Raw genomic sequence first — 72089 nt, forward strand, 5'->3', positions numbered from 1 at the left:
GGCAGAGGGCCAATCCCCAGGAATAGCATTACCAGGCCCACAAAATTGGCGAACCAAGTACGTCGGAGGACGACCTGTCCTCCCCATTGTGATCGACGTCATCCTGATGAAGGCTTTATTGGACACCGGCTCTCAGGTTACAACTATGCCTTACATTCTCTATAAACGTTATTGGGCTGACACAGACATTACCCGTGGCCCAGATAGTGATCTAACAATAGTAGCCAGTAATGGTCAGCCTTTGCCACAGGTGGGGTACAAGGAGGTCAATATTAGGGTGGGGTAGGAAGAATTAAAGGCCCAAGGAATGGTGATTGTTGATATTGACCGATGTGAATGTAACACTATGATGACCATTGGTACTAATGTTATTGAAAATTGTCTTGCCAATGTTATTGTCTTGTTACAACAGGTGGCCGAAACTGCTGGTTCCAGTGAGCAGAGAGTCCTGCAAAAAGAAATCAGAGTCCTGGTACAGAGACAGCAGGTAGAACTATCTGGTGGAGAAATTGGACATGTCACAGTGAGTAATCCTATCCCCATTGCAATACCCCCCAGGAGTGAAATGTTAATATGGTGTCGGGCAGCAATAGGCCTCAGAGGTAAAAACTACCAGGCCCTGGAAGAACCTGTGTATTCAGATAGTAGGCCCACAATCCTGATAGCCAGAGGGGTGGTTGAAGTCCGCAAGGGGAGGGTACCAGTTCATGTTCTTAACTGTGGAGAGGAGGTTCACTTAACCAGATATGCCACACTTGCCAAACTGTTTACTGTTGATAATAATGTAATACAGGCAACAGAACTATTGGGCCAGTCCAACCAGGCGGAGGACAATGGCTCTGCAGGACAAATGGAGGATTTGTGTCAGAAATTACACGTGGGCACTGACTCTACCCCATCACACCAAAAACAAGGGGCTTAGCGGGTGGTCCATGAGTATGAGCAGGTATTCAGCAAACACCCACTAGATTTTGGGCAGGTAAAAGGGGTTCAACATCATATCCCCAAGGGATGTCATCTGTTATGATCCTAGTGGTAGAGGATCTCAGGAGTTGTAGCTAAGTCCGCAATCACAAAAACCAGCTCATAGGGAGGTGGTAACTTGGCTGACCGCATACCTGATCCTAGCACAAACAACTAGAAGCAGCCCTGGAACGTGCCTACGTTGGTTCTAGACGTCTCGCACCAGCCGGAGAACTAACTAACCCTTTCAGAGAAAATAAGACCTTACTTGCCTCAAGAGAAAGGACCCCAAAGTTAAAATACAAGCCCCCGACAAATAATAACGGTGAGGTAAGAAGAAAAGACAAACGTAAGTATGAACTAGATTTAGCAAAGAGAGGCCCACTAATTAATAGCAGAAAATAGGAAGCGGACTTATGCGGTCAGCAAAAACCCTACAAAAATATCCACGCTGAATATCCAAGAACCCCCGCACCGACTAACGGTGTGGGGGGAGAATATCAGCCCCCTTAGAGCTTCCAGCAAAAACAGGAATCACATTTTGTACAAGCTGGAACAAAATAAGAACAAATGCAATAAACCAAAATAAGAAAGCGGACTTAGCTTTTCTTGCAAAAATCAGAGGACCAGGAGTCAGGAGAAAACAGACATAGATTGATTACATCGATTCCAGGAACTAGACTGAGCTTCCAGGAAGTCTAAATAGGAACACCCAAGGCCTAACGAACCATGTGGGTACCAACCTGGAGAAAGACAATCAAAGTGTCATACCGCTAGTGATCACAAGAGGGAGCCAAGAAATACAGTTCACAACAGTACCCCCCCTTTAAGGAGGGGTCACCGAAACCTCACCACGACCACCAGGGCGATCAGGATGAGCAGCGTGAAAGGCACGAACCAAATCGGCCACATGAACATCAGAGGAGACCTCCCAGGAATTATCCTCCTGACCATAGCCCTTCCATTTGACCAGATACTGAAGCCTCCGTCTAGAGAGACGAGAATCCAAGATCTTCTCCACCACGTACTCCAACTCGCCCTCAACCAAGACCGGAGCAGGAGGGTAAACAGCAGGAACCACAGGCACAACGTACCGCCGCAACAAAGACCTATGGAACACATTGTGAATGGCAAACGACACCGGAAGATCCAAACGAAAAGACACCGGATTAAGGACTTCCAAAATTTTATAAGGACCAATAAAGCGAGGCTTAAACTTAGGAGAGGAAACCTTCAGAGGGACATACCGAGAAGACAACCAAACCAAATCCCCAACACAAAGTCGGGGACCCACACCGCGGCGGCGGTTGGCAAAATGCTGAGCCTTCTCCTGTGACAACTTCAAGTTGTCCACCACATGATTCCAAATCCGCTGCAACCTATCCACCACGGAATCCACCCCAGGACAGTCAGAAGACTCAACATGCCCCGAGGAAAAACGAGGATGAAAACCAGAGTTGCAGAAAAATGTCGAAACCAAAGTAGCGGAACTAGCCCGATTATTGAGGGCAAACTCAGCCAATGGCAAGAAGGTCACCCAATCATCCTGATCTGCAGAAACAAAACATCTCAAATAAGCCTCCAGTGTCTGATTAGTTCGCTCCGTTTGGCCATTAGTCTGAGGATGAAAGGCAGATGAAAACGACAAATCAATGCCCATCTTAGCACAAAAAGATCGCCAGAATCTGGACACAAACTGGGATCCTCTGTCAGACACGATATTCTCAGGAATGCCATGCAAACGAACCACGTTCTGAAAGAACAAAGGAACCAGATCGGAAGAGGAAGGCAACTTAGACAAGGGCACCAAATGGACCATCTTGGAAAAGCGATCACATACCACCCAGATGACAGACATTCCTTGAGACACCGGAAGATCTGAAATGAAATCCATGGAAATGTGTGTCCAGGGCCTCTTCGGGACGGGCAAGGGCAAAAGCAACCCGCTGGCACGAGAACAGCAAGGCTTAGCCCGAGCACAAATCCCACAGGACTGCACAAACGAACGCACATCCCGTGACAAGGAAGGCCACCAAAAGGACCTAGCTACCAAATCTCTGGTACCAAAAATCCCAGGATGCCCTGCCAACACTGAGGAATGAACCTCGGAGATAACTCTGCTGGTCCATTTATCAGGAACAAACAGTCTATCAGGTGGGCAAGGATCAGGTCTACCAGCCTGAAATCTCTGCAACACACGTCGCAAATCAGGAGAAATGGCCGACAAGATTACTCCCTCTTTAAGAATACCAGCTGGCTCTGAGACTCCCGGAGAGTCAGGCACAAAACTCCTAGAAAGAGCATCAGCCTTCACATTCTTCGAACCAGGCAGGTATGAGACCACAAAGTCAAAACGGGAGAAAAACAATGACCAACGAGCCTGTCTAGGATTCAGGCGCTTAGCAGACTCGAGATACATCAAATTTTTGTGATCAGTCAAGACCACCACACGATGCTTAGCTCCCTCGAGCCAATGACGCCACTCCTCAAATGCCCACTTCATGGCCAACAACTCCCGATTACCAACATCATAGTTCCACTCCGCAGGCGAAAATTTCCTAGAAAAAAAAGCACAAGGTCTCATCAGAGAGCAACCAGAACCTCTCTGCGACAAAACAGCCCCTGCACCGATCTCAGAAGCGTCCACTTCAACCTGAAAGGGAAGTGAGACATCAGGCTGGCACAAAACAGGCGCCGAAGTAAACCGGCGCTTCAGCTCCCGGAAAGCCTCGACGGCTGCCGGAGCCCAATTAGCAACATCAGAACCTTTCTTGGTCATATCCGTCAAAGGTTTAACAACGCTAGAGAAACTAGCAATAAAACGATGGTAGAAATTCGCAAAACCCAAGAACTTCTGTAGACTCTTAACAGACGTGGGTTGAGTCCCATCATGAATAGCTCGGACCTTGACTGGGTCCATCTCTACTGTAGAAGGGGAGAAAATGAAACCCAGAAAGGAAACCTTCTGCACTCCAAAGAGACACTTTGAGCCCTTCACAAACAAAGCATTATCACGCAAAACCTGAAACACCATCCTGACCTGTTTTACATGAGAATCCCAATCATCAGAAAAAAACAGAATATCATCCAGATAAACAATCATAAATTTATCTAGATACTTCCGGAAGATGTCATGCATAAAGGACTGAAACACTGAAGGAGCATTAGAGAGCCCAAAAGGCATCACCAAGTACTCAAAATGACCTTCGGGCGTATTAAACGCAGTTTTCCATTCATCTCCCTGCTTAATGCGCACAAGGTTGTACGCACCCCGAAGATCTATCTTGGTGAACCACTTGGCACCCTTAATCCGGGCAAACAAGTCCGACAATAGTGGCAAAGGATACTGAAATTTGACCGTGATTTTATTCAGAAGCCGATAGTCTATACAAGGTCTCAAAGACCCGTCTTTCTTGGCTACAAAAAAGAAACCCGCACCAAGAGGGGAAGAGGATGGACGAATATGTCCCTTCTCCAAAGACTCCTTTATATAAGAACGCACTGCGGCATGCTCAGGTACAGATAGATTAAATAATCGTCCCTTAGGAAATTTACTACCAGGAATCAAATCTATTGCGCAGTCACAGTCCCTATGAGGAGGAAGGGCACTGGACCTGGACTCACTGAACACATCCTGATAGTCCAACAAATACTCCGGAACCTCAGGAGTAGAAGAAGCAATAGACACCGACGGGGAATCACAATGAATTCCCTGACAACCCCAACTTGACACAGACATTGCCTTCCAATCCAAAACTGGATTATGGGTTTGTAACCATGGCAGACCTAAAACGACCAAATCATGCATTTTATGCAGAACAAGAAAACGAATCACCTCCCGATGTTCAGGAGTCATGCACATGGTCACTTGTGTCCAATACTGCGGTTTATTCTCTGCCAATGGCGTAGCATCAATTCCTCTAAGAGGAATAGGATTTTCTAAAGGCTCCAGAACAAAACCACAGCGCTTGGCAAACGACAAGTCCATAAGGCTCAGGGCAGCACCTGAATCCACAAATGCCATAACAGGGTAGGAAGACAATGAGCAAATTAAAGTCACAGACAAAATAAACTTAGGTTGCAAATTACCAATGGCGACAGGACTAACAACCTTTGCTAGGCGTTTAGAGCATGCTGAGATAACATGTGTAGAATCACCACAGTAAAAACACAACCCATTCTGACGTCTATGATTTTGTCGTTTGGTTCTAGTCTGAATTCTATCACATTGCATTGAGTCAGGTGTCCCTTCAGACAACACCGCCAGAGGATTAGCAGATTTGCGCTCCCGCAAACGCCGATCAATCTGAATAGCAAGAGCCATAGAATCATTCAGACTTGTAGGAATGGGAAAGCCCACCATCACATTTTGAATAGCTTCAGAAAGGCCATTTCTGAAATTTGCGGCCAGAGCACACTCATTCCATTGAGTAAGCACGGACCATTTCCGAAATTTTTGGCAATATACCTCAGCTTCATCCTGGCCCTGAGAAATAGCCAGCAACGCTTTTTCTCCCTGAATTTCAAGATTGGGCTCCTCATAAAGCAATCCGAGCGCCAGAAAAAACGCATCAATATTTGTCAATGCCGGATCTCCTGGCACCAATGAGAAGGCCCAATCCTGAGGGTCGCCACGCAAGAAGGAGATAACAATTTTTACTTGCTGAGCTGAGTCTCCAGACGAACGAGGTCTCAAAGAAAGAAACAATTTACAATTATTCCTAAAATTCCTAAATTTAAATCGATCTCCAGAGAACAGCTCAGGAATAGGTATTTTAGGCTCTGACATAGGACTACTTGTAACAAAATCCTGAATGCCCTGCACACGTGCAGCAAGCTGATCCACACTAGTAATCAGAGTCTGAACATTCATGTCTGCAACAGAGCTTCAAGCCACTCAGAGATAAAGGGGAAGAAGAAAAAAAAACAAAAAACTCAGAACTTCTTTTCTTTTAATCCCGCTTCTGCAATGCATTAAATATTCACTTTTTGGCCTGGAATACTGTTATGATCCTAGTGGTAGAGGATCTCAGGAGTTGTAGCTAAGTCCGCAACCACAAAAACCAGCTCATAGGGAGGTGGTAACTTGGCTGACCGCATACCTGATCCTAGCACAAACAACTAGAAGCAGCCGGGGAACGTGCCTACGTTGGTTCTAGACGTCTCACACCAGCCGGAGAACTAACTAACCCTTTCAGAGAAAATAAGACCTCACTTGCCTCAAGAGAAAGGACCCCAAAGTTAAAATACAAGCCCCCAACAAATAATAACGGTGAGGTAAGAAGAAAAGACAAACGTAAGTATGAACTAGATTTAGCAAAGAGAGGCCCACTAATTAATAGCAGAAAATAGGAAGCGGACTTATGCGGTCAGCAAAAACCCTACAAAAATATCCACGCTGAATATCCAAGAAACCCCGCACCGACTAACGGTGTGGGGGGAGAATATCAGCCCCCGTAGAGCTTCCAGCAAAAACAGGAATCACATTTTGTACAAGCTGGAACAAAATAAGAACAAATGCAATAAACCAAAATAAGAAAGCGGACTTAGCTTTTCTTGCAAAAATTAGAGGACCAGGAGTCAGGAGAAAACAGACATAGACTGATTACATCGATTCCAGGCACTAGACTGAGCTTCCAGGAAGTCTAAATAGGAACACCCAAGGCCTAACGAACCAGGTGGGTACCAATCTGGAGAAAGACAATCAAAGTGTCATACCGCTAGTGATCACAAGAGGGAGCCAAGAAATACAGTTCACAACAGTCATCCAATCGTTAAGGAGAGGTACCGGCCTGTACCTCCAGCTCATTACCAATTTACTATCTCGGAGGCTGGGATTATTCGAGATAGTTGTAGCCCCTGGGCAGCTCCATTAGTTCTCGTCAGAAAAAAGGAAGGCACCATGAGAATGTGTGTTGATTATAGGCAGATAAACTGCATTACACATAAGGATGCATACCCGTTGCCCAGAAGAGAAGAGTCATTAGCTGCTTTAAAATCTGCTAACTACTTTTTCACCTTGGATCTCACCAGTGGGTACTGGCAGGTTCCCGTAGCAGAGGCAGATAAGGAGAAGATGGCCTTCACAACACCAATGGGCCTGTCTGAATTCAATTACATGCCATTCAGACTGTGCAATGCCCCAGGAATGTTCCAGAGGATGATGGAGTGCTGTCTCAGGCACAAGAACTTTGAAACCGTTTTGTTGTACCTGGATGATGTCATCGTATTCTCCAAGACATATGAGGAACACCTGATGCACCTGGCCGAAATGTTTGAAGCTCTGTCCAACTTTGGCCTGAAGGTGAAACCATCTAAATGTCACCTGTTGAAACCCAAAGTGCAGTACCTGGGCCATGTGATAAGCTCTGAAGGAGAGGCACCTGACCCTGACAAGGTCACCGTGATCAGAGACTGACCGAAGCCCAGTAACATCAATGAAGTCCGACAGTTCCTCGGGTTGGTAGGCTACTACAAAAGATTTATTAAAGACTTCACCAAGATAGCTGCACCACTGCAAGACCTGTTAGTGGGCTAATCTAAGAAAACCAAGGGTTAGAATACCTCGTTTAACTGGAACAACAGGCTGGAGGGATCCTTCACTAGGTTGAAGTTGGCTCTCATGAAAGATGAGGTACGGGCCTACCCAGAATATGACCAACCGTTTGTGCTGTATACGGATGCCAGCAACGTGGGATTGGGAGCAGTACTGTCCCAGGTACAGAAAGGCAAAGAAAGGGTAATTGCCTACGCCAGCAGGAAGCTTCATCCCACAGAAAGGAACCCCGAAAATTACAGTTCCTCTAAGCTGGAGTTCCTCGCCATCATCTCGGCGGTAACAGAGAGGTTCAAGCACTACCTGGCCTCAGCAAGATTCACAGTTTACATGGACAACAATCCGCTGACTCACCTGGAGATGGCAAAACTAGGTGCCTTGGAGCAGCAATGAATGGCCCAGTTGTCCAACTATGAATTCACCATCAAGTACCGTGCAGGGCACAAGAATGCCAATGCCGATGCGCTGTCCAGGATGCCCAACTTACCAGAAGTGGGAGAAGATCCGGAGGTACTTGAAGAGATAGAGTTACCAGCTTTCCATTGCCCCTGAGCAACTCAGTATTCTCATTATGTGAGGAACAGGCGCAGTAACAAGCAAGAAGCCACGCTGAACCCATTGCCCCACCATGGGTGGGCAGAGTCACAGGACAGTGACCCCGCGGTCCGTCTGTTCAAAGAGCTGCTGACGCAAGCAGATTCACACCCTGGTCCAGATGATCCACTGGAGGCTCGACAGCTATGGAAGGAGAAAGGCAAACTGTTAATCTACGACGGTAAGCTGTGCCAGAGAAATGTCGACCCACGCACCCACGAATTGGTCTGGCAGATAGTGGTCCCAAGACAAGATGAGCCAATGGTTCTGGAAGCGTACCACGATGGAGCAGGACACTTCGGATGGAAGAAGTTAGAGATCCTGTTACGTGGAAGGTTTTACTGGATAGTAGTGTTGAGCGATACCTTCCGATATCGGAAAGTATCGGTATCGGAAAGTATCGGCCGATACCGTCAAAGTATCGGATCTCGCCGATTCCGATACCCGATCCCAATGCAAGTCAATGGGACAAAAATATTGGAATTAAAATAAACCCTTTCTTTCCTTGTAGGTTCATTCTATATGAAGGAAAACAACTAAGAATAATGTAGGATGTATTGGGGGACGTGGCGGAGACATTAAATGCATAGAGGTTTAGCCCAATCAAATAGAATAGCAGGAATTTTATTTTTTTTTAAAGACGTTCGGAGTTACAAAGATATTGACTATGTTAAGATTTTTTTTATTTTGTCAGATATTGATGTTTCACTACTTCCATGCCCTTCAACCTCTTTTTACTTCTCCCACACTTTCTTCTTCATCATCATCAGCATCTTTGACATCAACTTCTTCTTCACCTTATTCATCTTCTTCATCTTCTACCTATAATTTTTTTTTTTTACATTGTTCATATTCTTTTTATTTAACTACTATTCTTCTTCATATTCAACTTCTTCATCATATTCTTATTTGTGACAGGCATTCCCGTAGTTGTTATCTATAAAAGTTTGAAGATTACACCTTCCGTTCTGCCTGTCACAAAAGAGTTACATTTATCCGCGTTCAGTTTGGCCTGCAGCATCAGGCTTTATCCAGGGGCACCACGAGGAGGAACGGACTCACCCCCATACACTGCTTAGTCTTCTTCTGCTTATAATTTAGATAATATCTTTTGCTCTGATATTTAGTGTTATGCTTAATGTTCTTCTGCTCTTTGTTCTGCAGCCTCTTGTTCTTCTGCTTCTCGGTCTCCCATGTCGTCGTCGTCGTCTCCAGGGTCATCGTCACCAGGGTCGTCGTCTCCGGGGTCGTCGTCATCGGGGTGGTCTTCAGGGTCATCGTCTCCAGGGTCGTCGTCATCTCAGTGGTTGTCGTCTCTGGTGTCGTCGTCATCTTAGGGGTGGTCTTCCGGCTCGTCGTCTTTAGGGTCTTGAACTTGGAAATGTAGCAGAAGGTACAAGAAGGCTGAGAAAATGCCAAGAAACAGCTGATGGAACTGGAACTCGGATGGCTACCCGAAGGTCCAAGAGCCAATGGAACTACCGAGGACCAGCTGACGTTACTGGAACCCGGTTACTAAGCAGGAGGTACCCGTGCCTGAAAGCACTACCAAGGACCACCTGACGTTGGTGGAACTCGGATACCCAGAGGGAGGCACCTAAGCCAAAGGCTCTGCCCGGAACCAGCTGACGGTACTGGAACCAGGATGGGGAGCAGAAGGTACAAGAGCAAAGGACACTGCCGAGAACCAGCTGACGGTACTGGAACCCGGATGGGTAGCCGAAGGTCCAAGAGCCAATGGAACTACCGAGGACCAGCTGACGTTACTGGAACCCGGTTACTAAGCAGGAGGTACCCGTGCCTGAAAGCACTACCAAGGACCACCTGACGTTGGTGGAACTCGGATACCCAGAGGGAGGCACGTAAGCCAAAGTCTCTGCCCGGAACCAGCTGACGGTACTGGAACCAGGATGGGGAGCAGAAGGTACAAGAGCAAAAGACACTGCCGAGAACCAGCTGACGGTACTGGAACCCGGATGGGTAGCCGAAGGTCCAAGAGCCAATGGAACTACCGAGGACCAGCTGACGTTACTGGAACCCGGTTACTAAGCAGGAGGTACCCGTGCCTGAAAGCACTACCAAGGACCACCTGACGTTGGTGGAACTCGGATACCCAGAAGGAGGCACCTAAGCCAAAGGCTCTGCCCGGAACCAGCTGACGGTGCTGGAACCAGGATGGGGACCTATTCAAGCTTGTCTTCCTAGAGCCCCAACTAGCGGTGTTGGAGCAAAGGGTCAGCAGGGGGAGCAGAGTGTAGGCCGAAGCCTGCACTGGAGGCATTTGTAGGTCTGTTGTGTCTGCGTGGCGTTTGCAGGACACGATGCCGGCTACACAGCAGGGGAACAGCTGGCGGTGCTGAACCCCACTGACACATTGGCGAGGTGTTTGGCTCTGTGCAGCTAGCAGTACCGGGCACCAACTGGCGGTGTTAGAGCCCAGGCTCTGCAGGGGGAGCAGAGTGTAGGCCGAAGCCTAATTGAACCAATTTTAAAGGTAACCTTTAACCTCCCCTCAGGTGTTACAAACTAGAGGAGCCACGCCTTATGCAGCAGTAGTGCTGCACAAGTGAAAGGTTGCTCTTTTAATTTTGTTCCTTGCACAAGCTGAATGAAACACGTACAACATTTTGGCCCTTATACAGTCAATCTGTCTTGGAGGCGGGAGTTCCCTTCGTAATGAGACGCAGCACAGCTGGCAAAAATACCACCTTGGTGCTGGGCCCGGCCTCCTGAGCATCGCATTTTGATGTACAGGAGTCTGCGTTGTTGCGTTATCCCTTGGCCATGCGCTGCCCATCTTCTGACATAATTTCATGTCGGCCGGTGCGGTTCGCGATGCCCATGAATCCCAGCCCCGCAGTGTCTTTACAGTGTTTCACACTGCGGGGCTGGGATTCATGGCCTGGCGCAGTACATATGTTCGCCTCTCGCTTGGGTCCTTACACCTGCTACAGACTCTGCGGCGTCAGCTGATCCCTTATCGCATGCCACGGCCATGAAGCCGCACAGTCTGAAGAAGGCGGAAGGAGATGAGTGACAACAGGCGAAGATATGCACTGCTCATGCCCGTCAATCACCCCCTCGCAGTCAAAATAAATAAGACACCGAGGGGCGTTGTGTCGGGCAGGGCGGCCGCAGAGGCGCAGCCAGCCAAACAATGATGTCAGAAGAAGGGCTGTGCTACCAAGGGGGTTGTTGCGTGTCATTACAAAGGAAAGTCACACCTCAGGGACGTTTTAATGGTCTCAGGGGACACATTGTAGACGTGTTCCGTTCCACGTGTGCAAGGAGAATAAGTTTATGAGCCACCTTGCACACATGCATCATTACTGCTGTACAAGGTGGCTGTAAAACACACAAACACCTGGGGGAGGGGGGACAGGTTCCCTTCAATTTCAGTTCTTGTGTCTGCGTGGCTTTTGCAGGACACGATACCGGCTACACAGCAGGGGAACAGCTGGCGGTGCTGAACCCCACTGACAGAGTGGCGGGTGTTTTGCTCTGTGCAGCCAGCACTTCCGGACAGCAACTAGCGGTGTTGGAGCCCGGGGTCAGCAGGAGGAGGAGAGGGAGCTTTGTGTAGGCCGAAGCCTGCACTGGCGGCAGCTTTGTGTCTGCGTGGCTGTTGCAGGACACGTTGCCGGTTACACAGCAGGGGAACAGCTGGCGGTACTGAACCCCACTGACACATTGGCGAGGTGTTTTTCTCTGTGCAGCCAGCACTTCGGGGCACCAACTGGCGGTGTTATAGCCCAGGCTCTGCAGGGGGAGCAGAGTGTAGGCCGAAGCCTAATTGAACCGATTTTAAAGGTAACCTTTAACCCCCTTCAGGGGTTACAAACTACAAGAGCCACAGCTTGGCCAGCAGTAATGCTGCACAAGTCTAAGGTTGCTCCTTTAATTTTGCTCCTTGCACACGCAGAAAGAAACACGTATGACATTTAGCCCCTTAAACAATCAAAACTGTCTTGGAGGTGGGAGTTTCCTTCTTAATGAGACGCAGCACAGATGTCAAGAATCCCACCTTGGTGCTGGGCGCGGCCTCCTGAGCGTCGTTATTTGCTGCACAGGAGTCAGCGCTGTCGTGTTATCCATTGGCCTTGCGCTGTTAGCGCTGCCCATCTTCTGACATCATTTAATGTCGGCCGGTGCGGTTCGCAATGATGCGATGACCATGAATCCCAGCCCCGCGGTGTCTTTACATTGTTAAAACACTGCGGGGCTGGGATTCATGGCCTGGCGCAGTACATATGTTCGCTGACGCACTCGGGTCCTTACACCTGCTTCAGACTGTGCTGCGTCAGCTGATCCCTTATCGCATGCCACGGCCATGAAGCCGCACAGTCTGAAGAAGGCGGAAGGAGATGAGGGACAGGCGAACATATGCACTGCTCATGCCCATCTATCACACCCTCGCAGTCAAAATAAATAAGACACCGAGGGGCGTTGTGTGGGGCAGGGCGGCCGCAGAGGCGCAGCCAGCCAAACAATGATGTGAGAAGACGGGCAGCGCTACCAAGGGGGTTGCAGCGTGTCATTACAAAGGAAAGTCACACCTCAGGGACGTTTTAATGGTCACAGAGGACACATTTTAGACGTGTTCAGTTCCACATGTGCAAGGAGAATAAGTTTCTGAGCCACCTTGCACACATGCAGCATTACTGCTGTACAAGGTGGCTGTGAAACATACAAACGCCTGGAGGAGGGGGGACAGGTTCCCTTCAATTTCAGTTCTTGTGTCTGCGTGGCTTTTGCAGGACACGATGCCGGCTGCACAGCAGGGGAACAGCTGGCGGTGCTGAACCCCACTGACACATTGGCTGGTGTTTTTCTCTGTGCAGCTAGCAGTACCGGGCCCCAACTGGCATTGTTAGAGCCCAGAGTCAGCAGGAGGAGTAGAGGGAGCGGAGTGTAGGCCGAAGCCTGCACTGGTGGCAGCTTTGTGTCTGCGTGGCTGTTGCAGGACACGATGCCGGCTACACAGCAGGGGAACAGCTGGCGGTGCTGAACCCCACTGACAGAGTGGCGGGTGTTTTGCTCTGTGCAGCCAGCACTTCCGGACAGCAACTAGCGGTGTTGGAGCCCGGGGTCAGCAGGAGGAGGAGAGGGAGCTTTGTGTAGGCCGAAGCCTGCACTGGAGTAAGTTGAAAGGGAACCTTTAACCCCCCCCCCCAGGCGTTTGTAGCTGAAAGAGCCATATTGTACAGCACTAATGCTGGAAAAGGTAAACTTAGCTCTTTTAATTATGGTCCTTGCAAACGCTGAACCTAACACTTATGAAATGTGTCCCCTCACACCGTTAAACCGTCCGGTCGGTGGAACTTTCCTTTGTCATGTGACGCAGCACAGCTGTCATTCTTACCCCCTAGGCGCCGTGCGCCGCCTCCTCAGCGTTGTTGGAATCTGTCCCGGAGCCTGCGCTGTTAGGTTAGCCCTTGGCCATGCACACATTTTGCGCTGCCCGTCTTCTGACATCATTTGGTGCAGGCTTGCTACGCCTGTGCGGCCGCGCTGGACAAGATCCCGCCTCGCTGTGTCATCTAATGTAATCACTCTGCGGACCTGGGATCCATGGGCATGAGCAGTGCATATCCCCGCCTCTCACTCCCCTCCCTACGGCTTCTTCAGACTGTGCGTCATCACGGCCGTGGCATGCTATTAGGGATCAGCTGACGGCGCACAGTCTGAAGAAGTTGTAGGGAGATGAGTGAGAGGTGGAGATTCAGATATGCACTGCGCATGTCCATGGATCCCAGGCCCGCAGTGTGACAAAATCAGAAGACACTGCGAGGCAGGATCTCGCCCTGCGCGGCCGCACAGGCGCAGCCAGCCTGACACCAAATGATGTCAGAAGATGGGCAGCGCAAAATGTGTGCATGGCCAAGGGCTAACCTAACAGCGCAGGCTCCGGGACAGATTCAAACAACGCTGAGGAGGCGGCGCACGGCGCATAGGGGGTAAGAATGACGGCTGTGCTGCGTCACATGACAAAGGAAAGTTCCACCGACCGGACGGTTTAACGGTGTGAGGGGACACATTTCATAAGTGTTAGGTTCAGCATGTGCAAGGAGCACCGCGAAAAGAGGCACTTTTTCCTTTTGCATCATTACTGCTGCAGAAGGTGGCTCTTTCAGTAACAAACGCCTGGGGAGGGGGGGAAACAGGTTCCCTTAAATTTAAGTTGTTGTGCCTGCGTGGCGTTCGCATGACACGTTGCCGTATACACAGCAGGGGAGCAGCAGGCATTACTGAACCCCACTAACACATTGGCGAGGTGTTTGGCTCTGTGCGGACAGCACATCTGGACAGCAACTAGCGGTGTTGGAGCCCAGGGACAGCAGGAGGAGGAGGTGGAGGAGAGAGGAGGGATTGCCACACACACAGCTGGGGAACAGCTGACGTTACTGAACCCCAATAACAGAGGAGCGACTGTTGACTGTGCGGACAGCACTTCTGGACAGCAACTAGCGGTGTTGGAGCCCAGGGACAGCAGGAGGAGGAGGTGGAGGAGAGAGGAGGGATTGCCACACACACAGCTGGGGAACAGCTGACGTTACTGAACCCCAATAACAGAGGAGCGACTGTTGACTGTGCGGACAGCACTTCTGGACAACAACTAGCGGTGTTGGAGCCCAGGGACAGCAGGAGGAGGAGGTGGAGGAGAGAGGAGGGATTGCCACACACACAGCTGGGGAACAGCTGACGTTACTGAACCCCAATAACAGAGGAGCGACTGTTGACTGTGCGGACAGCACTTCTGGACAGCAACTAGCGGTGTTGGAGCCCAGGGACAGCAGGAGGAGGAGGTGGAGGAGAGAGGAGGGATTGCCACACACACAGCTGGGGAACAGCTGACGTTACTGAACCCCAATAACAGAGGAGCGACTGTTGACTATGCGGACAGCACTTCTGGACAGCAACTAGCGGTGTTGGAGCCCAGGGACAGCAGGAGGAGGAGGTGGAGGAGAGAGGAGGGATTGCCACACACACAGTTGGGGAACAGCTGAAGTTACTGAACCCCAATAACAGAGGAGCGACTGTTGAATGTGCAGACAGCACTTCTGGACAGCAACTAGCGGTGTTGGAGCCCAGGGACAGCAGGAGGAGGAGGTGGAGGAGAGAGGAGGGATTGCCACACACACAGCTGGGGAACAGCTGACGTTACTGAACCCCAATAACAGAGGAGCGACTGTTGACTGTGCGGACAGCACTTCTGGACAGCAACTAGCGGTGTTGGAGCCCAGGGACAGCAGGAGGAGGAGGTGGAGGAGAGAGGAGGGATTGCCACACACACAGCTGGGGAACAGCTGACGTTACTGAACCCCAATAACAGAGGAGCGACTGTTGACTGTGCGAACAGCACTTCTGGACAGCAACTAGCGGTGTTGGAGCCCAGGGACAGCAGGAGGAGGAGGTGGAGGAGAGAGGAGGGATTGCCACACACACAGCTGGGGTACAGCTGACGTTACTGAACCCCAATAACAGAGGAGCGACTGTTGACTGTGCGGACAGCACTTCTGGACAGCAACTAGCGGTGTTGGAGCCCAGGGACAGCAGGAGGAGGAGGTGGAGGAGAGAGGAGGGATTGCCACACACACAGCTGGGGAACAGCTGACGTTACTGAACCCCAATAACAGAGGAGCGACTGTTGACTGTGCGGACAGCACTTCTGGACAGCAACTAGTGGTGTTGGAGCCCAGGGACAGCAGGAGGAGCAGAGGAACACAGTGTAGGCCGAAGCCTGATTGGAGAAAGTCAAAAGGGAACCTTTAACCCCCCCCCCCAAGGCGTTTCTAGCTGAAAGAGCCAGCTTGTGCAGCACAAAGGATGCAAAAGGAAAAGGTGGCTCTTTTCATTATGCTCCTTGCAAACACAGAACTAAACACTTATAAAATGTGTCCCCTGATACCGTGAGACCGTCCCGGAGGTGGGACATTCCTTCGTAATATGACGCAGCACAGCCGTCATTCCTACCCCCTTGGCGCCGTGCCCAGGCTCCTCAGCATTGTGTAATTCCGTCCCGGAGCCTGCGCTGTTATGTTATCCCTTGGCCAGGCACACTTAGCGCTGCCCATCTTCTGACATCATTTGGTGTCAGTCTGGCTGCGCCTGTGCGTCCGCGCTGGCCGAGATCCTGCCTCGCAGTGTCGTCTAATGTAATCCCACCGCAGGGCCTGGGATCCGTGGCCATGCGCAGTGCATATCCTCGCCTCTCACTCCCCTCCCTACGGCTTCTTCAGACTGTGCGGTGTCACGGCCGTGGCATGCTATTAGGGATCAGCTGACGGCGCACAGTCTGAAGAAGGCGAAGGGATATGAGTGAGAGGTGGAGGTGAAGATATGCACTGCGCATGCCCATGGATCCCAGGCCCGCAGTGTGATTAAATCAGAAGACACTGCGAGGCGGGATCTCGGCCAGCGCGGCCGCACAGGCGCAGTCTGCATGACACCAAATGATGTCAGAAGAGGGGCAGCGCTAAGTGTGCCTAGCCAAGGGATAACATAACAGCGCAGGCTTCGAGACAGAATCAAACAACGCTGAGGAGCCGGCGCACGGCGCCTGGGGGGTAAGAATGACGGCTGTGCTGCGTCACATTACGAAGGAAAGTCCCACCTCCGGGACGGTTTTATGGTATCAGTGAACACATTTTATAAGTGTTAAGTTCTGCGTGTGCAAGGAGCTAAACAAAAATAGCTACCTTTTCCTTGTGCAGCATTACTGCTGGACAAGGTGGCTCTTTCAGTAACAAACGCCTTGGGGGGGGGACAGGTTCCCTTACATTTCAGTTGTTGTGTCAGCGTGGCGGTCGCAGGACACATTGCCGGCTACACAGCTGGGGATCAGCTGACGTTACTGACACCCAATAACACTGGGTCGTATGTTTTGACTGTGCAGACGGCACTTCTGAGCCTCAACTGGCGGTGTTGGAGCCCAGGAATTAAAGTTCAGGTGGTAGAAAGATGAACACAACTGGAGACCTGGATACTGTAGACAGTCACATAATTATTTAATCAGGAAGAGGAGTGGCAAAGTCCTGCGAGATCCAGGCCTGGTTCATTTTCAGGAAAGTAAGCCGGTCAACGTTATCGGAGGATAGTCGCATGCGACGGTCAGTTAGTACACCACCTGCAGCACTAAAGACGCGTTCCGATAGTACACTAGCCGCAGGGCAAGCCAGCACCTCCAATGCATACTGGCTTAGCTCTGGCCATGTATCCAGCTTTGAGACCCAAAACTTGAAAGTGGAAGAGCCGTCTGGGAGTACAGCAAGAGGGCAAGACATGTAGTCTGTCACAATCTGACGGAACCGTTGCCTCCTGCTGACTGGAGCCGTCTGTGATGGTGTAGACTTTTGTGTCGGGCACACAAAACTGTGCCACAGTTGGGCCATACTGGTCTTGCCTTGGGCAGAGGTACTGCTTCTGCTCCCTCTTTGTGCAGAGCCTCCTCCACTGCCTGGACGCACTGAGCTGCTTTGTAATGCACTAGCAGCACTTCTCTCAGTTGGAATGGAGAAGATGATGGAATTCACCAGTGTCTCTTGGTACTCCCGCATATTTCGCTCCCGGTTCAACGGTGTGATGAGGCTTTCTACGTTGTCCCGGTAGCGAGGATCGAGGAGGGTGAACACCCAATAATCAGACATGTTGAGAATGTGGGCGATGCGGCGGTCGTTTCTCAGGCACTGCAGCATGTAATCCAACATGTGCTGCAGACTGCCAACTGGCCAAGAAACGCTGTCCCCTGCTTGAGGCGTGATCTCTGCCCGCTCGTCATCACCCCACCCTCGCTGTACACACTGACTACTGGACAATTGTGTAACTCCCTCCTCTGGACAGATGTCTTCCTCCTCCATTGACTCCTCCTCATCCTCCTCACAAAGTGTCCCCTGCCTATGCGTTTGTGAGGAACCACGTGGCGCTGACTGTCCAGAAGATGATGGAAATGGTGAATCCTCATCCTCCACCTCTTCCACAACATCATCCCTTAGCACTTGCAGTGATTTTTCAAGCAGGCAGATAAGGGGGACAGTCATGCTGACTAGTGCATCATCTGCACTCGCCATCCGCGTGGAATAATCGAAGGGACGCAAAACCTGGCAGATGTCCTTCATAGTGGCCCACTCTGTGGTTGTGAAGTCTGAACGGCGCGGAGTGCGACTTCTTTGCGCCTGATGCAGCTGGTACTCCATTACTGCTTGCTGCTGCTCACACAACCGCTCCAACATATGTAACGTGGAATTCCACCTGGTAGGTAGGTCACATATGATGCGATGTTCCGGAAGGCGGTATCGGCGCTGCAGAGCCGCAATGTGCGATTTTGCTGTGCTGGAACGCCGCAAGTGAGCACACTCTAGGCGGACCTTGTGCAGCAGTGCATCAAGACCCGGATAGTTCCTCAAAAAACTCTGCACGACCAAATTGAGCACATGTGCCAGACATGGGATGTGAGTGAGGTTGCCGAGGCCCAGAGCTGCCACCAGATTTCGGCCATTATCACACACTACCATGCCTGGCTGGAGATTCGCTGCCACAAACCACACATCGCTCTCTTGCTTGATGGCATTCCAGAGCTCCTGCGCTGTGTGGCTTCGATTCCCCAAAGAAATTAATTTCAAGACGGCCTGTTGACGTTTGGCCACGGCTGTGCTCATGTCGGTCGTAACAGGTAAACGTTCACGGGTCCATGTGGAGGTGGACTGTGACGGCTCCTGCAGCGATGATTCTGAGGAACTGGTGTAAGAGGAGGAGTCAATGCGTACAGACTGGATTCCTGCAATCCTTGGAGTGGGCAGGAAACGTCCTGCGCCACTCGCACGATCTGTACCCGGCTCAACAACATTAACCCAATGGGCTGTGAGGGAAAGGTATCGCCCCTGTCCATGTTGACTGGTCCATGCATCGGTGGTGAGGTGGACCTTGCTACTGACGGCGTTCAGTAGCGGGTGTTTTATGTGTCCCTCCACATGCTTGTGCAGGGCAGGGACAGCTTGCCTGCTGAAGTAAAAGCGGCTGGGCACATTGTACTGTGGGACTGCCAATGACATCAAGTCACGGAAGCTGTCAGTCTCCACCAGCCTGAATGACAGCATTTCCAGTGACAGAAGTTTGGCAATGCCTGCAGTCAGAGCCTGTGATCGTGGGTGGTTTGACGAGAAAGGCCGCCTTTTCTCCCATGCCTGTACTACCGATGGCTGTAGACTGGGCTGGGAGTGTGAGGATGCCTGGGAACGTGGTGCTGCGGGTGGAATTACAGTGGGTCTCTGGACAACAGGGCCAGAGGTTTTTCCACGGCGATCTTGGGAGGAAGCCGAACCAGCTGCGTGTGAGCTGGAGGAAGAGGCAACACGAGCTGAAGAGGTGGTAGCTGCCACTGTTGGTTGGCCTAGCTCTTCAGTGTGTTTTTCTAACAACGCCGCGTGCCTAGTCCGCACATGTTTCCACATGTTGGAGTTATTGAGGCTGCTGACATTTCGACCTCTTTTGACTTTGTGATGACACACCTTGCATTTGACATTGCAAATGTCATCTGCAACTGTGTCAAAAAAGGCCCAGGCACTGCAAGTCTTGGGAGCGCCCTTTTTTGCTTTTGAAAGAGACATGCTCCTAACGGGTGCCAAAGTGGAGGCTGCAGGATCCGCAGTCTTCCCCCTCCCTCTCCCTCTTTGGCCCGTTCGGGGAATCTCTTCCTCAGAGCTGCTCCCACCACCTTCCTGTCCCTCACGCCAAGATAGGTCAAGGACCTCATCATCTACACTACCCTCTGCCACCAACTGCTCCTCCTGGGTAGTCTCAGCAGCAGAGCACGCACCAGAAAGTGGCACCTGAGTGTCATCAGCGGATGCGTCCTGCGATGTGGTGACCGGAGGCACTGGCCCACCCGCCTCTTCAGACTCAGAGAGAAAAAGCTGTTGGGCATCACTGCACCCTGCCTCTTCTTCCATTTCGCCAATGCTGCTTGGCTGGCCCCCTGTTTCCAAGCCAAGAGATTCAGAGAACAGAAGTAGAGACGGCTCCTGTCCTGGGCTCTCTGTCTGCCTGGGCAATTTGGCAGGTGGTGAAGAGACAGATGGGTGCTCTCCAGTGCTCTGTGTCTGAGAGGATGTGGCACTAATTGAAGTTGATGCATTAGCTGCCATCCATCCGACAACGGCTTCAATTTGGTCTTCACGCAGCAGCGGTGTACGGCGCTCTCCGACAAAGCTGCGCATGAACGACTGTTCCCTGCTGAAAGTGGGTGCTGCGGAGTCACCGGTGCCCGCAGCAGGCACAGAATCCCCACGTCCTCTCCCTGCTCCGCGCCCACGCCCACGTGCCTTACTCCCTGCCTTCTTCATCTTGGTTTACTGATAAAGATAAGCAGAAAAGTACTAACGGCTTTGTGTGCTTATTCCTGAACAGCTCCTAACAGGTATAAGAAACACTAATTTTCTAAAGTGTGGACTAGACTTTAATAAGTGCTAATGTGGCCTACAGAAATGTAAAGTGCTGTGTTTGGTGAACTTTATTATTTATTTATTTTTTGGGGGCTGAACTGACAACAGAGAGAGCTGCAATCACACGGAGACCGTGCAGACAGCCGTAAACGGCGCTGCAAGGCCCAAAAAACCTCCTCTACTTTATCCTATGTAGTGTTTTTCCACAAGTTAGCTGGATACGGGTGGAAAGACACTTATAGGAATTTTTTGAAAAAATGTGCAGCAGCCTGCACTATTTAAAACAAAAGGAAAATTGATTTGACGGTATGACGCAGTGAAGAACCCTGAGCTGGATACAACCAGGCTATGGCTGCTCACAGACTACAGGGCGAGCTGCAGTCACACGGAGACCGTGCAGACAGCCGTAAACGGCGCTGCAAGGCCCAAAAACACTCCTCTACTTTATCCTATGTAGTGTTTTTCCACAAGTTAGCTGGATACGGGTGGAAAGTCACTAATAGGAATTATTAGAATAAATGAGCAGCAGACTACACTACTTGAAAAAAAAAAAAATAGAACAGTATGAGGCAATGAACCACCCTCCCTGAACTGAATACAACCAGCTATGGCCTATGGCTGCACACAGACTAGAGAGTGGGCTGCACTCACACACACACACACAGACCTTGCAGATCGCTGTGAAAACAGCGATGCAAGGCAAAAGCAAGGTGATTAGTAGGTGAACACAGCGGTTGCTAAATTAGCCTTGGAAAAGAACAATGAAGCAAATCGCTATCTCTAAACTGGCCCTCAGTCAGCAAACAGCGTCCTGTCACTAACTGAATTCACAGCAGAGTGAGCGCAAAATGGCGCCAGCGACTTTTAAAATGCAGCATGACATCATTTCAGCAGCCAATCACAGCCTTGCCAGTAGTTTCATGCCCTCCATGCTGAACAGGATGTGCCCACACTTGGAATCATTCTCATTGGCTGAATTTGTGCAAATTTGTGCAGTTTGAATCCTGGGAACTTCCGATTCCGGTATCCGATACGCGGCAAGTATCGGATCTCGGTATCGGAATTCCGATACCGCTAAGTATCGGCCGATACCGATACTTGATGTATCGGAATGCTCAACACTACTGGATAGGCATGAGAAAAGCCATCGAAAAGTGGTGCCGAGAGTGTGGCCCATGCAACCTGCGCAGAAAGGACAGTGACAGCCAGAGGGCACCCCTGCAGCCTATAGTCACCAAACAGCCACTTGAACTGGTTGCCTTAGACCATGAGAAGATAACTCCAAGCCGGTCAGGCTATGTCTATGCTCTGACCATTGTGGACCATTACCCCAGATTCCTGGTAGTAGTACCTGTCAAGGACCAGACAGCGAAGACAGCAGCCAAAGCCTTCCAGCAACACTTTTGCCAACCACATGGATATCCTGAAAAGGTACTTACTGACCAAGGCCCAGCCTTCGAAGCGGAAGTGTTCCAGGAGTTCTGCAACCTGTGCGGATGTAGGAAGATCAGAACAACACCGTACCACCCACAAACAAATGGCATGTGTGAAAAGATGAACCAAGTGGTGATTGACTTACTGAAAAACCTTGCCTTTGCATGAAAGAAACTTATGGCCAGAGATGTTGCCAGACTTAGTAGATCCATACATTCACATCCCTGTAAATTCCACCAACTGCAATCCAGCATACCTGATGAGAGGAAGATCTAACAAATTGCCTGCTGATCTAGACATGGGAATCCTCACACCAGAAACTACCACACCAGATGCAGATTGGGATACTGAGCGACAACAGGAGTACTGCCAAGTACAATAGTGTGTAGAAAGAAGCTTGTCCCAGGCAAGACGAAAACAAGAGAGAGACTATAACCAACATGCCCCTGCAATTCCCTTGTCACCGGTGAACAAGTGCTAAAGCGTAAGAGAAGAATGCATAAACTTAAATGGACACTGTCACCCCCTCCAGCCGTTATAAACTAAAAGAGCCACCTTGTGCAGCAGTAATGCTGCATTCTGACAAGGTGGCTCTTTTAGTTAGTGGTGCATGTATTCCCAAAATAAAGCATTTTATAACTTCTCCAAAATACCTGTCTTTCGCAAGGGAGGCAGGTCCTCACCCCCCTGCTTGAAACGCCACACTGCCGTCACTCAAATCTTCAGGGGCGCCGGGCACCGCCCCCTCCGCGCTGTTTTAGCATGAAATCCTACTGTCTGGTGCAGGCGCAGTGAGCTCTGGCCGTCTGACGTCACAGCCAGGCTTGCAGACTGCGCCTGTGCGGCCGCCCTGCTTGTGAATCCCGGCCCCGCAGTGTGTTATGCATTATGCAGAGTACGGGGCTGGAATATGCGCATATTCCTCACTGTAATGAGCGGTCCCACGTGACCGCTCACACAGGACAAGCTGCCAGCACTGAGAGGAGAGAGGAGACATCGCGGGAGCTGGGTGAGTATTTCTTCTGCAAGGGGCCGGGCTGCGCACTGGGGATGGGAGGCGGGAGGTCCCAGCAACTTTATTTTTAACAAAAAAGAACAAAAAACTTGATCTTTCATCTCTTCTCTCCTGTGGGGAGAAGAGATGAATGCCGCCTTCAGCACCACAGCGGGGGGGACAGCGCTTACTGTTGCGCTGTCTCTCCTGCACGGTCCGTGTGGTCCTCAGGCGGCACACGGATGCCGCACGTGTGCCACACTGATGTGCCACGTGAGCACACGGACACACGGACACAGATAACTCTGGTACCGGAATTATCTGGACGTGTGAAAGAGGCCTAACACTTAGGAGACTTTGTTCTGAAAGCTAAAAAGCATAAATAGCTACTGGAACTAAATGTCATTCTACTGAACCTTTGTTTTACAATTATTACTTTTAAATGTGGTGGAACAAGTAATTGGATTTAGGGCATATTAAAGTGAGATGATTTTTTTTTTAAGGATCCTTGTGTCCATCTCCGTAAACTCAGTGCATGTCTCATCATTATCCATTTTCAGGGTCAGCCATGGCCCACTACATTTATCCTTTTCCAACAAATCTGTATTTTGCCAGCATAAAAATTGACACAGCCATGTATATTTCGAGCCGACCAAAAGTTGTACACTTTTTTTTTTTTTTAAAGTGTGATAACTTTTATCTGGTTGTTGTGATGCCATTTTCCTGGTGATTTTAGTAAACCAGAAGCAAATGGTTGTCAGCTATAAGAATGAAATTTTATTATTTTTGGTTTGTGTGTTTTTCAACATGGCAAAGGCAAAGCCAGATCTATCACCAGATGTCAGGAAGCCTTAATATTCTGAGAGTGAAGTCGGGCAAAAGCCAAAAAGAGGTGGCTATGGAATTCAACTGCTCTCAGAGTCAAGGGTCACATATAATAAAGAGAGAAAAAGAAGGTTGTGGAACAGCTGACAAACTTAGAAGTGGACCACCATGGAAAATTTTCTCCAAAGTTGATCACATTATTAAGAAAAAAAATACAATATGCTGCGCAATTGGAAAATGTAATGATGTAAGATGCCAAACACCTACAGTGAAACATGGTGGTGGCAATTTCATGATTTGGGGCTGCTTTTCTGCATTTGCCATTGGCCCGCTGCACAGAATTGATGGAAATATGAAGGCTACCATGTACAAGGATATACTGTAGAATGTAATGCTGACACAAAGTAAAACCAAAACCAAAGTAGTCAAGTGCTGGAAATTCCAGCAAGACAATGAACGTGAGCACACATCCAATTTAGTAAAAAGTTGGTTAACAAAGAAAAATGTTCGCCTGTTGTACTGTCCAAGCCAATCACCTGATTTAGGCCAGGGTCACACTTTCGAGTTCAGTGCGAGAAACTCGCATCAATTCCTGGCACTGCCGCAGGCACTCGGGACCGGAGTTTACGGCTGCATGTATTTCTATGCAGCTGCACGCTCCGCTTCAAACCGCAGATGACAGTGCCAGGAATTGATGCGAGAGACTCACGTGAGTTTCTCGCATTGAACTCACAAGTGTGACCCCAGCCTTATACTCTGTAGAGCACTTTTTGGGATGAGTTAGGATGCCCCCCCCCCCCCCCTTTTCTCCCCATTCAAAATAAAACAATAGAAAAATCAAATATACACATATTTGGTATTGCCGTATTCAGAATTGCCAGATCTATCAATATAAAAATATTAACCCAATCATTAAACGACACAATGAGAAAAAAGTCAAAACACCAAAATTACATTTTTTTTGGTCGCTTCAACATTGCATTAAAATGCAATAACGGGCGATCCAAAGATTGTATCTGCACCAAAATGGTATCATTAAAAACGTCAGCTCAGCACGCAAAAAAACAAGTCTTCACTCAAACCTAGATCACGAAAAGTGGAGGAGCTAGCGGCATCGGAAAATTGTGCTTTTTTTATTTTTTAACAAACTTTGGAGTTTTTTTCACCACTTACATAAAAAAGAACCAAGACATGATTGGTGTCTATGAACTCGTAATGACCTGGAAAATCATAATAGCGGGTCAGTTTTAGCATTAGTGAACATGGTAGAAAAAAAACCAACTGTGGGATTGCACTTTTTTTTTTGCAATTTTGCCGCACTTGGATTTTTGTTCCCATTTTCCAGTACATGATATGTTAAAACCAATGGTGTCGTTCAAAAGTACAACTCGTCCCACAAAAAACAAGCCCTCATATGGCCATATTGACCAATAAAATAAAAAAGTTATGGCTCTGGGAAGAAGGGGAGCAAAAAATGAAAAAGCAAAAACAAAAATACCTCTGGTCGTTAAGGGGTTAAAGGCTATCAAGGGGTCTCTGACAGATTTTTTTTAATTGGCCGATTAGTCCAACAAATTTTTTATTGCAACTTCCTTCTGGTACACTGCACAATTAAAAGAAATCCTAGAGCATTGTAAGCAAGCCTTATGTAAATGACACAATATGTAGGTATAGGTCATTTCAGAGGCATGCTTTCTAAGGAAATGACAATTAAAAGTCAATTACAAGAGGGGAAAAAAAAAGTCATCATTCACATACAAGCATCTGGCTCTTCCAAAGAATGTCAGCCAGACGGCAGCATTTCTCATTAGCTCACATGCATCATTAGCATGTGCTAAGGATTGCTAAAGACAACAATCACAGTTCAACACAGTCCGGAGGAAGTTCACATTTGCACAAACACTTTCACCTCTTGCCCACACCTTCCTCCATCTGCTGCTCCTTCAGTGTCTGCAGCTTGTTAGGGATAATGTAACTAATGGGCTTTTTTATTAGGCAGAGAAATACCAAGAGCTCCTAGATTGGAGAGTGAATCCCAAGTGCTTGCTTTCTTGTTTTTATTGATCTTTTATATGTAATAAAGTCTGCTATTCAAGTGTATATAGCATAAGGTAGATACGCGTGACAGTGTGCACATCCCATTCTCTATTCACACACGACAGTATAAAAAAAAGACAGTATCAATAAATCATAGTAAAAGTGCCGTAGTTCTATCAAGGTAAAAAAAACAGCCTCAAAGAACGATAAATTTGTAATGGATGTGGAGTGCCCCCACTGTCGCAGGGCCGAGGGGTATCCGGTACCGGGCCTCTCTGTCTCGGTTCTGGGAGTGTCACGGTGGCTAGACCCGGCCCGTGACCCTGCTGAGGGGCATCCAGTGAAAGTTGAGAGTGATGATGTGTGGTGCAGGGTGCGATGAATAACGAGGACACAAGGTTGCAGTCTCTTTACCTCTTTACTGAAGGCTTCAGGATCCTCAATCCGGAGTACGGTTAACAGGGCTGTCTGAGACCGGCCGGTCCGATGGCACCTCCAGAGTTCCCTTTGCAGGTGGAAATCTGTGCCTTCCTTCTAGCGCTTGTGTGTTGTAGTCCTTCCCTGCTGAGCACCACGGGATAGTCCTCACAACTGTTGTGTCTGTTTCTGAAGTTCCCTCACGACTGATTCTGATGTTCTTCTCCGTCCCCCCAGATTATATGGCTAGGACGCACCGTATGACGGGTAGGCCTGGAGTTCTTCCGGGACCCTAGTGTCGCCCCTCTACAACTGTTGCCCCCTATGTCTGCTTAGGTGATTTAGGTGAGACAGCCCACCTATAACTGACTGTCCTGCCGTAGGTTTGAAGTAAGGCCTGGAGCTCAATACTTCCTCGGCGTTTCCGGCCACCGGCTACGCGCCTCAGTAGGATGTTGCATCGATCTTACAGCACGACTCCTACTGGTGTTATCTCCTTGTTACATTGATCTCGTTTCTCACTCTTCACAATAAACCTCGCTTCTTGTCCTTTCTTGGTGTACCGCCGCAATGAAGTGCAGGCGCGGTCCCGTAACGTTCTTTCTGTTTGCTAGGCCTCTGTCAGGATCCCACCCCTGACAGGGACCCCCTGAATCTTCCCCTGCAACACCCTCTGCCACAGGATGTTGCCTGGTTCCAACCCAGTCAGCTTTCTGTCTAACTTCCTATCTAACCCCCAGTTTTACCAGATTGTGAGGAGTGGCCTAATACATAGCACCCTTAGCTCCCCCTGGAGGCCAGACTGTGAAGTGTAATGGTGTCTGTGATACCTGGTCAGGTAACATAGTAACATAGTAACATAGTTAGTAAGGCCGAAAAAAGACATTTGTCCATCCAGTTCAGCCTATATTCCTATATTCCATCATAATAAATCCCCAGATCTACATCCTTCTACAGAACCTAATAATTGTATGACATAATATTGTTCTGCTCCAGGAAGACATCCAGGCCTCTCTTGAACCCCTCGACTGAGTTCGCCATCACCACCTCCTCAGGCAAGCAATTCCAGATTCTCACTGCCCTAACAAATAAAGAATCCTCTTCTATGTTGGTGGAAAAACCTTCTCTCCTCCAGACGCAAAGAATGCCCCCTTGTGCCCGTCACCTTCCTTGGTATAAACAGATCCTCAGCGAGATATTTGTATTGTCCCCTTATATACTTATACATGGTTATTAGATCGCCCCTCAGTCGTTTTTTTTTCTAGACTAAATAATCCTAATTTCGCTAATCTATCTGGGTATTGTAGTTCTCCCATCCCCTTTATTAACTTTGTTGCCCTCCTTTGTACTCTCTCTAGTTCCATTATATCCTTCCTGAGCACCGGTGCCCAAAACTGGACACAGTACTCCATGTGCGGTCTAACTAGGGATTTGTACAGAGGCAGTATAATGCTCTCATCATGTGTATCCAGACCTCTTTTAATGCACCCCATGATCCTGTTTGCCTTGGCAGCTGCTGCCTGGCACTGGCTGCTCCAGGTAAGTTTATCATTAACTAGGATCCCCAAGTCCTTCTCCCTGTCAGATTTACCCAGTGGTTTCCCGTTCAGTGTGTAATGGTGATATTGATTCCTTCTTCCCATGTGTATAACCTTACATTTATCATTGTTAAACCTCATCTGCCACCTTTCAGCCCAAGTTTCCAACTTATCCAGATCCATCTGTAGCAGAATACTATCTTCTCTTGTATTAACTGCTTTACATAGTTTTGTATCATCTGCAAATATCAATATTTTACTGTGTAAACCTTCTACCACATCATTAATGAATATGTTGAAGAGAACAGGTCCCAATACCGACCCCTGCGGTACCCCACTGGTCACAGCGACCCAGTTAGAGACTATACCATTTATAACCACCCTCTGCTTTCTATCACTAAGCCAGTTACTAACCCATTTACACACATTTTCCCCCAGACCAAGCATTCTCATTTTGTGTACCAACCTCTTGTGCGGCACGGTATCAAACGCTTTGGAAAAATCGAGATATACCACGTCCAATGACTCACCGTGGTCTAGCCTATAGCTTACCTCTTCATAAAAACTGATTAGATTGGTTTGACATGAGCGATTTCTCATAAACCCATGCTGATATGGAGTTAAACAGTTATTCTCATTGAGATAATCCAGAATAACATCCTTCAGAAACCCTTCAAATATTTTACCAACAGTAGAGGTTAGGTGAACTCCTTCAGTGCCATCAGACGTACCAATACCCCCCTTAGCGGCGGAGCATCAGTACTGCAACGACCAGGACTCTGGGGCGCTGCACTCCCCCCGGTTAAATCCAGTACTCCTGGACTGGGAAGAAAACAACAATACAGCAAAAAGACATACAATTTTTAGAAATGCAAAAACAAGTAAATTTGAACAGGGCTTCCCTTTATGGGAGGGGAGAACACTTGAACGTTACAAACATGGTTAAATACTTTAAATAACATACCATAAATAACTTCTATTACCCATCCGGGTATTCTACTAGTGCAATCACTGAACAATAATTTAACTTTGCCTCTAAGGACGTATAAGCTGAATCCACTAAAGGCTTACTCATAAAACACTACAATGTTAATCAACTTTTCTTCATTTTCCAACTTTGCATTCGCAGGACCGCCTGTCTATCTGCCCCAGGCCTACTGCCTCTCGCTATTTTGCAGGACCACCTCGTTCCTCGTCTGGGCCTACTGCCTTTCTCTTTATATACACAGTATAGGACTTATCAACCTTCTCTCAGCACAAGATCACTGAGCCATCTCTGTATGGCTCCTAGGAGGACTCACCAATTAACCCCGTACGGGTTCACTTCCTGTCCTCATTCTCTAACACATTATTAAACATTTCCTACAATCAACTAACTGACTACATATAACTTTTACATATAAATATTATCATTACTTCTTTTAAGGCACCATTATACTTTAAGTGCTATTGGTGAACGTTCCCTTTGAGAGGGATCCAAATTTCTTGGAGGTAGTGCAACTTCTCAAGCTGCAAGTTCGTGTAAGGCAGGGACTCCTGTACTGTTTCCAGGAACAGTTTCTTCGCAAAGAGTCCTTTTCCTTGTAAAAAACCAGTAGGGGGCACCTTTAAGAAGGTGCAAACTATTTACAATAAGTTTGTAATCATGCAGTGTTCATGATCCAGCAGTTCTTTTCAACAGTGATAAACAGGAAACGAGACAAAAAGGCAAACTAGGGATCCCGGGTAAACTAAGGGATACCTTTAAGAGTTAACCCTAGTCGGGTTGTAGCAGCAGAAACACATGGAGAGACAAACAGTTAACTATATACATTCTGTAAAGCATTTATGCTTACTCAGGTTCTGGCGGCCTCCACCGAGGCTTCACCTGGCAGGTGACCCTCTGCGGCCCAGGCAGGCTGGACTCCAAGCCTACTCCCGATGCCAGGTGTACCCCATGGGTTTGGGTCTTCTGCACGACCAGGTCGTGCGCTGCGATGAGTGTCTGCATGGGTCAATGGATGATGCCGGCGGCGGCAGAGGCTGCAGCAGCTCCTTCAGCGGCAAGCTCTTCCCCCTCGGTTCGGGATACTGCCAGGACGGCCGTACAGTGCTGCATATCCCGGGCCCACCAGCTGCTTCCTTTTAGACGCCGGCGATACGTCACCACATCTCCTGGCTCCAGGAGGGACTTGGCGCCGTCTCCACACAGGCAGGGCTCCACTTCGTCCCGGGTGATGAGGACCCTCAGGGCTGCTCCAATCTCCTGCACGAAGCCCTTCCCTTCCTGGGGCTGGTAGACAATTACAACGCCCCATTTCGGCAAGGAGCCCTCCAGCAGCTCGCCTCGCGCCTCCCGCTCCACTTCCCGCTGGAACTCCGCGACCAGGTGTTCGCTAGGGTACCAGTGGTCGCAGCGGCGGCCAGGTCTGGTGCAGAGGTGAGGCGGCCTCCCTGGGGGTCGCGGCACTCAGTACCCCCACTTGGGGTAACTCCTCTTGCCCCACTCCACTCTCCTGAGGGAGGCTGTTATGAGCTGGTGGTTTAGGAGCAACATGGGACGTGCTCTGGAGGAGGTGGTACCTGTACTGACCGCAGTTCCTGAGCTTAACACAACACTAGAAGTAGCCGTGGGATGTTCCTGTCACTCCCTAGACACCTCGTCACAGCCGGAGGACTAACTACCCCTTAAGATAGAAACAGGAAAGCGATCTTGCCTCAGAGAAAATCCCCAAAGGATAGGACAGCCCCCCACAAATATTGACTGTGAGTGGAGAGGGAAATGACATACGCAGAATGAAACCAGGATGTAGCAAAGGAGGCCAGTCTAGTTAGATAGATAGAACAGGACAGAATACTGTGCGGTCAGTATTAAAAACTAGAAAAATCCACCACAGTGTTTACAAAAATCTCCACACCTGACTAAAGCTGTGGAGGGTAAATCTGCTTCCCAGAGCTTCCAGCTTAACTGAATAAATCCATACTGGCAAGCTGGACTAGAAAAAAACATAGAAAGTGCAGAAAGATTAAGTCCACAACAAGTGGACTGCAAAAGAACAAAGCAAGGACTTATCTTTGCTGAACTGGTCAGAATATCAGGGAAATCCAAGCAGAGATGTGAATCCAACCAGGAACCATTGACAACTGGCACAGGCTGAAGGATAGAACCAGGCTAAATAGCCGAGCCAGAAAAACAATCAGTGGAAGCAGCTGCTGACTACTAAATCCAAGGAGCAGCAGTACCACTTAAAACCACCGGAGGGAGCCCAAGAGCAGAACTCACAAAAGTGCCACTTACAACCACCGGAGGGAGCCCAAGAGCGGAATTCACAACAGTACCCCCCCTTGAGGAGGGGTCACCAAACCCTCACCAGAGCCCCCAGGCCGATCAGGACGAGCCAAGTGAAAAGCACGAACCAAATCGGCGGCATGGACATCGGAGGCAACAACCCAAGAATTATCCTCCTGGCCATAACCCTTCCACTTGACAAGATACTGAAGCCTCCGCCTCGAAAAACGAGAATCCAAATTTTCTCCACCACATATTCCAACTCCCATCAACCAACATCGGGGCAGGAGGATCAACAGAGGGAACAACGGGCACCACATATCTCCGCAACAAAGATCTATGGAAAACATTATGGATGGCAAAAGAGGCTGGAAGGGCCAAACGAAAAGATACCGGATTGATAATCTCAGAAATCTTATAAGGACCAATAAACCGAGGCTTGAACTTAGGGGAAGAAACCTTCATAGGAACATGACGAGAAGATAACCAGACTAAATCCCCCACACGAAGCCGGGGACCAACACACTGACGGCGGTTAGCAAAACGTTGAGCCTTTTCCTGAGACAACGTCAAATTGTCTACCACATGAGTCCAAATCTGCTGTAACCTGTCCATTACAGAATCCACACCAGGACAATCAGAAGGCTCAACCTGCCCCGAAGAAAAACGAGGATGAAAACCAAAATTACTAAAGAAAGGCGAAACCAAAGTAGCCGAACTAGCCCGATTATTAAGGGCAAACTCGGCCAACGGCAAGAAAGCCACCCAATCATCCTGGTCAGCAGACACAAAGCATCTCAAATAGGTTTCCAAGGTCTGATTAGTTCGCTCAGTTTGGCCATTTGTCTGAGGATGAAACGCCGAAGAAAAAGACAAATCAATGCCCATCCTAGCACAAAAGGCCCGCCAAAACCTAGAAACAAACTGGGAACCTCTGTCAGACACAATATTCTCCGGAATGCCATGCAAACGAACCACATGCTGAAAAAACAATGGAACCAAATCAGAGGAGGAAGGCAATTTAGGCAAAGGTACCAAATGGACCATTTTAGAGAACCAGTCACAAACCACCCAGATAACAGACATCTTCTGGGAAACAGGAAGATCCGAAATAAAATCCATGGAAATATGCGTCCAGGGCCTCTCAGGGACCGGCAAAGGCAAAAGCAACCCACTAGCGCGGGAACAGCACGGCTTGGCCCGGGCACAACTCCCACAGGACTGCACAAAAGAATGCACATCCCGCGACAAGGAAGGCCACCAAAAGGACCTAGCAACCAAATCTCTGGTACCAAAAATCCCAGGATGACCAGCCAACACCGAACAATGAACCTCAGAAATTACCTTACTTGTCCATCTATCAGGAACAAACAGCTTCCCCACAGGACAGCGGTCAGGTTTATCAGCCTGAAATTCCTGAAGCACCCGCCGTAAATCAGGGGAGATGGCAGAAAGAATCACCCTTTCCTTAAGAATGCCAACCAACTCAAGGACTCCAGGAGAATCAGGCAAAAAACTCCTAGAGAGGGCATCAGCCTTAACATTCTTAGATCCCGGAAGATACGAGACCACAAAATCAAAACGGGAGAAAAACAGGGACCATCGAGCCTGTCTAGGGTTCAGCCGCTTGGCCGACTCGAGGTAAATCAGATTCTTATGATCGATCAAGACCACAACGCGGTGCTTGGCTCCCTCAAGCCAATGTCGCCACTCCTCAAATGCCCACTTCATGGCCAACAACTCCCGATTGCCCACATCATAATTGCGCTCCGCAGGCGAAAACTTTCTGGAAAAAAAGGCACACGGTTTCATCAAAGAACCATCAGAACTCCTCTGAGACAAAACGGCCCCTGCCCCAATCTCAGAGGCGTCAACCTCAACCTGAAAAGGAAGAGAAACATCGACTGACGCAACACAGGGGCAGAAGTAAATCGGCGTTTAAGCTCCTGAAAGGCCTCAACAGCCGCAGAGGACCAATTTGTCACATCAGCGCCTTTCTTCGTCAAATCGGTCAGGGGCTTAACCACACTGGAAAAGTTGGCAATGAAACAGCGATAAAAATTAGCAAAGCCCAAAAATTTCTGAAGACTCTTCACAGATGTGGGTTGAATCCAGTCATGAATGGCTTGGACCTTAACAGGATCCATTTCTATAGACGAGGGAGAAAAAATAAAACCCAAAAAAGAGACCTTCTGAACTCCAAATAGGCACTTAGACCCCTTCACAAATAAAGCATTATCACGAAGGATCTGGAATACCATCCTGACCTGCTTCACATGAGACTCCCAATCATCGGAAAAAATCAAAATATCATCCAAATACACAATCATGAATTTATAAAGATAATTGCGGAAAATATCATGCATGAAGGACTGAAATACAGAAGGAGCATTAGAGAGCCCGAAAGGCATCACAAGGTATTCAAATTGGCCTTCGGGCGTATTAAATGCAGTTTTCCATTCGTCACCCTGTTTAATACGAACAAGATAATTTGCCCTCGAAGGTCAATCTTAGTAAACCAACTAGCCCCCTTGATCCGAGCAAACAAATCAGAAAGCAAAGGTAAAGGGTATTGGAATTTGACCGTGATCTTATTAAGAAGGTGATAATCAATACAGGGTCTCAAGGAGCCATCCTTCTTGGCAACAAAAAAGAATCCCGCTCCCAATGGTGAGGAAGACGGCCGAATATGCCCCTTCTCCAAAGATTCCTTAACATAACTCCGCATGGCGGCATGCTCTGGCACAGACAGATTGAAAAGTCGGCCCTTAGGGAACTTACAGCCAGGAATCAAGTTAATAGCACAATCACAGTCCCTATGTGGAGGAAGGGAACTGGACTTGGGCTCATCAAATACATCCTGGAAATCCAACAAAAACTCAGGAACTTCAGAAGAGGGGGAAGAGGAAATTGACATCAAAGGAACGTCACTATGTACCCCTTGACAGCCCCAACTAGTCACAGACATAGATTTCCAATCCAGCACCGGATTATGTCCCTGTAACCATGGAAAACCCAGTACAACAACATCATGCAAATTATGCAACACCAGAAAACGGCAATCTTCCTGATGTGCTGGAGCCATGCACATGGTCAGCTGAGTCCAATACTGAGGTTTATCCTTGGCCAACAGTGTGTAGCATCAATGCCCCTCAAAGGAATAGGGCTCTGCAAAGGCTGCAAGTAAAAACCACAGCGCCTGGCGAATTCCAAGTCCATCAAGTTCAGGGCAGCGCCTGAATCCACAAATGCCATGACAGAAAAGGACGATAATGAGCAAATCAAGGTCACAGATAAGAGAAATTTAGGCTGTACAGTACTGATGGTAACAGACCTAGCAACCCTCTTAGTACGCTTAGGGCAATCAGAAATAAGATGAGCAGAATCACCACAGTAAAAACACAGCCTATTCTGGCGTCTGAATCCCTGCCGTTCTGCTCTAGTCAAAATCCTATCACATTGCATAGGCTCAGGACTCTGCTCAGAGGATACTGCCATATTGCGCACAACTTTGCGCTCGCGCAGGCGCCGATCAATCTGAATGGCTAGAGACATAGATTCGCTCAAACCAGCAGGCGTGGGGAACCCCACCATAACATCTTTAAGGGCTTCAGAAAGACCCTTTCTGAAAATTGCTGCCAGAGCCTCCTCATTCCATTTAGTGAGCACAGACCATTTTCTAAATTTCTGGCAGTATACTTCTGCCGCTTCCTGACCCTGACACAGGGCCAACAAGGTCTTTTCTGCATGATCCACAGAATTAGGTTCGTCATACAATAATCCGTGCGCTTGAAAAAATGCATCTACATTAAGCAATGCGGGATCCCCTGATTCAAGGGAGAATGCCCAGTCCTGAGGGTCACCACGCAGCAGAGAGATGACAATTTTAACCTGCTGAATGGAATCACCAGAGGAACGGGGTTTCAAGGCAAAAAACAATTTGCAGTTATTTTTAAAGTTCAAAAACTTGGATCTGTCCCCAAAAAACAAATCAGGGGTTGGAATTCTAGGCTCTAAAGCCGGAGTCTGGACAACATAATCTTGGATACTCTGTACTCTTGCAGCAAGTTGATCCACACGAGAAAACAAACCCTGAACATCCATGCCAGCGCCAAAATCCTGAACCACCCAGAGATTAAGAGGAAAAAAAAGACAAAACAGACTGCAGAAAAAAAATGGCTCAGAACTTCCTTTTCCTTCTTTTGAGATGCATTTAATTCATTTTTGGCCAGTTGTACTGTTATGAGCTGGTGGTTTAGGAGCAACATGGGACGTGCTCTGGAGGAGGTGGTACCTGTACTGACCGCAGTTCCTGAGCTTAACACAACACTAGAAGTAGCCGTGGGATGTTCCTGTCACTCCCTAGACGCCTCGTCACAGCCGGAGGACTAACTACCCCTTAAGATAGAAACAGGAAAGCGATCTTGCCTCAGAGAAAATCCCCAAAGGATAGGACAGCCCCCCACAAATATTGACTGTGAGTGGAGAGGGAAATGACATACGCAGAATGAAACCAGGATGTAGCAAAGGAGGTCAGTCTAGCTAGATAGATAGAACAGGACAGAATACTGTGCGGTCAGTATTAAAAACTAGAAAAATCCACCACAGAGTTTACAAAAATCTCCACACCTGACTAAAGGTGTGGAGGGTAAATCTGCTTCCCAGAGTTTCCAGCTTAACTGAATAAATCCATACTGACAAGCTGGACTAGAAAAAACATAGAAAGTGCAGAAAGATTAAGTCCACAACAAGTGGACTGTAAAAGAACAAAGCAAGGACTTATCTTTGCTGAACTGGTCAGAATATCAGGGAAATCCAAGCAGAGAAGTGAATCCAACCAGGAACCATTGACAACTGGCACAGGCTGAAGGATAGAACCAGGCTAAATAGCCGAGCCAGAAAGACAATCAGTGGAAGCAGCTGCTGACTACTAAATCCAAGGAGCAGCAGTACCACTTAAAACCACCGGAGAGAGCCCAAGAGCAGAACTCACAAAAGTGCCACTTACAACCACCGGAGGGAGCCCAAGAGCGGAGGCACACGGGCTGGGGACCGTTCAGGCAGAGGATGCCCCATCGACAGCTCCCACGGGTCCAAATCCTCCAGCGGGGGCATATCGGAGTAATCCTCCGGTGACGGGGGTCGAAGCGGGGCCTGTCATGGTTCTCAATGGCAAGAGAACGTAGTAAAGCATACAAAAAGGACTAGCTCTTGGAAGATGGGAACTCGAGCTGACTGTGAGCTAAACCTACCGCACAAATAACAGTGGCCGGGTAGCGTGCCTACGTTTTATCCCTAGACGCCCAGCGCCAGCCGGAGAACTGACTGACCCTAGCAGAGGAAAATACAGACCTGGTTTACCTCTAGAGAAATTTTCCCCAAAAGGCAGACAGTAGCCCCCACATATATTGTCGGTGATTTCAGAGGAAATTGACATACGAAGTATGAAGATAGGTTTAGCAAATTGAGGTCCGCTTACTAGATAGTAGGAAGACAGAAAAGGGAACTTCACAGTCAGCTGAAAACCCTTTCAAAACACCATCCTGGAATTACTTTAAGACTCTAATATCAACTCATGACACCAGAGTGGCAATTCCAGCTCACAAGAGCTTCCAGCCTCAGAAATAAACAATCACAGAGAACTGGAACAAAAATGCAAAACAAACTTAGGACTACAAGTCCAACTTAGCTGATAGTAGTCTAGGAGCAGGAACATGCAACAGAAAGGCTTCTGGTAACATTGTTGGCTGGCATAGAAATGACTGAGGAGCAAGGCTAAATAGACAACTCCCACATCCTGATGGAAACAGGTGAACAGAGGCGATGAAGCACACAAGTTCAGTACCACCAGTGACCACCGGGGGAGCCCAGAAACCAAATTCACAACAGTACCCCCCCCTCAAGGAGGGGGCACCGAACCCTCACCAGAACCACCAGGGCGATCAGGATGAGCCCTATGAAAGGCACGGACCAAATCGGAGGCATGAACATCAGAGGCTGTCACCCAAGAATTATCCTCCTGACCGTAGCCCTTCCACTTGACCAGATACTGAAGTCTCCGTCTGGAAACACGGGAGTCCAAGATCTTCTCGACAACGTACTCCAACTCACCCTCAACCAACACCGGAGCAGGAGGCTCAACGGAAGGCACAACCGGTACCTCATACCTGCGCAACAATGACCGATGGAAGACATTATGAATAGAAAAAGATGCAGGGAGGTCCAAACGAAAGGACACAGGGTTAAGAATCTCCAATATCTTGTACGGGCCGATGAACCGAGGCTTAAACTTAGGAGAAGAAACCTTCATAGGGACAAAACGAGAAGACAACCACACCAAGTCCCCAACACAAAGACGAGGACCAACACAACGACGGCGGTTGGCAAAATGCTGAGTCTTCTCCTGGGACAACTTCAAATTGTCCACCACATGCCCCCAAATCTGATGCAACCTCTCCACCACAGCATCCACTCCAGGACAATCCGAAGACTCCACCTGACCGGAAGAGAAACGAGGATGAAACCCCGAATTACAGAAGAAAGGAGAAACCAAGGTGGCAGAACTAGCCCGATTATTGAGGGCAAACTCCGCCAAGGGCAAAAAGGCAACCCAATCATCCTGATCCGCAGACACAAAACACCTCAAATAAGTCTCCAAGGTCTGATTAGTTCGCTCGGTCTAGCCATTAGTCTGAGGATGGAAAGCAGACGAAAAAGACAAATCAATGCCCATCCTAGCACAGAACGCTCGCCAAAATCTAGACACGAATTGGGTTCCCCTGTCAGACACGATATTCTCCGGAATACCATGCAAGCGAACCACATTTTGAAAAAACAGAGGAACCAACTCGGATGAGGAAGGCAATTTAGGCAAGGGGACCAAATGGACCATCTTAGAGAAACGGTCACACACCACCCAGATGACAGACATCTTCTGAGAAACAGGGAGATCAGAAATAAAATCCATGGAGATGTGAGTCCAAGGCCTCTTCGGAATAGGCAAAGATAACAACAATCCACTAGCCCGAGAACAACAAGGCTTGGCCCGAGCACAAACATCACAAGACTGCACAAAACCTCGCACATCTCGCAACAGGGAAGGCCACCAGAAGGACCTAGCCACCAAATCCCTGGTACCAAAGATTCCAGGATGACCAGCTAACGCAGAAGAATGGACCTCCGATATGACTCTACTGGTCCAATCATCAGGAACAAACATTCTACCAGGCGGGCAACGATCAGGTCTATCCGCCTGAAACTCCTGCAAGACCCGACGCAAGTCTGGGGAAACAGCAGATAATATCACTCCATCCTTAAGGATACCTGTAGGTTCAGAATTACCAGGGGAATCAGGCTCAAAACTCCTAGAAAGGGCATCCGCCTTCACATTTTTAGAACCCGGTAGGTAAGAAACCACAAAATTAAACCGAGAGAAAAATAACGACCAGCGCGCCTGTCTAGGATTCAGGCGCCTGGCAGACTCAAGATAAATCAAATTCTTGTGGTCAGTCAATACCACCACCTGATGTCTAGCCCCCTCAAGCCAATGACGCCACTCCTCAAAAGCCCACTTCATAGCCAAGAGCTCCCGATTACCAATATCATAATTTCGCTCAGCGGGCGAAAATTTACGAGAAAAGAACGCGCAAGGTCTCATCATGGAGCAGTCGGAACTTTTCTGCGACAAAACCGCCCCAGCTCCGATTTCTGAAGCGTCGACCTCAACCTGAAAAGGAAGAGTAACATCAGGCTGACGCAATACAGGGGCGGAAGAAAAGCGGCGCTTAAGCTCCCGAAAGGCCTCCACAGCAGCAGGGGACCAATCAGCAACATCAGCACCCTTCTTAGTCAAATCAGTCAACGGTTTAGCAACATCAGAAAAACCAGTTATAAATCGACGATAAAAATTAGCAAAGCCCAAAAACTTCTGAAGGCTCTTAAGAGAAGAGGGTTGCGTCCAATCACAAATAGCCTGAACCTTGACAGGGTCCATCTCAATGGAAGAGGGGGAAAAAATGTACCCCAAAAACGAAATCTTTTGAACCCCAAAAACGCACTTAGAACCCTTTACACACAAGGAATTAGAGCGCAAAACCTGAAAAACCCTCCTGACCTGTTGGACATGAGAGTCCCAGTCGTCCGAAAAAATCAAAATATCATCCAGATACACAATCATAAATTTATCCAAATATTCACGGAAAATGTCATGCATAAAAGACTGAAAGACTGAAGGGGCATTTGAAAGACCAAAAGGCATTACTAAATACTCAAAATGGCCCTCAGGCGTATTAAATGCGGTTTTCCACTCATCCCCCTGCTTAATTCGCACTAAATTATACGCCCCACGAAGATCAATCTTAGAGAACCACTTGGCCCCCTTTATTCGAGCAAACAAATCAGTAAGCAGTGGCAAAGGATACTGATATTTAACCGTGATTTTATTCAAAAGCCGATAATCAATACACGGCCTCAAAGAGCCATCTTTTTTAGATACAAAGAAAAAACCGGCTCCTAAGGGAGATGACGAAGGACGAATATGTCCCCTTTCCAAGGACTCCTTAATATATTCCCGCATAGCAGCGTGTTCAGGCACAGATAGATTAAATAAACGACCCTTTGGAAACTTACTGCCCGGAATCAGATCTATTGTACAATCGCAATCTCTGTGCGGAGGTAGTGAACCAAGTTTAGGCTCCTCAAAAACGTCACGATAATCAGATAAAAATTCCGGAATCTCAGAGGGAATAGATGACGAAATGGAAACCAAAGGTACGTCCCCATGAGTCCCCTGACATCCCCAGCTTAACACAGACATAGCTTTCCAGTCGAGGACTGGGTTATGAGATTGCAGCCATGGCAATCCAAGCACCAACACATCATGTAGATTATACAACACAAGGAAGCGAATAATCTCCTGGTGATCCGGATTAATACGCATAGTTACTTGTGTCCAGTATTGTGGTTTATTACTAGCCAATGGCGTGGAGTCAATACCCTTCAGAGGTATAGGAACTTCCAGAGGCTCTAAATTAAACCCACAGCGTTTGGCAAAGGACCAATCCATAAGACTCAAAGCGGCGCCAGAGTCGACATAGGCGTCCGCGGTAATAGACGACAAAGAGCAAATCAGGGTCACAGATAGAATAAACTTGGACTGTAAAGTACCAATTGAAACAGACTTATCAACCTTCTTAGTACGTTTAGAGCATGCTGATATAACATGAGTTGAATCGCCACAATAGAAGCATAACCCATTTTTTCGCCTAAAATTCTGTCGTTCGCTTCTGGACAGAATTCTATCACATTGCATAATCTCTGGCGCCTTCTCAGTAGACACCGCCAAATGGTGCACAGGTTTGCGCTCCCGCAAACGCCGATCAATCTGAATAGCCATTGTCATGGACTCATTCAGACCTGCAGGCACAGGGAACCCCACCATAACATCTTTAATGGCATCAGAGAGACCCTCTCTGAAATTCGCCACCAGGGCGCACTCATTCCACTGAGTAAGCACAGACCACTTACGAAATTTTTGGCAGTATATTTCAGCCTCATCTTGCCCTTGAGACAGGGCCATCAAGGCTTTCTCAGCCTGAATCTCTAAATGAGGTTCCTCATAAAGCAACCCCAAAGCCAGGAAAAACGCATCCACATTGAGCAACGCAGGATCCCCTGGTGCCAAAGCAAATGCCCAATCCTGAGGGTCGCCCCGGAGCAAGGATATTACAATCCTGACCTGCTGTGCAGGATCTCCAGCGGAGCGAGATCTCAGAGACAAAAATAATTTACAATTATGTTTGAAATTCTGGAAGCGAGATCTATCCCCGGAGAAAAATTCAGGCAAAGGTACTCTAGGTTCAGATATAGGAGCATGAATTACAAAATCCTGTAAACTTTGAACCTTCATAGCGAGATTGTTCAGACCTGTAGCTAAACCCTGAGGATCCATTTTCATCAGGTGAAGTCAGAACCATTCAAGGATTAGAAGGAGAGAGAGACGAAGGCTGCAGTAAGCAGAGATGCAAGTGAATCAACTAATGAGCAAACTCAGAAAAAAAAAAAAAAAAAAAAATTCTCTGCAGACTTCTTTTCTCTCCTTTCTTCTGCCAATAATTTTAACCCTTGGCCGGCCAAACTGTCATGGTTCTCAATGGCAAGAGAACGTAGTAAAGCATACAAAAAGGACTAGCTCTTGGAAGATGGGAACTCGAGCTGACTGTGAGCTAAACCTACCGCACAAATAACAGTGGCCGGGTAGCGTGCCTATGTTTTATCCCTAGACGCCCAGCGCCAGCCGGAGAACTGACTGACCCTAGCAGAGGAAAATACAGACCTGGCTTACCTCTAGAGAAATTTTCCCCAAAAGGCAGACAGTAGCCCCCACATATATTGTCGGTGATTTCAGAGGAAATTGACATACGAAGTATGAAGATAGGTTTAGCAAATTGAGGTCCGCTTACTAGATAGTAGGAAGACAGAAAAGGGAACTTCACAGTCAGCTGAAAACCCTTTCAAAACACCATCCTGGAATTACTTTAAGACTCTAATATCAACTCATGACACCAGAGTGGCAATTCCAGCTCACAAGAGCTTCCAGCCTCAGAAATAAACAATCACAGAGAACTGGAACAAAAATGCAAAACAAACTTAGGACTACAAGTCCAACTTAGCTGATAGTAGTCTAGGAGCAGGAACATGCAACAGAAAGGCTTCTGGTAACATTGTTGGCCGGCATAGAAATGACTGAGGAGCAAGGCTAAATAGACAACTCCCACATCCTGATGGAAACAGGTGAACAGAGGCGATGAAGCACACAAGTTCAGTACCACCAGTGACCACCGGGGGAGCCCAGAAACCAAATTCACAACAGGGGCCATCCTTTTCCGTAGGCCTTCTCTGGTCTCCAGTCTCACCTCATCTGAGTCATAGTTCCGTTTCTTCGGTCTCCGCCCGCCATAGAGGATCAGGAGGCGGATCTCCCATGCTGATGGGCACATCCCCAGGACACAGAAATAGTCAGACTGGGCGGCCATTGCCTTTCGCGCTCTCCAGCTCAGGTCTGCCCACTCCACGCCCTTCTTCTTCTCCTGCGCGTCTCGGAGTGCTGCAATGGCGGCGGTTTTGGCGGGCATTTCTGGCGGCAAGCGGCAATGCACAGTCTTTGCAATAAGTCACAGTCCAAGCACAATAAATCACAATTCCAAGGCACACATGACCTGATTCTTCAGGCTTAAGTAGATCCTGTTCATGATGCCAAGTTGGAGCGCCCCCACTGTCACAGGGCCGAGGGGTACCCGGTACCGGGCCTCTCTGTCTTGGTTCTGGGAGTGTCACGGTGGCTAGACCCGGCCCGTGACCCTGCTGAGGGGCGTCCAGTGAAAGTTGAGAGTGATGATGTGTGGTGCAGGGTGCGATGAATAACGAGGACACAAGGTTGCAGTCTCTTTACCTCTTTACTGAAGGCTTCAGGATCCTCAATCCGGAGTACAGTTAACAGGGCTGTCTGTCTGATCCTTTGCAGGTGGAAATCTGTGCCTTCCTTCTAGCGCTTGTGTGTTGTAGTCCTTCCCTGCTGAGCACCACGGGATAGTCCTGACAACTGTTGTGTCTGTTTCTGAAGTTCCCTCACAACTGATTCTGATGTTCTTCTCCGTCCCCCCAGATTATATGGCTAGGACGCACCCGTATGACGGGTAGGCCTGGAGTTCTTCCGGGACCCTAGTGTCGCCCTCTTCAACTGTTGCCCCCTATGTCTGCTTAGGAGATTTAGGTGAGACAGCCCGCCTATAACTGACTGTCCTGCCGTAGGTTTGAAGTAAGGCCTGGAGCTCAATACTTCCTCGGCATTTCCGGCCACCGGCTACGCGCCTCAGTAGGATGTTGCCTCGATCTTACAGCACGACTCCTACTGGTGTTATCTCCTTGTTGCGTTGATCTCGTTTCTCACTCTTCACAATAAACCTCGCTTCTTGTCCTTTCTTGGGGTACCGCCGCAATGAAGTGCAGGCGCGATCCCGTAACGTTCTTTCTGTTCGCTAGGCCTCTGTCAGGATCCCACCCCTGACAGGGACCCCCCTGAATCTTCCCCTGCAACACCCTCTGCCACAGGATGTTGCCTGGTTCCAACCCAGTCAGCTTTCTGTCTAACTTCCTATCTAACCCCCAGTTTTACCAGATTGTGAGGAGTGGCCTAATACATAGCACCCTTAGCTCCCCCTGGAGGCCAGACTGTGAAGTGTATTGGTGTCTGTGATACCTGGTCAGGTGAACTCCTTCAGTGCCATCAGACGTACCAATACCCCCTTAGCGGCGGAGCATCAGTACTGCAACGACCAGGACTCTGGGGCACTGCAGATGGACAACACCCACACATCCATAACGCCCACACATTTTCTACCTACTTTTTTCTTTTTTCTCTCTCTCTCTTTTCATCTCCCTCTTTTAATGCCTCATTCAGACAGCAGTGATTTTACTGATACGGAAAAGCGGTTTAAGTTTCATCAGTGTTTGCAAGAAAAAAAAAGTTTCTCCTGTCTGTTGCAATGTTAGGCTACTTTCACACTAGCGTCGTGCACTGCACGTCGCAATGCGACGTTGCGGCGCACCGACGCAAACTGTGAAAGCGCCGCACAACGGGGGCAGCGGATGCTGTTTTTCAATGCATCCGCTGCCCCATTGTGAGGTGCGGGGAGGAGGGGGCGGAGTTCCAGCTGTGCATGCGCGGTCGGAAATGGCGGACACGACGCACCAAAAAACGTTACATGCAACGTTTTTTGGTGACGACGGTCCGGCGCAACACAACGCAACCGTCGCACGACGGTTGCGACGTGTGTCAATGCGTCGCACTGCGTCGCTAATGCAAGTCTATGGAGAAAAAACGCATCCTGCAAGCACTTTTGCAGGACGTGTTTTATCTACAAAACGACGCATAGTGACGTGCAGTGCACGACGCTAGTGTGAAAGTAGCCTTAGTCTTTAACCCATAAATTTGTATTTATTTATTTTACTCACTTATATAGCGCTTTCTTATTCCGCACCGCCTTACAAACATTATCATCACTGTCCCCATTGGGGATCACAACCTAAATTCCCTATCAGTTTGTCTTTGGGCTGTGGTAGGAAACCGGAGTCCTTGGTGGGATTTGAACCCTGGACCCCAGCGTTGCAAGTATTGTATGGTACTTTTTACATTTTGATCCATGACTCAGATCAAAAATGGACATGTCTTCCTAATCAGCACCAAAGATTATAATTGGCACATATTCCATACATTAACCCCTTCTCCCCAAAGCCTGTTTTCACCTTCCTGACCAGGATAATTTTTACAATTCTGACCACTGTCACTTTATGAGGTCATAACTCTGGAACGCTTCAATGGATCCCACTGATTCTGAAAATGTTTTACTTCATGATTAGTTGTAACATTTCATTGATATGACTTGTGTTTATTTGTGAAAAAACAACAGAAATTTGGCGAAAATGTCGCAATTTTTAAACTTTTAATTTTTATGCCCTAAAATCAGTCATATCGCACAAAATAGTTAAAAAAAATAACATTTCCCACATGTCTACTTTACATCAGCATAATTTTCGAACCAAAGTTATAAGGATTAAAAGTTGACCAGTGATTTTTCATTTTTTCAACATTTACAAAAACATTTTTGCAGGGGCCACATCACATTTGAATATACCCAAACGTGACACCATTCTAAAAACTGCACCCCTCAACGTGCTCAAAACCACATTCAAGAAGTTTATTAACCCTTCCGGGGCTTCACAGGAGCTGAAGCAATGTGGAAGGGAAAAATGAACATTTACCTTTTTAGGCTACTTTCACACTAGCGTCGGGCCGAGGTTCCCGACGCTAGCGTTGTCTCCGCCGCACAATGGGGGCAGCGGATGCATTTTTCCAGCGCATCCGCTGCCCCATTGTGAGGTGCAGGGAAGTGCGGGGAGGTGGGGGCGGAGTTGCGGCCGCGCATGCGCGATCGGAAAAAGCGGACCGTCGGGAGCAAAAAACGTTACATGTAACGTTTTTTGCTCCCGACGGTCCGCCACAGCACGGCGCAACCGTCGCACGACGGTTGCGACGTGTGTCATTGCGTCGCAAATGTGTCGCTAATGTTAGTCAATGCAGAAAAAACGCATCCTGCAAGCACTTTTGCAGGATGCGTTTTTTCGGCAGAACGATGCATTGCGACGTAATGCAGTTAACGCTAGTGTGGAAGTAGCCTAAGTCACAAAAATGATCTTTCAGTCACGATTTATTTTTATTTTTTTTTCACAAAGGTAAAAGGCAAAATTGGACAACTAAAATTGTTGTGCAATTTCTCCTGAGAACCCTGATTCCCATATGTGGGGGAAAACCACTGTTTGGGTGCATGACAGAGCTTGGAAGGGAAGGAGCGCCTTTTGACTTTTTGAATGCAAAATTGTCTGGAATTGAGAGCGTACGCCATGTCGCGTTTGAAGAGCCCCTGATGTGCCTAAACAGTGGAAAACACTCACAGGTGACCCTATATTAGAAACTAGACCCTTCAGGGAACAAATGTAGCTGTGTGGAGAGCACTTTGAACCCCCAGGTGCTTCACAAAAATTTATAACGTAGAGCCTTGAAAATAAAAAAATCACATTTTTTTTCCAGAAAAATGATCTTTTAGCCTGGATTTTTTTTATTTTCCCAAAGGTAGCAGGAGAAAATGGACCAAAAATTTGTTGTGCAATTTCTCCAGAGAACTCTGATTCTCATGTGTGGGGGGAAAACCACTGTTTGGGCACACGGCAGGGCTCGGAAGGAGCACCTTTTGACTTTTTGAACTCAAAATTGGCTGGAATTGAGAGCGTACGCCATGTTGTGTATGCTCTCAATTCCTGGCGATAGCAGGTTTTTTTTATACAAAAAAAAAGATGATACCTCCAAAACTACGCTGTACATTTTATTTTTTTTCTCTAAAACAAGATCAGTCGTCACTAACACTGTGACGATGGCTATACTAACACGCAACCTCTCTACCTCTAAAACTACGCTGTACTAACTACTATTATATTTTTTTCTAAAAAATAAATGGATGTCGCATACAATGCAAATTCCGCTATGTTAACTAAAGAAAAAGTCCCGTGGCACAGTCTCTGATCAGCAGCAAAACTGATCCAAGCGCTGCTGACACAGGAAGAGCAAGAATACTCTGCGCAGAATGCTAAGCACACAAAAAAAGTGCTAAAAATTTAATTGGAAGGGGAGGGAGGTGGGGTTACTGGAACAGGTATAGGGGGGCTGGGACAGGTATGCCAGAGTTGCTGCTGCTGCTGTGATCACTAATGAGTCACACAGCAGCCAGAACACAGCACAGCACAAATCACAGGATCTCAGTGGAGAATAATGGAGCACAAGAGGCAGGAGATCACAGGGGGGATTTCACTGCCTATCAATGAATCTTTTACCCTAGTGACACAGAGGGGCTATACAACTGCTCTGCATGCCAAATCTAACAAAGATGGCGTGCAGAAGGGTGATCGCTAATTTAGATTAACCCCTTTTTCGCTGATTGGCCAGAAACTATTGTTCAGCCAATCAGCGCCAAAGGAGTTAATCAGGTGAACTGACATCACAATCCCCCCACCCATTTTGACGCCTGTGACTGGTACTGTGTCACACAGCACCGATCATAGCATGTCACATGTTTGTTTTTTTTATTAACTTTATTGTCACTTTGCTGTGATTCACTGGTCAGAATTGACCAGCCAATCACGGTGATCACCGATGCGGGACGGTGGTACAGACCCCCAGGACAACGTGCAGGGATGGTCTGCTGACAGGGACAGCAGCCATCTTAACCCAGTCACCACGCCATCCAAAGAAATCTTCTGATATAGTAAGTCCAGTAGTGAATCGAAGCTTTTGACTGCCCCGGCCGAAAGCAGTCACAGTTCACCGGGTAACGAGTCAAGGCGGTGGTCCAGCTAAACCGACGCCGTGTGTGAAGCGAACAGTGCCTTCTCCCTGATGAAGGAGACAGGTGTCTCCGAAACGCGTAGGATAGAGGTCCTCACCGCATTCCGTACTTACCACCGGACTCTAGCGACGGTCACGTGAGTGTCACGTCACACAGGTCCTGCACCGTCGCTGTGCGCACTGTTCGCTTCACACGCGGCGTCGGTTTAGCTGGACCACCGCCTTGACTCGTTACCCGGTGAACTGTGACTGCTTTCGGCCGGGGCAGTCAAAAGCTTCGATTCACTACTGGACTTACTATATCAGAAGATTTCTTTGGATGGACACCTGTTGCAGCAGGACAGGATCACTAGCCGCTTTGTGTTACCCTTATTGCAGTGGGTGAGTTACAATTATTTCTATGGCCATGCAGCAGCTTGATTGGGACTGATATATCAGACTTTCATTTGTGTGTGACAGACTTTCCATACAGACAGCCTTCTAGTGGATACACTTGTTTTTTCTAGCGCGAACCTTTATACACGCCATGTGTATATATGTATAATATTTCTTTTATTTTACAATTTTTTTCGTGGGGAATTGTTGGTTTCGCTGCAGGATTTTTACAATTGTGACACTTTGCGCCACTGTTTTATTATTTTAGATACTCTTGCATTTACCTCATTCCTGTACTGTTTATTAAAGAAAAATGTTCTCCCCATTGGGGTTCGTTGCCTATTGTGGATTCTGTGACAGCTGGGATCAAAGGAGAAAGGTAACTTGAGGGGAAAGTGCAGCGCCCCAGAGTCCTGGTCGTTGCAGTAATGTCGTTCTTCCACCAGGGGGAGTGATATTATGTCTGATGGCAATAAAGGAGATCTTCCTACCAGGTATCACAAATCATACACCACATTTCACACTCCAGTCCACCAGAGGGAGCCTTGCTCCTATCCACTACGGCACTCCTCACAGAAGGGTAAAACTGGTGGGCTGGATAGAAAGTTAGGGAGAAGCTGGCTGGGCTTTGCCCAGGCAACACCTGTCAGGCAGACAGGGGGAAAGGAGGAACATCTGAGCTGCAGACAGAGGGTCCCTGGCAGGGGTGGGATCCTGCCAGAGGCCTAGATAGAAGGCTACGGAGCTGCGCCTGCCCCACGTGCGGCAGCATCCTAAGAAAGGACACGAAGAGAATTGTATTGTAGCGGGTGAGAAACAAAGTCATAGCACAAGGAGATAAAACCAGAAGGAGTTCTGTCCTGTAATAGGCTGCCTCTTTCTGAGGCGCAGAAGCCGGTGGCCGGAACACCGAGGTTGCAACCGTCTCCAAGCCTTGCTCCAGATACCGGCAGGACAGTCGATTCCAAGTCGGCTGCCCGACCTTAATACCCAGGAGGCATGGTGGCAACTGTGGGGGTCGGGGCGTCTCTAGGGTCCCTGTAAAAAGCCTCAGGCCATCAGTCATACGGGTTTGTCCTATCCATACCATCTGGGGGACAGAGAGGACGACATAACATCTAGAACATCTACAACAGTTGTGAGGACCTTACCGAGAAGCTCAGCAGGGAGGTACTACAACACACAGGCGCTAGAGGAAGCCTACTGATTTCCACCTGGATAAGGGGACTCTGGATTTGCCTTCAGACCGGCTGCTTACCCTGTGGTCTGTACCCTGGATTGTGGATGCTGATGCCTCCAGTAAAGGTAAAGAGACTGCAACCTTGTGTCCTCGTTATTCACTGCGCCTCTCACCATCCACTATCTACACTCTGGGAAGCCCTGGAGACATACTTCACCTGTGGGAAGGTATACCATCTCAGCTGCCATAACATCACCCCAGCGGACCCCTTAAAGCAGCGTCGGTCACCCTGACCGAATACCACAGGTGGCGTCACGAACATTTCCCCTTTAAAGACCTTTCCCAAAACCATAAAAACGCTCTTCTTTATTGGACGTCCCTCAAAGGGCCACGGACCGGGTCGGGCCACCGTGACATCCCCCGAACCGAAGGACCCGGTGCCGAGTACCCCATTGCCCTTGCATGGGGGTGCTCCAAAAGAACTGTAGAAGGTCCATATTTTACGTAAAAGCGACCAGGGGGAGAAGTGCTCACTGACTGTATGCTTAGTGGACTCAGCCTGGGAACTATCCCTTTAAGTAACTCGCCACGACTATCACCCCATTGGTCACCCTTCTTACACAGTGACCGGAAATAGCAGCGCCGTATCTGTACTGTGGTTTGCGGGAACGCAGATTCTGTAGAGCAGTACTAGCACGGTGCATATTGGGAAGGGGTTAAAGAGTATGTCTAAAAGGCTATGTGTACACTTTGTGGATTTTGCTGCGGATCCCGCAGTGGATTTGACACTGCGGATCTGCAGTTGTTTTCCATGCGTTGTACAGTACCATGTAAACATATGGAAAACAAAATCTGCAGTGCACATGCTTCAGAAAAAAAGCGCCAAAATGCAGCATTGTTTTTTCCGCAGCATGTCAATTCTTTGTGCGGATTCCGCAGCGGTTTACACCTGCTCCATAATAGGAATCCGCAGGTGTAAAACCGCAGTGGAATCCGCACAAAATCCGTGGGTAATCCGCAGTGTGGTTTACCTGCGGATTTTGCAAAAACAGCAAGGAAAAATCCGCACACCAATCCGCAACGTGTGCACATAGCCTAAGACCTTATTCAGACATCAGTGTTTTTCACATGCACAAAACAAATGGTACCAGTGGCATCAGTGTCTTGGATCTGTGTCTCAGTGTTTTTCATGAAGAAATAAATTACAAAGCTTCTATCTTTTGCAATGTTAAACACGGACAGCATACAAACTGCACTCTGATGCCATAAATGTGCGGTCCGTGTTTTTCATGGATCCATAGACTTGCATTGCTACCTGCTTCATCTGTGCTGATGGAAAAAAATGACATGTTTCTGTGATGTTTGCATGAACACACATGACTCTGGTATTGTTGATCAGTCCTGTGTAATCCTGCATCCCCTCTCCCTCATAATCCTCCACTACAACCGCCACCTATCTCCCCCATCTCGGCTGAGGCCTACAAACTGCAGCAGGATTCCTTCCCAGGTTGGGGTCTACTTGCTCTTTTACCCGGTCCCCAGCCTAGAGGGTCCCTGGGAGGGCTCCTGAATCGATGCTAAATCCATAAAGCTGTATCAGGAGAGAGCTTTGTTGGAGGCCGTCAAAATAAAATTTGTCACTCAACCTATGTAGGTAAGGTGAATGAATAATTTTATTGCGGTCCAATCAACGTTTCGGTCTTTTGACCTTCTTCAGTATACCGACTGCTGGAGTGTTGTCTGTATCTAGATTAAGGACTCATAATACAGAACATATGTCCACAGTAGGGTCATTTAGTCTCAGTGAGGAGGTTTTCTCGTATGTCTTAAAAATTGGATAAATACTGCTATGTCTGGATGGACTAGTTTTTAGAGAGATGGTACAGCGGTATAAGCTGTGTGAAGATCCCTGTGTAGATAAATCAGGGAGCACGTTTCGGTGGTGGGTGGTGGAAATAGTGTTTTGCACGTATTTTCTACTTGTTGGAGGCCGTGACCTGGGAGAACACCGAGCAGCGATCAAGGCGCTGCTGTCCCTGCTCCCCTACCAACAATGCCAGACAGCCAGCCAGCCATTCCAGCCAGCCTGGATGGGATGAGCACTGGCTGCCACCTGCAAATGCTCCAGTAAATGCTCAATGATTGCAATTGTGAGGTAATCTCTGTGAATCACAGTGCTACTGATAACTGCCCTGAGAAAAGGATTATCTGGATCCCACCGCCTTTTACTCCACATAAACCCCTTCTACCCTGACCCCACCCCTCATCTGATAAAAACTCCACTTCTCTCCAACCCATCATTATACCGGTCTCTGCCCACTCCAGTGCTGGTGCATGAAAAAACAAGTGAACTGCCCCATAGATTATAATGGGTACGTGTTGTGTCCATGAAAAACAGTGGAAGAACAACAAAGACATCTGAATGAGGCCTAATTATTTATTTGTTTGTGCAAAAGTTAAAGATCCCCATTATTCAAACAATTTTCAAGAGAATCTTAATATATACTTACCTTGTAATGTCTTCACATCGTGTTCCGTGCAGATGTATCCGGATCCCAGAATTCCAAGCGGCGGAAGTTCAACGACCTCCATATTGGGACACCTAAGTGATGGGTGTCTCAATATGGAAACTGCTGGTAGTACCAGCCTCTTGCGCGGTACCACCAGAGAACACCGTCGCAACACATACACACACACACACACACACACTGTATACGCCGTACGCAGCCTCTTGCGCAGTACCACAAGCAGAACACCGTCATGAACACGCTGCTGCTGGGATCAGCCAAATGATTCACTGACCGCCGCCATCTTTATACAGGAGGAGCGCATGCGCAGTTTTAATGTGACTGCTGCTATCTGTCTGCACAAAGATGGTGGCGGTATGATTTTCTGTGCCTGCGCGAATTCCATGCAGGCGCAGTGAACCATTAGGCTCATTCCAGGAGCAGATGTGCGATGTGTCTACAGGCTCAGGAAGCCGGTCGCATTAAAGGGGTTTTCCCTCAAACGAAAGTTCATTTTAAAAATTGTGTCTGACCGTGTACAGAGCATACCACATCTCCTGGGCAGGGGAGGAAGCAAAAGACAATACTGACATTACAGCAGGGGATCACAGAGGATTTCTTTTGTCAGGTAAAATATTTCACTGACTGTTTTCAAACAATATTTTACCTCACAAAATGTATCCTCTGCAATCTCCTGCTTTAATGTCAGTATTGTCTTTGAGGGGAGAGCACAGCACAGGAAGGAGAGAGACAGCAGACAAGGGGGATAGCACATGGGGTAGACAGGTCAAAGAGGAGAGCATAGACAAGAGAAGTCAGCACATGGGGAAAGAGAGAGTGGATAGGTGGGTGAGCACATGGGGGGAGAGATTCTCAACGCTGCAAAACCTGCCCCCTTCATGACATTACCGCCCTCCCAATGCTATAGCATTGGGCCTCCATCTAGTTCGGTCATAAAACTGTTTGAATTGTCATAGGCTTTTTGTGTGATTCGTAGTTGCTCAAATATTTTTTTACTTTTGGTGTCAGTCCAGGGAAAGGGCATGGACGGCAAATTCATCATAATTTACGCCACAAATGTAGCATAAATTAAGACAGTAAAGTAATTCAGTCTCTTGCGGTGGCGCTCAGCAGCCTATTACTCCAGCCCGCTGTTCATCAAGACTTCAAGACTGACATGCAAAACGATAATCTTGATGAATTAAAAAATTACATAACAGACTATACTTTTCAATTCATAGAACCTACCTAATACATTCTCAATCCAATCAACTGCATAAGACATACAATGTCTAATCAGCTTATTGTTCATCCTTTTAGATAATATTAACTGAATATATTTTCTTTCTTATTTCTTGAACTTTGAAAATTTAATAAAAAGCAAGTTGAAACAAAAAAATGATATACAAACACAGAGGACCTGTCACATGCTCAAAAAACTTCAGTTGAAGGCATGAGCAATTCCTGATCTCCCTTGATTCTACTACTCTTTTTTGTTTTGCGCTGTATTGCTTCATTGCAGAGCTATTCATTTTCTTATTTTTGGAGTACATTATGTGAAATCTCTGCCTGTAGTTCAACTGTGCGCTTTTTCAGAGTTATTTTTTGAGTCAGGCACTATTTCCACTCCCACCAAGATGCTGTCAATCATAGCTGTAATTGGCAATGTTTTTGTGGGAGGGGCAAAAGCTTATCAATCCATAAAAGACTCTGAGACCTCTAGACTGATTTATTAATGATCTGGTAGAAGGTTTGCACAGCAAAATATCGATATTTGCAGATGATCCAAAACTATGTAAAGCAGTCAATACAAGAGAAGATAGTATTCTGCTACAGATGGATCTAAATAAGTTGGAAACTTGGGCCGAGAGGTGACAGATGCGGTTTAACAATGATAAATGTAAGGTTGTACACATGGGAAGAAGGAATCAATATCACCATTACACACTGAACGGGAAACCACTGGGTAAATCTGACATGGAGAAGGACTTGGGGATCCTAGTTAATGATAAACTTACCTGCCAAGGCAAACAGGATCATGGGGTGCATTAAAAGAGGTCTGGATACACATGATGAGAGCATTATACTACCTCTGTACAAATCCCTAGTTAGGCCGCATGTGGAGTACTCTGTACAGTTTTTGGCACCGTTGTTCAGGAAGGATATAATGGAACTAGAGCGAGTACAAAGGAGGGCAACAAAATTAATAAAGGGGAGAGAGATTAGCAAAATTAGGATTATTCAGTCTAGAAAAAAGACGAGGGGCGATTTAATAACCATATACACTGCGTGCAAAATTATTGGGCAAGTTGTATTTTGATCACATGATACTTTTTATACATGTTGTCCTACTCCAAGCTGTTCAGGCTTGAGAGCCAACTACCAATTAAGTAAATCAGGTGATGTGCATCTCTGTAATGAGAAGGGGTATTGTCTAATGACATCAAAACCCTATATAAGGTGTGCTTAATTATTAGGCAACTTCCTTTCCTTTGGCAAAATGAGTCAGAAGACAGTTTTGACGGGCTCTGAAAAGTCCAAAATTGTGAGATGTTTGGCAGAGGGATGCAGCAGTCTTGAAATTGCCAAACTTTTGAAGCGTGATCACCGAACAATCAAGCGTTTCATGGCAAATAGCCAACAGGGTCACAAGAAGCGTTTTGGGCAAAAAGGGCTCAAAATAACTGCCCATGAATTGAGGAAAATCAAGCGTGAAGCTGCCAAGATGCCATTTGCCACCAGTATTTCAGAGCTGCAACGTTATTGGAGTAACAAAAAGCACAAGGTGTGTGATACTCAGGGACATGGCGAAGGTAAGGAAGGCTGAAAAACGACCACCTTTGAACAAGAAACATAGATAAAACGTCAAGACTGGGCCAAGAAATATCTTAAGATTGACTTTTCAAAGGTTTTATGGACTGATGAAATGAGAGTGATTCTTGATGGGCCAGATGGATGGGCCAGAGGCTGGATCAGTAAAGGGCAGAGAGCTCCACTCCAACTCAGATACCAGCAAGGTGGAGGTGGGGTACTGGTATGAGCTGGTATCATCAAAGATGAACTTGTGGGACCTTTTCGGGTTGAGGATGGAGTGAAGCTCAACTCCCAGACCTACTGCCAGGTTCTGGAAGACAACTTCTTCAAGCAGTGGTACAGGAAGAAGTCGATATCGTTCAAGAAAAACATGATTTTCATGCAGGACAATGCTCCATCATGTGCCTCCAACTACTCCACATCGTGGCTGGCCAGTAAAGGTCTCAAAGAAGAAAAAATAATGACATGGCCCCCTAGTTCACCTGATCTGAACCCCATAGAGAACCTGCGGTCCCTCATAAAATGTGAGATCTACAGGGAGGGAAAACAGTCCACCTCTCGGAACATTGTTTGGGAGGTTGTGGTTCTGCTGTATTCAATGTTGATCATAAACAGATCAAGCAACTGACAGAATCTATGGATGGAAGGCTGTTGAGTGTCATCATAAAGAAAGGTGGCTATATTGGTAACTAATTTTGGGGGGTTTCGTTTTTGCATATCAGAAATGTTTATTTTCCCCAGGTAAACCAATATAACTGCACAAAATTTAGAAATAAACAAGTGAGATGGGAATATATTTGGTTTTTATTAAGTTACCTAATAATTCTGCACAGTAATAGTTACCTGCACAAACAGATATCCTCCTAAGATAGCCAAATCTAAAAAAAAAACCACTCCAACTTCCAAAAATATTAAGCTTTGATATTTATGAGTTTTGGGGATTGATTGAGAACATAGTTGTTGATCAATAATAAAAATAATCCTCTAAAATACAGCTTGCCTAATAATTCTGCACACAGTGTATAAGGGGACAATACAAATATCTCTCCGAGGATCTGTTTATACCAAGGAAGGTGACGGTCACAAGGTGGCATTCTCTGCATCTGGAGGAGAGAAGGTTTTTCCACCAACATAGAAGAGGATTCTTTAGTGTTAGGGCAATGAGAATCTGGAATTGCTTGCCTGAGGAGGTGGTGATGGCGAACTCAGTCGAGGGTTTCAAGAGAGGCCTCGATATCTTCCTGGAACGTAACAATATTGTATCATACAGTTATTAGGTTCTTTAGAAGGACGTAGATCTGGGGATTTATTCTGACGGAATATAGGCTGGACTAGATGGACAAATGTCTTTTTTCAGCCTTGCTAACTATGTTACTATGACTGAAAGCATCTAGAGGGAGGGGTGAAAAACCACATTGCCACCCTTTCATCCAGAGAAAAAATGCCCAGTTGAACTATAACCAGAAATTTCACATATTTTTCTCCAAAAGCAACAAATATTAATATCTTTGTCATGAATTGATGCAGCACACAACAGAGAAGAATCAGGGAATACATGGATTTTTGCAAGGCATTCAACTTATTTTATTATTTCTAAGCAAGTAACTGGTCCTTTTTACAGGGGTTGTCTACAAACAAATATACATGCATTACCACTATCCTAGTGAAACACGGGTATGCATAGGGCCTAAGACTATGTTCACACATTGCAGACATTTTTCCCTGGAGGATATGTTCTTGCAAATTTTGTTGTGAATTTCACACTGCTCCCTTATAAAGCATTGTATAGTTAGAAATCTGCAGTGAAAAGTCACATTAGAATGAGCACATTACAAATTCGAAAACCTACAGCATCCGCACCCCAAATTCACAGCAAATCATGAATGCGCAAACATGGCTCCAGGCTTATCATGGACCCAAAGATAGAGTGATGTGCACTCTTTAAAAAACATGATTGCAGACTGAATTAAGAGCATACATTTCAACTTGAATGAACACAATTGTGAAGTCAGTGACATAGAATCCTAGTGGTTACTGTTAATTTAAAGCACCACTCCAGCTGTTGTTTTTATTGCAGCGCTGAAGTGGTGCTATTAATCTAAGTTCTTTGCCTCTAGTCTTACTAACTGCCATCTTCATCTTTTATCGATACTGCTCTGGTCAATCTCCAGCAGTTCGTGACCTGCCGGATCGCTCCAGTGTTTGCTACGTGTCACAACTCAATGTAACTCTATAAGAGACAAAACAAGGCTCTCATAGATTTACATTGAGAGGTTGTGACCGTGACCTCTGACTTCTGGTTAGTCAGAAATTGCTGCCCAAAAATGGCAGCATGGGATTGGCGCACGCCAGAATGAGCTGAAGACAGCAACCGGTAAGTATAATACTACAGTCAAGGAACTTGGATTAGTAGCACCACTCCAGTGCTGAAATAACAAAATTCTGGAGTGGTGCTTTAAAGGGTATCTGTCATCAGTATTTCACCCCCAACTGTTTATATGTGCATGTAGCTCATGCAAAGCCAAATCCATCTGAAAAATTGCCATTTAAATGTATATGAAAATGAGACAGAAGTAAAGGTACTGTCAGTGTGTGGGAACTAGTGTTGAGCATTCCGATACCGCAAGTATCGGGTATCGGCCGATACTTGCGGGTATCGGAATTCCGATACCGAGATCCGATACTTTCGTGGTATCGGGAATCGGAATCGGAAGTTTCCAGTGTATGGTTCCCAGGGTCTGAAGGAGAGGAAACTCTCCTTCAGGCCCTGGGATCCATATAAATGTGTAAAATAAAGAATTAAAATAAAAAATATTGATATACTCACCTGTCCGGAGGCCCCTGGACTTTACCGCCGTAACCGGGAGCCTTCTTTGCTTAAAATGCTCGCGTTTAATGGTTTCCGTGACGTCACGGCTTCTGATTGGTCGCGTGCCGCCCATGTGACCGCGACGCGACCAATCACAACAAGCCGTGGCGTAATTTTCAGGTCCTGATGCCTAATTCTAGGCATTCAGGATTTGAAAATTACGTCACGGCTTGTGATTGGTCGCGTCGCGGTCACATGGGCGGCACTCGACCAATCAGAAGCCGTGACGTAATTTTAAAATGCGCGTGTTTACTGCCTCCCATGACGTCACGGCTTGTGATTGGTCGCGTCGCCCATGTGACCGCGACGCGACCAATCACAAGCCGTGACGTAATTTTCAGGTCCTGATGCCTAATTCTAGGCATTCAGGACCTGAAGATTACGTCACGGCTTGTTGTGATTGGTCGCGTCGCGGTCACATGGGCGGTACGCGACCAATCAGAAGCCGTGACGTCACGGAAACCATTAAACGCGCGCATTTTAAGCAAAGAAGGCTCCCGGTTACGGCGGTAAAGTCCAGGCTGCGTCGGAGAGGTGAGTATATCAATATTTTTTATTTTAATTCTTTATTTTACACATTAATATGGTTCCCAGGGCCTGAAGGAGAGTTTCCTCTCCTTCAGACCCTGGGAACCATCAGGGATACCGTCCGATACTTGAGTCCCATTGACTTGTATTGGTATCGGGTATCGGTATCGGATTAGATCCGATACTTTGCCGGTATCGGCCGATACTTTCCGATACTGATACTTTCAAGTATCGGACGGTATCGCTCAACACTAGTGAGAACACATCCCTTGCTTTCCTAAGCTCTATTCTCCAGTGAGTATTACCGTTTGCCCCTGGATTGACATTCCAGCATTGCAAACCATGCAAAAATTTCAGGACAGTCTGTAAAAATAGGGCTCTTTTGAAGAAACTTATACAGATTATTTTGACTGGAACCATCATCATTTTACAGTTCACATTGAATGCAGCTGATGCCTTCATATCATGATTATGGATTGTTGACATGTATTGGCATTGGCATGTCCAATGTGTCCATAAAAAATATTGCATGTGCATGATTTTTTTCTTTTAGTAAGGTGTCCCAAAAAATTAAAAGTCAAATTTGCAACCCTGTGATAGTCCCTGTGCTTAACACACAGCAAAGAAGTAGGCAGTGAAACAGAATGCGGTGCTGGTTGGGGAGCAAATCGATCCACAAGGATTTGCAAGGGGTCCGAGATTCCGACGTGCTTGATTTGAGCAATTCAGTGATCAATCAACACTACTAATGTTTTGTGTGGCCGTACGTGCTTCCCCTGCAGCTATGTACCAGATTGAAAATGGGACTAATAGTTTGTCTGTGACTACTAATCTAACGATTTAAGTGATATATAGGGTATTGATATAGCTATATCGTCACACAGTGTGACTTTGAATTGATTAATCTGTGATACACTGCAGTAATAGCACCTTAATAGCTGCATTTATTTTTCTTTTTTCATGCAGTGCAAGCATGGAGAGTCAGCATTAAACCCCTTTTTGCTAATTGTCCATCTAAAAACAAATTTTGATTTCAAAGCTTATGTATCACTGAAACTGATTTCTGTATTTTCAGATGCATGAGCCAATTTTTTGAAAGCACCACTCCAGTATTTTTTTCAGTGTTTGAGTAGTGCTTTAAACGTAAGTCCCCAGCCCCCGGTAATTAAACAGTGGGCTGTTGCAGCATTTTTATGGACTGTTCCTGGAGCAGGGCAGCAGGGTACTTGGTACCAGGTCTGGTCCGTGGCCCTGGGCGTCCAATTAAAGGGGAAGGTCTTTAAAGGGGATTTGTAAGAGTCTATTGTTCGCAATGCCACCTGTGGTTCTTGGTCAGTAGGGACCGACGCTGCATAAAGGGGTCCTCTGGGGTGATGTTTTTGCAGCAAGATGGTGAAGCGGGGTCCCAAGAGCTTCCCAGGTGTATGTCAAGATGGTGTAAGCCGATAAATGCACAAAGAACGAGGACACAAGTTTGCAAGTCTTTACCTGGTTTACTGATGGTAGTAGGAGTCCTCAGTACAGAGTACCAAGTGCAGGGTAGCTGTGGTCCGGCCGGCTTGGAGGCAATAAGAAATCCCTTTTTTTTCCCTATTGATTTACATTTTACAGTAAATCACTTGCGGATCTGCAGCGTGTCTGCAAGGCAAAAAACGCTGCGGATCCGCAGAAAAACCGCAACGTGTGCACATACCCTTAAAATTATGCCCAAAATTAGGGAGACAAAACAGGTGCAATGTTTTGAATGGAAAGGAGTTACTGTTTTGTCAACTAGGATATAAAAATTATCTCTTTTTAAGGGAAACAAAATAGAACTGTATTCAAAGTGAAGAAGCTAAGGCTTGTCACCAAGCCTTTCCAAAAATTAGCCATATTTTGGGATCTGTTTTGTGTTTGTGTACATTTACCAGAATCATTGATTCACAGTGGGCAACCAGGAGATGTGTAGCTAGCATGACTTTGCAGTGGCTGCAGCATGGTAAAGAGTTAGGGCAGGGCATGAAAAGAGATTTGTGGCAGTTTAGATGGTACCAGTGGTTGTACCAGGAGTACCAAAGTAGAGAGTTACGATGGGGCAGACAAGGAGATGTGTGGCAGTTTAGGAACAGCAATGGGAGCCACAACAGCAGCAGTATACCTGTACAAATGACATTATGGGCAGGGAGTAAATGCATGGATATGTGTGCTTCATCAGCACTTTAGGCAGCAGAACAGTCATTGGACAGTCAAGCAGGCAGAAGATATGGTATGGCCGATTTAATCATTGGCATCATCCTCTGATGTATGAAAGTTTGCACTGATTTATACCTGATTCATTTTGACAAATGTTAGGTTTTCCATGCTTTTAGTTGATAACCTAATTCACTTGGATGTGACAAATCCATTGGCCATACTGAAAACCCTCTCTGAGATGACACTGAAGTCTGGACACAACAGTATGCACATAGAAAACGGGGCCAGGTCTTGCCACTGGTCCAATTTGCTGACATAGAAGTCGATGAAGGTAGGAATGCAGCACCCCTAGGTAACCGGTTGCTGCAGTGATGTTGCCTTCCCTTCAGGGAGGGTGATGTCACGCTTGGACGCAGGGGAGGTTCTATCTATCAGGTAAGGCACTCACATTCAACACAATCTGAATCTAGGCCAGGAGGGGGAGCTTAGGACCCGGATTCAGGGGACCTCCCATACACTTCATGTATCCTGGTCTGGAGGAGGAGCTAGTTAGTGAGTCTCAGGGAGTCAAAGAGAGAGAGAGAGGAGGGAGACAGTTGGTCTCCAGTAGCTGAAGGACGTCTGGAGCAGACGTGGGGGCCGAGTAGCCACGAGGGAGCTGCTACCCCTGGAAAGAGAAGCAGAAGGAGAGTTGAATTGTGGAGGAGCTTAGAGGAAAGAAGCACAGAGGAGAAAAGGGCTCAGGAGAGGAACAGCGGAAGGACACCCTCAGAGTCAGAGCACAGAAGTCGGGTACCCGGAGCCCGAGGTCATGTTGTTCTCCAGGATGTGCGACAGAACCCGAGGGCAAAGCACTATATGTCAATTGCCCGTAACAAGTCTGAGGTGAAGCAGTGACCATGAGAGCCGGGTCATCTAAGAGATCCTATAAACAGGCTCAAACTGCCTATAGCACAGACATCTGTCTTAGGACAGGAGAGAGGGGACTTGCACTGAGCTTCAAGCAGCAGGGACCTAATTAACTAAATGGCGCTAGCAGGAAAGGCTTACGGACCTCACCTGGTAAAGGGATCTCTTATTGCCTCCAAGCCGGCCGGACCACCACTACCCTGTTCTTGGTACTCTGGACTGAGGACTACTACTACCATCAGTAAACCAGGTGAAGACTTGCAAACCTGTGTCCTCATTCTTTGTGCATTTATCGGCTTACAGCATCTTGCCATACACCTGGGAAGCCCTGGGGACCCTGCTTCACCTGTGGGAAGTGTTACCATCTTGCTGCCACAACATCACCCCAGAGGACCCCTTTAAGAAGCGTAGGAGGTTGTTTGCATACTACGTCCCTGACACCCCTCCCCAATCTACTAATGAGGGTAAAGTTAACCCTGATGATGATGATGATGGGAAATCGCATGTGTTACCTGACCATGCTTTATCTTGTAATGATGCATCTGTTAACCATTTTTTCCCTAGGATTGATGGTGGAAATGTTGTACCTGTGCCAACTGTATCTGATAATGATGTTTCTGTGAAAGTTGATGTGTCCATAGGTACAGGAGTGCTCAGCCACGTCGCTCTGCGGAGTGAGACGGCTGAGGAACCCCTAGCAGGGGCAAGTGTCGGTGCTACAGGAAATGGGGAGATACATGGGAACCGTGAGGAAGGTGATGCCATGCAATTGACCAGTGCCACCGAGGAAGGTAACTGGCCCATAAGTAGCAATGCTCCTGAGGTAATGGGGGTGGATGGGGAGGTAGAGCCCATAGCAGCATCGGCTGATGGGTCTGTGGAAACCCCCGGGGAGACAGCCTACGTAGCTGCTGTCACCCGCAGTCAGAGTGCCCGGAACGCAGATACCTGTCTGCCTTCCGGACCCTCCTCAGTCATCAGTGTGACTGAACCAGAGGTGGACCCAGTGCAGGTCCCAGAGGGCTCCCGTGGGGAAGGGACCCTGACATCGCTTTTGGCTTCCCCTAGCCAGGAGTTTCAGGCCGCTCTGCACACAGATGCGAGCCTAGAGAGTTTGAGACAACTCGCCGGGACGCGCTTCTCCGAGACTGATAAGGAGAAGGTGTTCTGGGAAGGAGGAAGGTTGTACCGGGAGACAGTACCCGGAGAATCACAAAAGGAGTGGTTGAGGGAAAGACAGCTGGTCGTCCCACAGCAATTCCGGGGTGAGTTGTTGCGGATTGCCCATGAGATCCCGCTAGCTGGACACTTGGGTATCAGCAAAACTAAGGCCCGGCTGTCTCAACACTTCTATTGGCCTAAGATGGGGACAGATGTGTCAAACTACTGCCGCTCCTGTGTCACCTGTCAAAGAGTGGGGAAGGCGGGGCCTGCTCTTAAGGCTCCCCTGATCCCTTTGCCAGTGATAGAGGAGCCTTTCCAGAGGATTTCGGTGGACATTGTGGGCCCGCTGGCCGTCTCCAGCAGCTCTGGAAAGCGATTTATTCTTACTGTGGTAGACAACGCTACCCGGTACCCAGAGGCAGTAGCTCTGTCGTCAACTAGGGCAGATAAGGTGGCGGATGCCCTGTTGGCCATCTTTTCACGTGTAGGATTTCCCAGGGAAATGCTTACTGATCGAGGGACCCAATTTATGTCTCACCTAATGGAGGCTCTCTGTAAGAAAATGCAGGTGAAGCACCTGGTATCGAGTGCGTATCACCCACAGACCAATGGCTTGTGTGAACGCTTCAATGGTACCCTCAAACAGATGCTACGCATGCTGGTTGAGACACAAGGGCGCGACTGGGAGCGGTACCTCCCACACCTGCTATTCGCTTACCGAGAGGTTCCGCAGGCCTCGACGGGGTTCTCCCCCTTCGAGCTCCTGTACGGCAGGCGAGTCCGGGGACCCCTTGGGTTGGTAAGAGAATCCTGGGAAGAGGAGCCGAACCCTTCTGAAGTGTCCATAGTGGAGTATGTCATGCGCTTCCGTGACAAGATGCAGACCTTGACGCAGTTGGTGCATGACAACATGACGCAGGCTCAGGCTGATCAGAAGCACTGGTACGACCAAAACGCCCGGGAGCGGACCTACCACGTGGGTCAAAAGGTGTGGGTGCTGGTTCCTGTACCAACGGATAAGCTTCAGGCAGCCTGGGAGGGCCCGTACGTCGTCCACCAACAGCTCAACCCGGTCACCTATGTGGTCACGCTTGACCACACTCGGGGTAGGCGAAAGGCCTTTCACGTCAACATGATGAAGGCTCATCACGAACGTGAACCTTTCGTCCTACCGGTCTGCAGCTTACCCGAAGACGGGGAGGAAGACACCCTCCTGGACATGCTGGCCCAAGCCAAGGCCCGTGGGTCCATTGAGGACGTGGAGGTAAGCGCCTCGCTAGATGAACCACAGCGGTTGCAGTTGCAAACCACACTGGAACCCTTCCGGGTCGTGTTCTCCAACCGGCCTGGAAGGACTGAGTTAGCGGTCCACGAGGTGGACACCGGGAATCACGCCCCACTACGGCGAACACCCTATCGAATCTCTGACCAGGTGCAGCAGATTATGCGCCAGGAGATCGATGAGATGTTACAGCTGGGGGTGATTCGACGGTCAAAGAGCGCGTGGGCCTCACCTGTAGTTCTCGTGCCAAAGAAGGACCGGACCACCCGGTTCTGCGTGGACTACAGGGGGCTCAACGCCATTACAGCCTCTGACGCGCACCCAATGCCGCGCATCGAGGAGCTGCTTGAGAAGTTAGCTGGCGCAAAATACCTGACAATCATGGATCTGAGTCGCGGATACTGGCAGATTCCCCTGAGCCCCGAGGCGCAGGAGAAGTCCGCCTTTATCACACCCTTTGGACTGTACGAGTCCACGGTCATGCCCTTCGGCATGAAGAATGCCCCTGCCACTTTCCAGCGGATGGTCAATCTCCTGCTTCAGGGACTGGAGAAGTACGCCGTGGCGTACTTAGATGACATTGCCATCTTCAGTCCCTCCTGGGATGAACACCTGCAGCATCTCGAGGAGGTGCTCGGGCGAATTCACCGAGCAGGACTGACTATCAAGCCGGGAAAGTGCCAGATGGGCATGAGGGAGGTTCACTACCTGGGGCACCGGGTAGGTGGAAACACCCTAAAGCCAGAGCCTGACAAAGTGGGCGTGATCGTGAACTGGCCCACTCCAAGGAACAAGAAACAGGTGATGTCCTTCCTGGGCACTGCAGGGTACTATAGGCGCTTCGTGCAGCACTATAGTAGCCTGGCAAAACCTTTGACGGACCTCACCAGGAAGAAGCTACCCCACATCGTCAACTGGACAGATGGCTGTGAGGGGGCCTTCCAGGCGTTGAAGACAGCACTGTGCAACGCCCCTGTGTTGAAAGCAGTCGACAGCAGTCGACCGTTCTTGGTACAGACCGACGCCAGCGAGTTTGGCCTTGGCGCTGTGCTCAGCCAGGTTGACTCGGAGGACCAAGAGCACCCCGTGTTGTACCTGAGCCGGAAGCTTTTGCCGAGGGAAGTGGCCTACTCCACCATTGAGAAGGAGTGCCTGGCCGTAGTCTGGGCCCTGCAGCGCTTGCAGCCCTACTTGTACGGTCGCACCTTCACGGTGGTGACCGACCACAACCCTCTGCGCTGGCTAAGCACCATGTGTGGAACCAATGGCAGGTTGCTACGCTGGAGCCTTGCCCTTCAGCAATTTGACTTCACCATTAAACACAAAGCGGGCAAAGAGCATGGGAATGCAGATGGACTCTCCCGCCAGGGTGAACCCACGGAGGTGCGCATGGAGGCATACCGAGAGGTTCTGCCGCCGTAGCGCACGCCAAAAGGGGGAGGTGTCACGATATGGTATGAAATATCATAAGTTAGTTTCTCTTGTCAGCCCAGGATGTGGGCTAAGAAACCCCCCTTCTCTTTTACTTCAGAGTTGAGCTTGCTTGCCAATGTAGATGGGGGAAGAGAGTTTTATTGACGAAAGGCATTTACGACCAGTATTTCCTGTGGTGGAAAGTGCCCAGCTTTAACTAGATTAGAACCTTCCAGAATATGAAAGTCTTTTGTTCTGTTTTTGGAAGATATTAGGCAACTCGTTTAAGTTAAGACCACGAAAACATATATTTGTAATCTCCATCGAAGGAGCTACCCATCACTCTAAACATGAGCTTTTAACTCCATCTGGTACAGAGGTAGGGATTTCTCTGTCAGTGTGCGTGACAAATAGGACATATTTGATCTCATCGGAATGCCCACGATACTACGAGATGAATGATGGGTATGGTGCGATTATTTTATGTTCTGTAGCGAAGTTACAGGCATCAGATATATTTAATGCCCAGTGAGTAATACTGAAGAAGTAGGAGGGGTTGGAAAAACCAGCCCTTTCTGTGAGGTCACAGGCTGTAGGTTATAAAGTTGCTGGCAGGCTTCCAGGGGGGGAGTTGTGAGTTTTTACCTGAAGCGACCAGACTGAGAGTGCAAATGCACTGGGATAGATGGAAAGCTCTCCTAGCCTGCAATGCAATGATCTGAGAATATGTGAGTGTTACCTTTTCTTCCTTTAATCCTTTTATTTTCATAATTACCTTGTACATATTTGCAATTGTCTCATTTGTAACATCTCTGTAAAATATTTTATAAACACTGCCTAAAAATCATTTATGGGGTATAATATTTAATACTAGTTCGTTCTTCCTGCCCTAAACCGTACCCTGTCTCTGAAGGGAATTACGCTACTGTTTTGGGGTTAGCTCCAGACCCGTTCAATTGGAGCTGGTGGCAGCGACCGTGTGCCGGCTTTTGGGGGTCACTGTAGCGACTGCGGCTTGATAATTATTGTTCCTGCCTGAGTGGGAGTAGTTATCGCGTCGCTGCAGTGCACCCAATAGCCAGTACATAGCAGGCAGCGTTTCTGGCGACTAATCACCCTAGGTGCAGTACCTAATCTGACCTGACAGAAAGGGGGGCGCCAGAGAGCTGCAAGGTTTAAGTGGAACTGTAAGCGGGATACACAAATCCCTGCAGTTCATGGTATACTGAAGAGCAGTGGGATACCTAAAATAAGCCCCTGCTGGAAACAAGAGGTCAATAGCCTCGTGTGTGTTTTTTTTTTTCATCACATTGTGGCAGTGGAGGGATAACTAAGATAAGCCCCCTGCACATGTGATAGCCGTCTGCTGGTCTAAAGTCACCCCAATCCGTGACATATTGTGGGCAGCGGCGAAGGGATCTTGACAATTGGTGACAGTCACGGTGTGAATCGTGACAATGACCGAGAACCACAGGTGGCGTCACGAACAATAGACGCTTACAAATCCCCTTTAAAGACCTTCCCCTTTAATTGGACACCCAGGGCCACGGACCGGGTCGCAGCCACTGTGGCATCCCCTTTAAGTAACGGACCTGGTACCGAGTACCCCGCTGCCCTGGTGTAGGCGCTCCAGTTACTTGGCGTCATGAACAGGATGGACCGACCCATTTTGGGAGGGTGCATGGGCAGAGGATCTGTGTGTGGGGTACATATGGTAGTGCAGGCTACATCTGGGGGATATGAGGTGTAGGGTACATATGCGAGTGCAGGCTCTATATGAGGTACAAACTATATGTGGGGGTACAAGCTATATATGGGATACAAGCTATATGTTGGGGTACATGCTATATCAGGGTGCAAGCTATATGTGGTGATACAGGCTATATTTGTGGGGTACATGATATTGCAAGCTATTTGTAGGGGGGACATGGGAGTGCAGACTGTATATTATTATTATTATTTATTGTTATAGCGCCATTTATTCCATGGCGCTTTATATGTGAGGAGGGTTATACATAATAAAAACAAGTACAATATTCTTAAACAATACAAGTCATAACTGGTACAGGAGGAGAGAGGACCCTGCCCGCGAGGGCTCACAATCTACAAGGGATGGGTGAGGATACAGTAGGTGAGGATAGAGTATATAGGGGTACACGGGGGTGCTGGCTCTATATACGGGGTACTTGGGTGTGCACACTGTATGTAGGGGGCACATGGGGATACTGACTGTATGTAGGGGGTACATGGGAATGCAGGCTATATGAGTGGTTGACATGGGAGTGCAAGCTGTATGTAGGAGGGGCATGGGAGTGAAGGTTGTATATCTGGGGGACATGAGAGTGAAGGTTGTATGTAGGGGGAATGGGAGTGCAGGCAGTATATGTGGGGGACATGGGAGTGCAGGCTGTATGTGCGGGGAACATGGGAGTACAGACTTTTTGTGTAGGACACAGGAGTGCAGGCTTATGTACAAGGGACATGGGAGTGAAGCCTGTATGTACGGGGGACATGGGATTGCCTGCTGTATTTGTGGGGGAAATGGATGAGCAGACTGTATGTAGGTGGTGCAGGCTGTATGTGTGGACTGTGTGGACTGTATGTATGGGGTATATTGAGGTGCAGGCTGTATGTGTGGGGGACATGAGAATGCAGGCTCTATGTAGGAGGGACATGGGAGTGCAGGTTGTATGTAGGTGTACCAGGACTTGAAAACGTGAGAAAGCAGGGGCGCACCAATGTCATATGTCAATAATCGTATACGGGTGCAAAAACCTAGTCCATGTATAGGAATATATCAAACAAGAAAAGATGGACTAATATGGTATGCACTACCACAAATTTTAAGACAATATACTGTATGTATATATGTATCAAAACACACCTTTATTAAGCACCTCAAAAAACCATTTAAAAACATTTAAAACATAATATCAAGATCAATCCGCACCCTATACCCCACAATAAATTACAATCTAATAATTGTACCGGCGATGTTATATCAACACTTTAGTAGCCCTTTCCGCACAAAACTAAACCATCCTGCATAAGATGCCTATTAGGACTGAATCCACATAAACCGTGTTTATACACACCATAAAAAGTATACCTAAGGGTTAAAGAGTCCAGAATCGGTGTCCATGCTGCATACAATCCCCAGGTCAAAAGTCATCAAGTGCTGCACAATAGCAGTGGATACACCCTGTCATCAGTCAAGTCAGCATACAGCAGGGATTAATGGCAGAAGATTTCACAGCAGAGCTTAAATCCCCATAAAGCCGGAAACCGGGCGAGCAGAATAGCCCAAAAAAATGAGAGTGGGTATGGTGGGAGCAGACCCCACGCGTATCGCTGCCGCAGCAGCTTCATCAGGGGAAGTGCATAAAGGCGCGCATGACGGGATTAAATAGCTAGTAAAGTAAAGATAATTGCATACCGCTGTGTGTGGAGCATCATGTGGTACACAGGAACAGGGGCTGGATGGCGCCCATCACGCCATGACGAACAGCAGGACGGCCGCAGGGCGGCCGAGGTGGCACTGAGTCCAGAACTGACATGTACCCCATCTCTCTTTCTAAGTAAATGATTGATGTGCAGTGTATATAACTGTATACTGTTTCTGGTGTAGTAATGTAATTAGTCCACTAGAGGGGTCATAATGGGACTTTAGCATAGGATATGTAATAGTTAATCTAGGAGGGGCCAACTGTGAGAAAGCCAGCAAGTTCCTGGCATTTTAGTCAGTGGGGCCAGGGAGCACCGATAGGTTAGAGGGCCTTAGAGCCCGGACAAGGAAGTGGACCACGCAACAGTTAAGTAGGAGCCCAGTCATCTGGGACCTTTGGGTTACAGCTGTAGTGGAATGCAGGGCAGCTTCAAGATGTGGAAGCTAACTACGTGGGCTGATGCCCTTATGTTTGGGGCAAAACGAACAGGGGAAATCCTGCAGATAGTTAAGCTGAAAGAGAGGGAAAACATAGGGCATGACAAGGCGGGGTTCTGTGATGATCCCAAAGTTGATGCTGTAACTGAGCTGGATGTACTGAGAATAAAACCAAGTAAAATCGTATGTTAAGTTGCAACTGGACTCTGTCTCTTTGTTTGACCCCAACAGAAAGGATTCCTCAGCAGATCAGGGAGGACCCTGATGGATCAGAGAGTCGAAGTAAAGGTACGCTGCAAAAGGGACGTTGTGTGTATGTGGCGGGACACCAGGGCAAGAATGAGCAACCTATGTCAGCCACGACTACGGCCCTGGCTCCCCTCACATAGGGAGAGAACATGGGGGTTCAGGCTGTATGTGTGGGGGACATGGGAGTACAGGCTGTATGTAGGAGGGACATGGGAATGCATGCTGTATGTAGGGGGGACTTGGGGGTTCAGGCTGTATGTGTGGGGGGACATGGGAGTGTAAGCTGTATGTGTGGGCGACAGAGTGCAGGCTGTATGTAGGGGGGACATGAAAGTGCAGGCTATATGTGTGGGGGACATGGGAGTGCAAGCTGTATGTACAGGGGACATGGGAGTGAAGGCTGTATGTGTGGGGATCATGGGAGTATAGGCTGTATGTAGGAGGGACATGGGAATGCAGGCTGTATGTAGAGGGGACATGGGGGTTCAGGCTGTATGTTTGGGGGACATGGGAGTACAGGCTGTATGTGTGGGGGGAATGGGAGTGCAGACTGTATGTGTGGGGGACACTGAGTTCTTCTGTGTTCTCTATAATAGAGCAGGTGCCAGACATCTCTGGTGGTTACCTACCTCTTAGACAATAAAAGGATCAGCAGTCCGATAGTTGACATGCCAGATCCTTCCCTAACCTGACAATCATCTGTCAGGGCCCCCTTATATATTAGGCTAAGTTCCACAGGTGAGCATTTGGTGGATGGGAGTTATAGAAATCTCATGTCCATTGTGCTTTTTTTTACTTTGCTGAATATGCACTGTGGTGAGATTTTGAAATCTGCAACACGTCAATTTCTCTTGCAGTAAATATATGTTTTATTTGTGGATTTTACCCATATACTTGAATGTAATGAGGAAAATCCACAGATAACAAATGCTTTTGAGTTTTTAGTGATGAGCGAATATACTCGGTACTCGAGATTTCCCGAGCACGCTTGGGTGTCCTCTGAGTATTTGTAAGTACTCCGATATTTAAGGTACCGTCACACTCAGCGATGCTGCAGCGATATAGACAACGAGCCGATCGCTGGAGCGTCGCTGTTTAGGTCGCTGTAGAGACGTCAAACACAGCAGCTCCACAACGATGCAGGAGCGACCCTGTGACATAACGGCGACTCACTTATCTATCTCATAGGTCGTTAGCTCCATGTAAAACATTGCTGACATCGTTGCTTTTGATGTCAAACACGACGATACACGCCGACCTGACGACCAAATAAAGTTCTGGACTTCTAGCTCCGACCAGCGATATCACAGCGGGATCCAGATCGCTGCTGCGTGTCAAACACAACGAGATCGCTATCCAGGACGTTGCAACGTCACTTATCATTGTCGTTCTCGTTGTAAAGTTGCTGAGTGTGAAGGTACCTTTAGTTTTCAGTGCCACAGCTGAATGATTTACATCTGTTAGCCAGCATAAGTACATGTGGGGATTCCCTAGCAACCAGGCAACCCCACATGTACTTACAGTATGCTGGCTAACAGATGTAAATCATTCCAAAGCGGCGCTGAAAACTAAATCTCCGAGTACTTACAAATACTCGGAGGACACCCGAGCATGCTCGGGAAATCTCGAGTACCGAGTATATTCGCTCATCACTAGTGTTTTTCCATATTAGAAACGCAATAAAAGTGCATGTAACCCACACATAACGTTATCAATGGAATCTTAGCAAATAAGATTAGGGAGGCGTCACATACATTTGGTGGGGGGTGTCCAGAGTAGAGCTTACTTGGGCCTGTCCTTGTGAGGACAGGAGTCTGATACTGGGGCACGACAGGGTAATAGGTTCCTGTCCCCTTCATTACTCTACTGTGTGGACCCTCCCTGGGATCATCCGATTCACCGTTCTGGAGATCCCTTGTCCGTAATTGGTGAGATCAAGCCAGTTTTTTATCTTGAGCACAGTTTTCGGCGTGAGCACTTATTTGTTTGTTATGGTTTGTTTCAAATTTTAATACTATTTAGTAAAGGTTATGTTTTAACTAATGGGGATTTACTCTTCCTGCTGATATCTGCGAATAATCCCAAAGAGTTGGCAAACGGCTTGGTTCATCTAAGCCATAGCTTGTTCCAAACCATGCATTGCAATGCGATTATCGTTCATGTTATACAGCCGTCGGACTGCGCCCTTAGGCTAATTCACATCCGAGCGCTGTCCAAATCTTTTTTATCCTCATGCAACACTTTGTCCCATAGAGTAGAATGGATGTATTCACACATCATTAAAACCATGGATCTAGTAGAGCAGGGGTGGGGAACCTCAGGCCCCAGGGCCATTTACGGCCCTCAATAACCTTTTATTAGGCCCCCAAGCAGATTCACAAGGACCACATTCTTGGGCAGGGAGCTGTATTTTGATTACAACCAGCTCATTAATTTCTTCTTGCTCTGTTAGCACACATGCAGTGCTCACTACTGAACACTGAAGGGCATGCAATGAAAGATTACGTCCTGAAACCAGTGCCAGAGTCAGGATGTACTTTGTGGGCGGAGTTTTTTCGACCCCCGAAGAATGGTATAAATATCCAAATGGCCCTTCGCAAAAAATGATTCCCCACCCCTGTGGTAGAGAGATCCCTGTGCCTCAGCACAGTTCTCATTCTGATCCAGTGTGAGGATCAGACTCGGCGATTCAAGTCCACGGGGATTATTTAGTCTGAGTTATCAGTAGGCACGTGACCACTTATAGTGCCTAGGGCAGTATGAACACCAAATACAGCCCTGCATATAAATCTTCCCCTTAGGACTAGGTCCACCCAATGTCTATACCTCCCTGCCTATAACCTACAAATTTCCATTCATCCAGCAGCCAAACACTTCAGACCCTCAAAAAGACATCACTTTTCATCTGGACAACCCACAAGGTAAGAACAACGTGTAAAAAGCACATACACAATTACAAAAACACATACACACAAAACAATTTCGAACTAATTTTAGGGCAGTTTCTTAGCCAACTAGCCAGTCCACCCATACAAATAGGCAGCAAAAAAGAAAGAACACAGCTGCTGCCCGGCCCACCACCCAGGTGGCAGGAATACCACTCACCCTCTTTAAATACACATGCACATTAACTAGTCTGCTTCAAATTTCTTGAGCCTTACCAAAAATATACAGGTTGGTCATCCGAGTCAGCAGTATGTGTGCACATAATTTTTGTGTTCTGTATATACTCGCTCCTCACCTATTTACAATTCATCACACAGTCACATAATTTTATTCATTTGTCTTATTGTCTTTTGCCTTCCTAAACAGTTTACACTTGTTCCTTTGTTCCTGCTTTCTGTATAGTCTATTGTTTCTATTGTTTCCAGTGATTTCCTTCCCTCTGCCTACAACTCTTTGACTCACTCCTAGCATATGTTAAACCCCATTATTTAGGTACTTCCAATCTGTCTCCTGAAAGTGGGTGCTTCATGGAGAAGAGTACTGAACCTCCCCCTTCCTGCAGAAATGTCCCTGTATTCCAACAAACAAATCATTCGTGGTCCATGTTCACCCATTTTAGGTTTTGCCAAGTCATGCCATGTGTTCCTGCAAAAGACTATAAAAAGTTATATACTGACATTTTAAGAAGCCAACCAGCCAGTCTATTTTGTCTGTAAAATTGATTTTATGGATATAGCGGGTCTAAGTTGAGTGGTATGTTTTATTTTTGCATACACCAATTTT

Source organism: Ranitomeya variabilis, chromosome 3 (assembly GCF_051348905.1).
Source record: "Ranitomeya variabilis isolate aRanVar5 chromosome 3, aRanVar5.hap1, whole genome shotgun sequence".
Taxonomy (NCBI): Eukaryota; Metazoa; Chordata; class Amphibia; order Anura; family Dendrobatidae; genus Ranitomeya; species Ranitomeya variabilis.